This window comes from Echeneis naucrates, chromosome 20, assembly GCF_900963305.1.
Source record: "Echeneis naucrates chromosome 20, fEcheNa1.1, whole genome shotgun sequence".
Lineage (NCBI taxonomy): Eukaryota > Metazoa > Chordata > Actinopteri > Carangiformes > Echeneidae > Echeneis > Echeneis naucrates.
Window position 1 is genome coordinate 9,446,349 of NC_042530.1, and position 72,089 is coordinate 9,518,437.

The following is a 72,089-nucleotide window of genomic DNA, read 5'->3' on the forward strand; positions in this document are numbered from 1 at the left end:
AGATATATTTGATGACTTGTCATGTCACCAAGTTAATATGTTTACATTAGCCCCACATCAGCCACACTGCGCCCAAAAAGTAGACATTAATAATAGTGAAGGAGTTATTTCATACTCCATATGCCTCTTATTCAATCAAGACTTTCAAGTTTGAAGTCGATTTTAAAAGCATTTTACTGAGTTAACTGTATGAAATCGCCATCCGCAGTCTTCCTCAGCCGTCCTCGCTATGTGAAGTGACATTCATCAGCAGCTTGCTTTCAACTGCTGCCTCCGTATATGGGGATGATGCTGTATGAAAAAACACTGAACACAATCTGACCTGAAATCAGTACACACACAGTGAATGCTTGAATATAACAGAACTGTTTGGCACACATCCAATCAGAGTTTTTATTATTTGTTTATATTTTTTGTCTCAAAGAGAAACATCAGTCAGACTAACTCACTGGTTGTCAGCATTTCTACAAGCATAAACTAACAAAAACAAACATACCTGGAGTTCCTTATATCGACTTGTTTTCCTGTTGGAAGATGTGAAGAAGTGAAACATGACTGATGGAAAATATTTAGTAAACCAGACACAGAAATGCTGACTTTTTCCAAAACATGGCAGTTATACAAATATTTGGATGCTAGCTGCTGGTAAAGATTATTGGCAAAGAAGTTGCGCAGGTGTTTGCAATGAATTTCACATACTAAAGTTGGAATTATTTTCTGAAAATCACTGGTGCAGTCTTGCAGAGGAAAGGAATATAAATCACTGAGCAGATAATTGACCTAAAATATGCTTCAAAGATAGAAAGTCAGTACTATTGAGCTACTTTGCAGGTTTATCATGCCATCAAGCCAAATCCTTGATACTTTTTTAGTGAGGGTAAAATGAAACAAATGGTACAATTGCAGGAAATGTTAACAGAGTATAGCCAATCTGTATTTTGGTGGTTGCTGGTTACCAGTGACCAGGTTGATTCCAGAGGCTTTGCCTCCTGCTGTGTTTTTCTAAGCTTCCTCTGTTTAAGCTCCATGTAGAAAAATAGCAAAAACAACACAATTATTGGCCAAGTTACACTGGCCGTGAGTCAGGACCACAATGAGAAACTCATTCTCTGTTTGTGTCTTTGACTATGACATGTCAGTGAGACTGAGGCAGAATAGGAGAATTTCTTAGAAGACGGTTATTTGCCCTCCTCTAAGGATCCAACCTGGCATTTATCTCTGATAAATACCAGGTTAAAGAATTTGAATTCATTCTTTAATATATGAGACAAAGTGTGTCTCAGTTTAATGCAGAACACAGTATTTAGTTTCTAATTATGGGATTATTTTGCAGGGCAGTCGGCAACCCTGCCAATTATATCAGCTGCCTCCACCATATTTTATTACAGCAGCCTTCACTGTCACAGTACTATGGACAAAATGAAATCCTGAATGTTTCCCTCTCGCCTTTCATTGATACAATTTGTGAGTTATTTTGGTTCATATAATGGAACCATCCACTCCCCTTCTGAAGAGTTCTCTCATTTTCTCACAGAACTTCATCTATTATTTCATAGTGATACCACTAAGCGTCTGACAGAGAAAACAGGGAGGCAGATAGGCAGTAACTACTTTATGGAATCTACGAAATGGGAAAAGTTTTTTTGGGCCGCTAAACTTTCAGGGAAAGTTTAGAGGAAATCGATTTATTCAGCAGCCTGGAGACACTGTAGATGAGCATAAAGCTTGGGAGCTGGAGGAAACAGCCGCATAAAATGTAAATGCCAGTTAACTTTAGCCTAAAGTACAGCAAAGGTTTTTTTTCCTTTTCATCGTTTGCATGAATAAACCCCAAACAACCCATGTACTAACTTTATTAATCCTAGCAAACAAGGACACATCAATGTCCTGCTGTGTTGACCGGAATGACTCCGGTCATTCCTGCTATTTCCCTGCAGTCTGTCTTCCTTTTCTCTTGTCTCTGTATGTTTATATAGCAGACTCATAAATCTCCAGGAAACCTTTTTGCCCATTGCAACATCTCCAAATCATTTCCTGCCTTCTTACTTAAGCATGTCTTTCTAAGCAGCAGTGTGTTCTGTAAAATTTATTTTGTAGTCTTCCAGTGAACACAGTGAAATCATTGGAGAAGCGGACATAACCTTCATTGTAGATACTGGAAGAAGTCATATGGTCTTCTCGGTGCAGACGGCGCTTCATAAGGCTCAGTGCTTTATAAATGAAAAAAAATCTGTGGATTATACATTTGACTGTGAACACTAGAACAATAACAGCCAGTCTGAGTAGATTTACTTAAACCCTTGCAGTGCATAGGGGACATTTCCAAATGAGCAAAACAATAATACAGCAGTCAGTTATCCTTGGTGTGCATAAAAATGAAGCCTTCATTTGGCATGTTATGTGTGTATGATGCCTGAGAAATCTGACACTAGCACACACGTACCTTCTTCCGTTGTGTCTGTACAAGCGGACAGGCCTAAAGGTCAGATTCCAAATAAATACTCCTCTAAAGCACAATCTCCTCCTGCAGGAGCTTTGTTAAAGTTGTGAAGGAGAAAAAAAGCAACTAAGCTTTCAATCCTCTCATTTGGAAACAATGGCAGAAGCCATGGATGAGGATTGAGGAAAAACAGGACCACCCTGCTGCAATTTGTGTATTTGTCATTGAATAAACAGGGATTATTGTCTGGCTCCTTAAATTTCCCTTTCTATTTACAGAATGTCCTTGGCTAGGAGTCCATGCAGAGGAGTGCTCATTTGACTCAAAGGGAATCTTAAATATATCATCAGTTACCAAGGTAATTTGTCCCCCCCATCACAATATTTCACTGAGTAAAAAGGCACTTAGCAATCACAGCCCTCATTTTCCCACACTAGAGCGATGAAACACTGCTTTACTCCCACAGCAGTTTTTGACCCATCTACAAATTACCATAGCTTATCAATTTGGCATCAAAGCTCCCAGGAAGATAAAACATTCTGTAGATAACCAATTAAACCAAAAGGTAGTGTATCTGGGGGCTCTGTGACATCTCAAATGGATAAACACAGTGTTGAAATAGTAGGAATCTCTAATATAATAAAGAGTCAATGATTATTCTATTTCAAGAAACTAGCACACTGCTGAAATAACGTTCCTCTGCTGCTCTTGTTTATATCATGATTTATTGGATTGAACCGTTTTATTACTTTGAAATGGATTTGATATCTTGGAAATCCTAAATATGGATGCCATAATTCATTTTGAGGTTGGAAACATTGGGTTTCCACTCATCATGCGTTGACAGACAGTGTAGACTGAAAGAGAGATACACCTTATAACATGTCACCTCTGTAAATAGAAAGCTTTCCAAAGCACTCTCTGTTTCTTGGGGTAATTTTATTAAAGATTTTTTTTTTTTTTTTTACAGTTGTTTTAATTGTTTAATTGTTTTTATTGTATCAAATATTTTTCTGAACTGTATTTAAAAAAGGTGACATGCTATAACATGCCAAATTTTCAACTAAAAACTACACAAATGTATTTGTAATTTAGATGATTTATAACAAACAAATGACACTGATGGAACATCAATATTGGGTAAAATATATGTCTATTCTCAATACTGAAAATAAGTCATCTGCTTTTGCTGATATATAAAAACTGCCAATCCCTAAATGCAATTGGTTTACTGTAATCTTCTTGATGGCGTCTCTGCCTTCAAAATGAATCTTGTGGTTTAAGAGGTCTTTCAGGCTTACTTGGCTCCTTTGCATTGCATTTGATAGCCTTAATTTGCAGGTGAAGTCACATAAACTGAATAAATTTCACTTAGTTTGATTGGTCAGCTCAGATTTGGTTCCTGAGATGGCTTTTCTTTGAGCTTACGTGGCGTCAAACCTTCCAACGGCTTATTCTGCCAAGCAGTTCTCCATTTTATTTTATGTACTCTTTGAAGAATAACTTCCAAACTGTGTGAAGATGTAAAGATATTCATATCATATATGTGTTGTATCTTTGTGGAATCATTTATATTTATACTTCAATTCATATCAATTAAATACGACTTATTCTGTCATTATCACAACACAACGGTCATTGTTCTTTCAGACATAATACACCAAGCATGACATCATGGAAGAGTGTCACGTAGTGCGGGTCGTGCCCTCTCACTATCTCTCATTTATATCCCATCCTCTCTCTGCTTCGGTTACCATGGCAGCAATGACTTGGATTCAAACAATGCCAAATAGGGTTGAAGCCTTTGACGAGAGGAAAGAGCCAGCCATACGTGTATCTGGGTGAGACAAGGGCTGGTCAGGTTTAGTCTCACGGGAACGATGTGGTACATCTTCCTCCAGATACAGCCTCATAGGCATAGTCCCATTCATGAATTCAGGATGAATTGAAGTCTAAATCATTTTACTTGACCACATCAGGCCGATTTCAAAACTGGTATTAGATGGCATTTTATCTCTGCCAGCTCCTATAATAGATCGCCGCGATGGTAGTGTCTAAATGCCCCACTGCTCTTTGGTGCTGAGCGGGTAACATAGTGGGTTTATCAGAGGTTTTCAACTTTAACCAGCTGCTGTTAGAAATTATACAGGTGAGTGGTGACTGAACCAAAACAGTCATGTTGTGGGTTGTAAGAAGAAAACAGTTGAAAGATGCTAAAATGATTCATAGAATTGAGGAAGTCAAATGATAATTCTCTGTGGATTTATCATTTATAATGATCCCTGTTACATAACACATAGTCCACTGTGAATCTACGACCTCAGCATCATTAGAATGACAACAGTATGCTTTGGGGTTGAAAGATTTGTGGGGAATAATGTAATGTATCTTTTGACTCAGTAATAGAAAATATGATGAGTGCGAGCCCTTTCATTTAGTCATATTTCTCAGTGTGTTCATTGGCTGCTTAAATCATACACTTGGCTGAAGTGCTGATTCGCCTGTCGTATGAGTAAACATGAAATGTTGCTGAATCTCAGACCTGTCATAGAAATGTTCTACAGACCTGAGTGGCTTTAAAGAAAAACACCTCCTGTGTAAACAGGTGAAAATGAGTCGGGGGCGGCGGGGCCGAGGGCAGGCTTCTGTTCTGTGTGACTAATATAGTCTGGAAGGGGACTGACCAGACTGTCAATATGTTGTGGTTTCCAAACACTGGAAGAGGAAAGAATTAGTTTGGGGCAACTGGAAGCTCAAAGGAACATCTTTAGGAGTGGGTGCTAATCTAAAAAGCTTTGCAAAGAATGAGAAAACCAACATCAAATGGGAATTTGCCACATAAAGAACAACATTCAGACACTGAGAAACTTTAAAGCTTTGGCCCCGTGTTCCCTGCAGCTTCGTGTCCAGACAGTTATACTTTATTTTCCGCATACTGCCATACTAATGTGTTGCATTTTGTTTCGTGTTCAAATGCAAATCAGTCTTAATGAACATCTGCTCTGCGGGTATTTTTCAGCGCCAGAGCAAACTGGTTCCATCTTTCTTTGGCTGTTTGCATCCTTGTACTGTTCTGATGGTCATAGCTGTAGCTTTGCCCAGCGTATCCAGGAGATAAAGCAGTTGTTTTCCATCATGGATGCGATTTTCCTCAGTTCCTACTTTAACTCATTACTCAACCCTGAGGACAATTAGTGCTTGTTTATTAGCTGAAAGAGGGGAAATGACTTCATGACTCCACTCCATCATCAAAGCCCCACGGAGCCTGGAGATTTCTAAAAAGCATTTATCAAATATACATATAAAAAAATGCCACATCCAGTTACGTCTAACAGGCATGTGCTTTTTTCCCTATCCTTACACCTTGTATTCTTCTTACCACTTGCTATGAATAACAGTACAATGCATGGAATGACTCACTATGTTTGTTTGGTATTTGTGATGCTTTGTTTCCAATGCTGCAATAGCCACTTATGGGCAATTAGTCATGCTGAGTAGGCAGAGGCTTCACCTCTACCTCGTCACTGACAGATACTAGACAATGTATGTTTAAACGGCATAAGCTGAAGACTAAGCAAGCTTACACTAGTGCAGGGAGAGAAATACGGTGTTTGTCTTAGTGTTAGTAGACGGAAAGTAGGCTTATCAGACACATTATGGTGGCATTAAATTCAGGCACTTTAATCCAAAATCAATAATCTGACCCCAAGGTCTGTGGTATTTTAGGCCATTAATACTTTATAGCTGAATAAATTACAGAAATGTGTACATTTTACTGTTTAACAATGACTGTACAATAATAACATTTGTTGGATTTGTTTAACATGTATAACCATTTGTGTTTTATAGAGTTGATTGTACATGAGAGATCAGTCTTTTCAGTAAAATGCCGGACTGGTTCCTAAACATAAGATCATGATATATGTTCAGGAATTTGTAGAATGAGCACAATTTGGATTTTTGCTCATTCTACAAATTTCTTTGACACAACCCACAAGCATTTCAGTATCACCCTAAAAGTAGGTTTTTTTTTTTATGTCTGTTTGTCTTTTCTGCTTTTTTGGTGTTAATGTGTCTATCTGGCACTATTCACCAAATTTAGTGTATAACAACTGTGGGACAAAACAAGTGAATGGCAGTTCACATTTTGGAGGCCCCCTGGTGGCTGTTTTTTTCCTCTATCTTGTCTGTCCAGTGGGCAAATACTTGACTGGTGGGTGGTGCTGTTTAGAAAAAGTTATACTAATAATACAAATTGTCACCCTTCCAAAAGAATCATTGTTACAAATTTCACTTACAAAACATCCATGAATCAGCTTGCATTGGCTGCTATCATACATTTATGATTCATGGACCATTTGCGTAGCTTTGAAGGCTGACATTTGCTTGAAGGACGAGATCATATATTGTGCAGTGAAGCCCACAGAGAAAATAACCTCAAAGCCAACATTTAGGCTGGGGAGCTATAATCTCTCTCCAAAACACAAGACTACCGAGTCAGACGGGACCTACAGACATTATGCACATGTGCCGCACTGGATCACTGCACCTCCAGTCTGTAATACAGTCAGAAAGTCCACAATATTTTGCTCTCCTTGGCACACATAATCTTACAATCTAGCAATCAGCTTTCTGACAGAAGTTGCAGCGTCCCACACTAAGAAAATCTTTGCTGATACGTATCAAGGCATGCCATGCTGACCTGCTGAGTGCATTTTTACACGGCTCTTACTGAATACATGAATATTCCCTCTGTTCCCATGTGTGAGCTTCATGGGATTACTAAAGAGGACAAATGCACATGCTCCCTTGTAACAAGCTAAAAGAAAAACCCATGGCACAAATGTAATCAAAACCTACTGCATGTTGTCTTTTGGGAAATAGGAAAAGGCCAACAAATAAGCCACAGGTTGAGTAGATCATAAATTTATTCACCTCAGAGCTGCAGATGTAAATGCAGGGTCATATTGCCAGTGACTCAGCAGCAGAGCATGAAGCATGAACACCAGAATTACTGGCGCATGAAGCTTTTAATAAGCTTTACTCACTGCATATATATGACCAGCAGTTGCCTTAAAGTTATAAAAATACGCTTGTGACCGGAGGATTGCTGACGTGGAACCCTAGAATGACCCTAGATTTCACACTGCAGCTATGTACTGACCTACAATGCAAAACTGCCTTAAAGGAGCTGTATAATGTTCTTTTCTTCATATCATCTGATAGCAAACACTGCTCCATTTTTCTTTCATCCTTCTCTTGCTTGCAGGTCGTTCTCATTAAAGTCTGTGGAAAAAAAAGTCAGCCTCAAGTTCCCTCCACCTTGCCTTTGTTGTTGTTATAGTCTACTGGCAGCCCAAGTGATGCAGCTATATTTAATACAAAAAAAGTTAATTTCCTCAAGGGAAACTTGTGGACAAACCAAGTAAAACAGAGGTTTACCAGGCCAGACATGTGTTATTTAAACCTCCCAAGCAATGAGCACTCAACCATAATTAGCATACTCATTTTAAGTTGCATCACTGAACATCCGCTATGCAGTCAAATTTGCTTAGTTGCTTGCCAAGTTGCTTTAACTTGCTAAGTTAAAGATTTTAATAATCCTGGGCTGAGACCTTCCAGCAATTACTGCCACAACCACATTTTTCTACACTGGGCTTCAGAATACTGAATATCATAAAAAAATAAACAAACAAACAAACACCCAATTAGATTAGAATCTGAAATATTCTCACTTATTCTAAAAGATGCCATTTATCTTTTAGCAGTAAATGTTCGCGGCCCAGTGTGCCTAAACCTGTTTTAAGTTTCTTCTTCTGTGCAGGCTTGGGATGATAGCAAAGAGGAAAAAACCTGGATGACCTGGCACAGGAAGGTAAATATTAGAATGAAAAGTGTTGCAATTGATCTATACGTCAACTTTGTGATCACGTTTTTTTTTTTTACGTTGCATGTAGATGCACTTACTTAGTGACTGTGTGCTCCCTGGATTTAAATATTTGCAGCTCATTTGTTTTATCTGTGTTTGAAAGGAGGACTTGCTGCTGCAGCAGCATGGCAAAGACTCTGTAAATATAATATGTAGTTTAAGGGTGTGACTTGAGCAGGGCACTTAGGATCACAGTGACTCATGGAGGCATTTTGTAAGCGAAAGCAGAATCTAATATACAGAATATACGACTTAAAACTGTTTTCCTGGCAGTACAGTAAAATACAACATTAAGTAGACCTGGGATGAAGAAAACATCAGCTCATCTTGATTTATCCTCTCTACAAAGCAGCCTATAATTGCAGCGTTAGGAGAGCTCTTTATCTTGCCAAAATTTGCCTTGCTGAGCAAGTACAACAGCTCAGAAAGTGCCGCGCTGTCAGCATTTTCCCCTGAAGGCTGAGCACTAATAAAGAGAACAAACAGCCAAGTTTACTTTCTCCGCTCAGCTCTCTGATCTGCATCATCTTTGATGCTCTGCCAGACCACAACTCAGGAAGACAGTTGCTATTCAGAAGAATTTAAGTTCAGATGTTTTGAATGTGTTTGACTTGCTCAGCCAAACAGATGAATTAAGAAAAAATTATTAAAATGTGTCAGAGATGGACTTTATGGTATTTTTATGTGTGTAAACGTCAGAGTTTTTATTATCTTTCATATAATATGAAGAAAAAATGTTAAAACTATTGAATGAATTAGATAATCATCATCATCATTATTATTATTATTATTATTTCAGGTGAATTTGTGAGGTTGCTGCTGGATCAACCTGCATGTTTTCATCTTTCTGGTGTTCATTACGCTGCGTCTGGCTTTATGAATGGAGAAGCCAACCGACACAGAGCCGCCTCCTCCTCCTCCTCCTCATCATCATCATCATCATCATCATCATCTTACTCTTCCAATTTTAGAGTTCAGGTACCATCAGAAAAGGAAAAAAATGGATTTAAACTGAAACAGACTCGACCACCTCCTATTTCCTACCCGCAGATTTGCCCCCACAGATCTGTGAAGAAAGCGCTCTGTCACCATGAAACCAGGAAGAACCGGGGGTAAGTGCCAATCCCACCCTCCCCCTCCCTCCCCTCCCTCCTCCCTCCCCTCCCCTCCCTCCTCCCTCCCCTCCGTGTAATACATACCTCGTGATCACCCATTCAGCGGTTCCGGCGTCTGCTGCTTTGGGGGAAAAAAATAATAGACCGGCTTGCGGAGGGGCAGGCAAACCAAAAGTGTCCGGGGGACAGGCAGGTGTAGCGGGAGGCGCACCCCTCCTCGTCTTCTTGTTTGTTTTTTTTTTTTATTTTCTATTTCTATTTATTTATCATTATCTGGGATAACGTGAAAGAGATTGTAACTGGCGGTCATCCTGCACCCACTGATCCCGTGTAAGTGATTCTCCACGTCAGCTCACCTGGTGAATGTTAGTGTGTGACAAGGAGCAGGAATTCATGGAGGCTCGGCTATGTTGAGCCTCGGTGTCAGGTGTCTGCTCTGGATGTGAGATTTAAAGGCTCGGTGCGTGTTCGCACACCTTTATGCCACGACAAAAAAAAAAAAAAAACAACAACAACAACAACCAGAAAACACGCGTTTGTCTGAAAATCTCCCCAGATCAGCCGCCGTTTGCTGCCAGAGCTCACCGGAGTCACAGTCCAAGCAAGTGCTAAAGCTGACATTTGTCACCACGGATTTATTTTTTAAATTACTATTAGTATTTATTTTGCACGAATGTTATCGGTGCAGTCCCCGCAAGCGTGGCAGTCTGACTGAGATGAGTGGGTGCTGCTTTCCAATGAGGAAAAATGCGGCATGTCAGCGGGATGTGAGGTGGATGTGATCAGGTGAATGTGTCTCACAGCTCGACACAGTCCAGGCTGCAGCAAAGGGTTCAGAAAGCACAGAAGTGTCCTTGAATAGAGACACAAGCACCTTTTTTTTTTTTTTGGCTGCTTTGTCTCAGAGCCATGGCTGCAGGAAACCTTTACCCCAAAGGAATGCAAGCTGCAAATCCGTATTTGGCAGCCTCTCTGAGCTGCTGTGCAGGCAGGTGAACTGGGCTCAGTGCAGTTTATATCAGCTGTTTTGTTCTGTGGGGATGACTGTCACCTGTTGACAGCACAATACCAGGTGGACTAATCTTGCGAGGCTTTATAGGGCGACACAGTGAATACACTCACCCACATACTGGATGAATCAGTTTGCTTTTCTGAGTAGTTAATTGAGGAAAAATAGAGCTCATTCCTCCAGAATTACAACCTATTCTTAGTATTTGTGTAAGAAAAGTTCTCAGCATTTGGTCACATGCACGCTGACTCAGAAGCAGATTCAATCAGCATCTGTTTTCATTTTAACACTTAAGATTAAAATGTGTTTGCATTTACAATATGCAGCATATGTGTTTCTTCGCACATCAGCCAGCCCCCATTCTTGGTCTGCATACAGCTGTAATTGGGCAGGTAGTGGTAGATGTCAAACTGTGACAAATGATGAAGGGCTCTTATTTATACTGAGTCTCCAGAGACACTTTGAATAATCCCATTGTCTAATATTTGTGTACAGCTGCAAAAGTGAGTCTTGATTTGGTGTGGATTCACCAAATATGATGTCAGTCACATGGAGCAAGTTTAAAAGGCCGCTGATGATGATGTCTGAAACCCAAGCTTGTTTGTATGAATCATTTATATCCATAATTTTGTAGCCCACATTGACAGAGGATTACAGGAATCCATTTATTTTGGTAAAGCTTTGGATATAAAATGGGCACTCCATTGTCGTAAGGATGTTTAAATAACAGGCCTGTTTGACAGGCAACACTTTCACTTGTCATAACAGGAGGAGCACAGGTGGAGCTAATAGCATCAATGGTGGGTCTGCTCTGCTCCAAAAACCTAGAAGGCAATAACAGACTGACAGTCGCCTATTGTCCAAATATTAGCATCAGAAATTAGATTAAGGGTTCCTCTCCATTTGTGGCAATTGTCACACACTCAAGGTACATCATCTTAGAACAGCTGGTACTAATTGGAATTTTGATACATACATAACATTTTTCAGAAAAAAAAACAAAACAAAAACATGACGACATCATGTTGTCCTTATCCCGGTTTGACATGGTTTGGTGTACTTCACGTGTTAAAATAATATACAGGCCACAGGAACACTGACTGTCTGACTTAAAAGGTGCCATTTTAAGTTTTGATCTTGCTACACAATCAACATTACCACTAAAAGCCATTTACACACCAGTCAAAACACCTTTTTTGCTCTGTTTCTATTTCTATCATTTCTTTTCTCCTTACTGATGTTCACATGCCAACCACTTACCCCAGCCTGGTTTATCAGTCTTGTCAGGTTTGGATACTGAATTCCTGCAGCCTTCTGTCTGCCCTGGGTTAGGGTAAGCTAGGCATTACTGACGACACCAAAATGTGTTGATGCCAACGTTGGTCATATGGCAATAGAAAAGCTCATTTAACTTTTATTGGGACATTACTTTGTTTTTTATTTTGTAGCTATCCCTATCCATCATAGCCATGGCAGGTTTGTGTGAGTGGTGATGAAAAAGGTTTTACCGCTTAAAATTGCATACCGAGACATGCAAGCTATTAGATGGGTACCAATATTATTTTATAAGTGATATCTGCTGTCATTCTGCTAACTGCCCTCAATGATGTGAAGTGTGAGTAAGGTTCCTTGCCTGTTTGATATTCTTATAAATTCATTGCTAATCGCAGGCCTGTTCACACGATGTGCTGTGCCTCTTACTTAACAGTCATTCAGATGGTGGAGCAGTTGGTGGAATTGAAATCCTGACTGCAGTATATGTGCCCTTAACTGAGAGCTGCGCTACATCTAAATTCCACATCCTTGTGGTTTCTCTTCTCTCTCAACAAATCTCCCTGATGTCATCCTGACAGATAGTGATCACATCGCAGGTTGTAAAAGCACCATGAGCACCTATGTTTCAGCTGTCATGTGGTCGTCAGAAGAGGAAATGGCCCGAAGAGTCAAAGAAAGGCTGTCAGAGTGTGTGACCTACTTTGTACATATTATAAACTGCATTAAAAGGACGACCTCAGTAGAATTTGCATTGCAGACCCCCACAAATAGTTAGAAATGCAGTTATGCAAAGTCGTTTCACCACCGTCACCTTTAGTCCAAACAGTCATTTCAGTAAAGCCATTCTCAATCTCCTTCCCTCTGGCTGCAGCAAAACGCCGATCCGATGGAGTGTCTAAAACAAGCAGTTCATTTAGCGCTTGGCTGCACCTGCCCTTTTAGTGCTCCAACAGGGCCTTGTCGTCAGCTAGCACATCCTCTGCTACCTTTCTGAGGTGATAGACAAAGGCAGAGCCGACTGCTCTGCAGCATGATGTGGGATGTTGTGTGTTTCTGTGTGTACTTGGGATGATTTGGTGTCGGTGTATACATACTTGGAAAGTGGTTGATTGATGCACATGCTATGCCTTTTGTGAAAAATACAGGTTTCCTTTTGATTCTCTGGAGAAATCCATCAGTGTGACCCATTTTCCCTCTGAAGCCATTCTCTCTTTCTCAGCACTTAAAGTCACAGTCCTAACATGTTGCTCCTGTAGTCTGATGGCTTCTTAGTTAAATATATGTTTTAAAAACTAATTCTTGTAAACGTGGCTGAATGGTACATGTAGTCAATTGTAAATTTATAAAGCAAATGGAAATCACAATAATTCCCTGCCCATAGCTGTACAGAGATTAATCACTACTATGATAGTTTCAGAGCAAAATATGTAAGAATCAAACTGTTTTATTGGTTATACCATCTTGGTGAACTTGTTGTTAAAAACATGGCTTCAGGTTTATCTTATTTCAGAACAAATACGGCACCTGAACATGACATGCTTGTATCCAAAATGCATATGTTGTCTTTTTTATTGCGTAATTATGTCTGTATTGGACAATTCACACACAGCTGCTAAGTCTATCTTATACTCAGGGAGGAAAATGAAGGTGTGGAGACTTCCCTGTGAAACTCTGGTGCCTATACTACTTTACTGACAATCCTATAGCCACAGTCTCTCACTAAACCTCATTCTACTTTACTGTAGCTGCTGTGTGCAGATAGAAATTGAGAGATTTTTATGATAGTTAAATGTATTGACATATGCTCACATGTAAATTAAGATTGTGTGAACAGTAGAAACTTAAGAGTCAGGTTCACTTTTATAAAAGGAAACTTGTCTAGATAAAAGTATGGCTCTTTGGCAATCGCACGCCACATTGGGGTTGTTGGTTGAAAGAAAGACAGATTTAATCTGTTAAATGTGTAGCTACAGCATTTTTTTTTTTTTTTAACTCATTCCACCATGACAGTCTTCTGTTAACATTACAACTCATCTCCAGCGTGAGGGGTGAGCAAACTGGAGAAGCACTGAAGCGCTGTGGGAGTTTTAAATCAGTGTCACATAAAGTGGATTGTTCTGTTGGAAACAGGCCACACTCTGCTGTCATAGACTCAAAGCTCATTCATGCCATAGTTGAAGGAGGATGAAGGATGCATAGATGTGTGCGCCTTCATTTCTTCACGTTTGTGTACATCTCTTTGCAAACTGTCACAAGTAAGAAGTGGATCTGCTGTTTGTACAGTGTCTTTTCTGACCCCCCTCCCCCAGGACTGTTTGTCACTAAACCTTCAGACACTCACAGATACAGTAGTCAGATACCTTGACACCAATCACCATGAAAAGAAGGCCTGAATAATTTCTTTCCCTTACGGCTACACAATAATGGCCATACAGTAAAGGTGCATTACAGGGACCGAAGTCAACTACTGTGTTGGTTGGTGTTGTAGCATCCATAGAGAATATAGTACTCTTAAAGTTTAAAGATAATACTTAATCGTACTTTTGACAGTGTCAGCCCTTGTACAGGCCCCTATCCGACATGACAGTGAGTGATAAGTGAGTGAAAGTACTCTGTCAATGAAGCCATTGGCCCAATTATAGAACCAACATAATTGTCTGGCCTTCTGAGTCATCAGTGCTCACTCCACTGCCAGTGCTCTCCCATCATGGTTAGACTCAACAGATAACAAATATATATGCTCCAGCCTCTGTTAGGTGTATGTTTGAATTGAGCTTCACTGATTCCTTTAAATACTATTTCCATTTTCCCAGATAAAGATACCTCTCTAAATCAGTTCCAACAGTAGATGCCAATTGTAACCTTCATTAAAATGGCATGGAAATCGCCATAAGGCACTATAAAAAATATCAGAGCACTTCAAAAGTACTTACTTACTAATAGGACAGCAAATTAACATTCATCTTCTACTGCTTATCCGTTTCTGGGTCGCGGGGGGTGCTGGAGCAAATCCAGCAGGGTGAGGGCAGGGTCACTCTGGACAGGTCACCAGTCCATCACAGGGCCAACACACAGAGACAGACAGACAACCGCTCACACTCACACTCAGACCTGCGGAAAATTTAGAGTCCATTAACCCAAACATGTGTCTTTGGACAGTGGGTCCAAACATACAAACTCCACACAGAAAGGCCCCACCAACCCTTGACCCTCTTATCGTGCAGCAACAGTGCTAACCACTATGCCACCGTGCTGAAGCAAAGTAACATTATTTGGAAATGTTCTTTTATTTTCTTCCTTCCGGGCCTTGTTCGAATATCAAATTAGCAATGACCTTAAACAGTTAAAAGAAAAATCTTCCCAGCCACTACACTTTTGGTTTGGAAATATGCCCTCATTCAGTTTTCAGAAGCTCAGATAGAGATTCATGCTGCAGGCAGGAAACTGCATGGCGCCACAATATATTTTGTTCACAAATTATGCAAGCAAACATTTCAGCATTATTTGCATGGTGAAATAATGTCTCTTCGGTGTACCTCTTATGATGGATCTCTGTTCGAAACAGCTTGCTTCTATATTAGCAGCTGCGCCACAGGCCTATTGATGTTGTTGTGTCTTGGCTTATAGAGGGTGATTAAAGCCATAAATAAATGTGACTATCCGGTGTATGAGAATCCTTTCAGCCATACTGATAGTCTGAATGCTGGGGCTAATGTGAGGCTTAAAAACAGTGGCTTGATTCCACAAATTCATATATTGTAAATTTTCCCATCTGTGTCTCTTTTCCCAGGGTTGTTCCAGCCTCGGCCTCCAGAGCAGCAGTTCCTGTGTCTGTCCTCTTCCTGCCTTCAACCAGCAGCAACAGCAGCTCAGCGTGGTGAATCCGGGAACGATGGGCCGGAAACTGGACCTGTCGGGCCTGACGGATGACGAGGCGGAGCACGTCTTGAAAGTAGTCCAGCGGGACATGAAGCTGCGAAAGAAGGAGGAGGAGAGGCTGAGGTGAGATGGAATTACCCTGCCAGCATTTTCTCATGTGTTTTCACACATTTGACACACATGGTGATTCGAGATGAGATGATGACATTTGCCTTGAGCAGAAACGATCAGATATTCTGGTGTACTGCTGGCTATGGTGTGAGATTTTATTATGAAAACGCCTCATAAAGAGGAAGAATCTTTGTAAAAGATGCTGTATCTTATGCGGTTTGGGCTTTTAGTTGACAGTTCAGACTCAGACATTGGTCATTAGTAGGAAGTGTAAATAGGTACGACAGATATGTCAAGCTATCAATTTCCTTACCTGTCAAAACATTATGGCTGAAAAACACATTTTCCTAGGAAACAGTAGCATTTGACCTTTAACAACAAAACACTAGTCCATTAAATCTTGAGTCCAAGTGACTGTCCATGCCAAATGAAGTGAAGTTAATCTGTCAAGATATAATGAGAGCAGAACAGACAACCAGGACAAGCGGAAAAGACAATGCCTACAGCCCTGACTGTTACTGAGGCATAACAACATCAGCATCAGCTGGCGTTAAAGATTTCAACCGACTCAGTGAATTTTAGTCATTCCAACAAAAAGTCCAGCAGTGATTATTATGACATCGTCTGGGATTTGCAATCAAGATTTCTGTAAGCTGAGACACTGCTGTCTGTACAGTGTTTATTCATGCTGAAGGCTTTGGATGCCATTCATAATTCACAATGTTCTGTTTATTTGTCAGAGCTTGTACATGAAATTTGTTGTTGTGACATCTGATTGAAAGAGGGTTAGGGTTAAACTCATCTACTCTGGAGATTTGCGCTGGATTCTTTCTACGTGGTCTCGCGCTGTAACCAAGAAGATGCTTGCCTGGTGTTTTAAGCTTGTGGGCTGTCAGGTCTGTGGGGTTCAGTCGGGCCAGGCCTCAGGGCTCTGCTCCGGTGTCACAGCTTCTCACTTAGCATGCGACAAGTGCTGGCCTGTTACTTCTCCTCGCCTCCTGTCCTTTGCTCCCTGCATCCCACCCACCGCACCCTGTGACAGCCTGTGGTCAGAGGGGATTCAGGTTGGTGGTGACAGACCTCAAAAGGAGGGTCTGGCCGTTAAATTTGTGGTTACATAAGCAGGACGGCAGTGAATTTTTAGTTTTAAACCTCCGGTGTATCTAATGTCACAAAATAAAACCCCAAAATATGTTGCTGTTGTACTTCATTTTAAGTGTGGTTGTACCCTATAATTAAGGAAACTAAAGTATTCTCTTTTGCCTGCTCAACAGGCCCCAGCATCAGTTATTTTGTTGTGGAGCTTGATGTCTTTCTTCAGACTTGAACTGTGATCCTTGGTGGTTTTGTGCTCTTGACTGAATGCCATGAGCGATTAGGCTGCTTTACTTCAAGCCCAAAACATCGTAGATGTGCTCTGAGGAGCTAACGAAGTTTCTTCACAAACAGGAAAGGAGCCGTTGGTCTGTGATGCTAAAAACTGGAGTATTTTTTTTTTTTTCCCAGAATCAGTTCTGAGAAAGAAAAAAATTAATGGGCTGTAAAATGTTCTCCCACCAAGCTGTCATGAACTATCAAACATAGATTTATGCCTCTCAGGACATTATTGCTGCAGTTTACGGTGGAAAAAGGAGCCAATTAATGTTGATGTAATTACAACAGTTCTTCATGAAACCATTCATGCTCTTTATTTGCAAACTTGTTACATTTTTCTGTTTTTGCCTTTATACCCCTGTCTTGCCTCATTAAGTATTGCTTCCTGAAAATCTATTTGATTTTTCAGCTCCCGCAGCATCAATATTTGCACTTTTATATTCTCTTTTTGTAGTTGATTCAGTGAGGGGAAAAAATAAATTGAGTCCTATAATTAAGCTTAAGGCTGTAAATACATTCAAGTACAACTTCCTTTTAAGTACTTATAATTTACTGAAGTGAAAATTAAAACCCCAGTTTAAACATTTGCCATTAGTTTATACAATCAGCAATGTATACAGGAAATAGTGATATATTTCTTAAAAATTGCCCTTTTTCATATATTTTTGAATATATGTAAATCTAATTGATTGACCCCAAAAAATTATTTTGCAACACTTTTGTTGTTTCAATAATTGCAATTTTTTTCCTAATGTTAGTATTTACTGGATGTATTAGTTGTGTCAGAGTGAACTACATACTGGTATCCACTTTAAAGCTCTACTTTCCACTTTCCATCCCTGTGTTTTCAGTATATTTCTAGTATTTCCACTCTGCAACCAAAATCAATAGACTGTGGTTATATGAATGAACATTGCCTTGTTGAAAAACAGTGTACATCTGCTCCATTTCTAATGTTATAACATTAGAAATTGAGCATATAACTCATAACTAATTTCATTTCACTGCATTCCAATGGCTCACTGGACTAATAAAATAAGTGCATTCAGTCAGATTCAAAGCAGTAAAACACTTGGTAGTACTTAATATTCTTACTCTATTTCATCGTAAGAAAGCAGACATGTCCTTTGTCAGTTTTAGGCCCCCATTGCTTAGTGTGATTCTTTTCTTCCCCCATCAATCACAACCTGCTACTGTTGCTAAATAAAGGAAGATTGTTTGTGTGACATTTTGCAGCTAGTCAAGAGTTCAAAATTAGGACATTTTCTTACCACTCAGTGTCCACTGTTCAGTCCCAATCGGTCACTCATTTGCCTTTTAAATGTAAGGTGCTTGACGGTTTACAGTATATGAATAGGAATATGAAAGCCTGTTTACAGCAGATGGTAGCTGAGTGTTTCCACAGGAAGCACTCTTCCTATGAGGTTTTCTGCTCTATGCATGGCTGACATTTGTTTTTCTTTCCTGAATGAAGTCAGCCCTGCAGAGTTGTAAATTACCCTGTTGAAGGATTCATGGGATAATTTAGAAGTCTCAGTCGGTGCTTTAAGTGTTTCATTTTAATTTTCCCCCATGCTGAATAATAATAAATATTGAAATGCCTAACTAATATTACCTTCTGTCTCATAAATAATTAAAAGAATATTTAAAAAAAAAGATGCATATCTATAAAGCTTGCTAAAGAGAATCGGTTTGTTTTTTGTTTTAAGGTCACCTTAAGTTTTATTGAGGGCAACTGCAGTCTGTTTATCACCTATTAGCACTTTTATGACAATACTCTATATTACATTCCAACATTTCAACATTTACAACAAACAAAATGAAACTTGTTGGCTGAAATTGTCCAGAAGATCAAGACTACATTAACAGCAGGATTAACAGTGTTTTTACTGGACTTGACCACAGACATTTGGATTTTACATGATAAAGATTGCCAAAGCTAACTTTGCAGGACATTTGTATGGCTCTTTATCTATTCACCCTGTACAGGAAGAGATGTACGAAGATGGTCTTCATTGGCCACTACTGAGCTGTGTAATGCTGATCCCCTGAAATATGTATTCCATCTCCAGGTTTCCACTGAGTTTAATTTGGCACTTAATAAAAGTTTTCACTTTTATGCTGATGACACACATCCATATTCTTGCGTCTCCCAAACTGTAAATTATTAAATGACTTATCAGACCTGACCTAGTGGTTCAAGTCTGGTAAGCATGAATATTTACTAGATGCCCCACAAGTATCAGCTAAGATTAATTTCTTCCCCCAAACTGGGATTAGTTGCAGTTCTGCAGTTTTTTCTTTTTGCATTTTGTAATAAGTGTGTAATAGTGCCCATCACACTTATTAGTAATCTTTTTATAGTTTAACTGCCCTTATTCATATGTTTCATCTCTGCATGTTTGGTAAATTAGTAGTAATTCTAGCCACCACCATTTGCATTTTCTCTGTCATTATTTGTGTACCTTTTTTTTTTTTGGTACCATTTTGGATTTTGGCAAATTATATTTTGCAGAGAAAATTGTTTTTTATAGTATAATTTTCTCCCCAATTTACGAAGTAAAGCCTGCTGGGAGATCTTAATTTGATCAATGAGCACGTTCCTTCTAAATAAGTAGCTTGCATTATTGGCTGTGAATTTATTCTCGCAGTTTCACTGATTGTTCTTCAAGTAATGTAGATGAGGTTTGTGGTAGATTGTTCAGTTATTTGAAAGTGGCACCTGTGAGAAGACAACAGGGTGCTTTTACTACTGAACTGATATCATTCGATAAGTTATTTACTCACTGTGCTTCAAGTGCAGCCAGAGACTGAAGTTAGCTGGATTAGAGTCCAGCAGATCCAGGGATCTGGACTTGAGCAATGTTATTAATGACTGATTGGTGATTATGGGTTTCGGTTTTTTTTATGTATTTAAATAAGTTTTTCGATGGGTGTATGTTCTGTACTCCTCCCCGTGCCTGCGTGGGTTTCCTCCTACCGTCCAAAGACATCATGTGGTAGAAGATGGATGGATGGATTGTGTGTGCACTGAACTATTGTCTTCATTTGTAGTGTGTGTGTCCACGTGTGTGCACATACAAGCATACCCATATATTTTTGTCTGCAATGCATTTGTTTATTTATTATTCCCTACATATAGATTTGGTTTGTTTACACTGGCAGCCATTATGTTACACCACAGTTTTTCTCTTGATCAGCTGTCCTTTGTCGTCCCTGTTAATATCACACGTTGGACGTCTTCTCTTCCCTTAACTCAAGTGCTGTGTAACATTTTCGGAACATGAAGATAAATCTTCAACACCTCCTTGTTGCTCCAGTACTGAAGGGTGGAAGTACGATTCAACCAATTAGAGAAGGAAAGCTGCTCAACCCCTGGCCTCCTCTGTCTCAGTGGCCATCCAGCTGGAGAGGCTCATTATGAAGCAGCAGGAAGCTCAGGGGAGCACCGCCACAGCTCTACTTAACAAACAGCACAAGCACTCCCAAGGGAAACAGACTGGGAAATGCTCGTAGACAGAAATAGCTATCCACCAGTGTCTCTTTGTGAGAACTGACAAGATGAAGCTTCTAGTAATGGTGACTCTTATGGGTAATTTGTTAACAGAGTTTAAAAAAAAAAATAAAAAAACCCTTTTAAACATGTCTGGCACATCCTCCAATGGATAAGCTAGCGACTATACCTGTAAGGCTTACTTTAAAACTCTGTGACAGGTATATCCTTCGTATGAAAGGCTCAGCCTGAGTGTTGAATAAGGTAAAAGGTCTCGGTAATTTGTCTCAGTGATTTGTGGTGCTGTGGGCTGTCATTCTTTCTCTATTGTAATAGTTCTCCTTTTCTTTGTGTTCCTGGTCAAGAATGCAGCCTTCCCTCCTTACTGTGCTTCAATCTGTGCCTTTTTTATGTCATCAGGTTTCTACAGTGAGTCATATACGTAGCATCCATTTAAAGGTTTTAGGTTTTCTTTTTTATGTCACTTCATGCTGGTGAATGTGACATGAAGGTACGTAAAGAGTGCAGGAGTCACACAGGGAGATCAGAGAACAGCGCTGACCTTTATTTCTTCCTGTATTTATCCCTCTGCCACTCTGTCTGGAGTCATACACACATAGCCAGGACGAGGGCAACCCTGAAAATCCAAAATATTATTTTTGAACCAAGATAGAAGTCAACCAGTTTCTGCTCGGCCCCAAATGACTCTTTATTCAAAGCAATTGATAAATTGGTGTAATTGGATTTCAAGGCAGAAGCAGCCAGAGGATTTTGCCCTTTGTTACAGGACAGTCCCTTGGGGCTGCACTTCCATTTTCTCTATTCAAGCAGTGCTACATGGGGAACAGATCAACCTCCACTTTCAGAGCGCTAAGTTATGTCAGGCCTAAGGTGGTATGTTTTCATCGCCTCACATCAGATTTTAGTTTTGATCTTCATTCATTCATCATCTACTGCTTATCTGTTTCCAGGTCGCAGGCGATGCTGGAGCCAGTCCCAGGTCACACTGGGCGAAGGCAGGGTACACTCTGGGTCAACACACAGAGACAAACAACCACTCACACTCAGACCTATGGACAATTTAGAGTCACCAATTAACCCAAACATGATTGATGACACTTCTCCTCCAAATCCAGTCAGAAGACAACTGGAGAAAATTGAATAATCTCTTGTGGAGTGGTTTGATGACGTGCCCTCTTATTGAGGCCGGTTTCCCAGACCAATGAACTAATGACCCAAAAATCCAAAAATCATGTAGCTAGTGGAGTGCAGCTTTATGGTTGTTGAATAGCCCCATTGTGTAAAACAGACATGTATTATTCCTTTCTTCTCTGTCTAAGGTGTTTATTCTGTGCCATAATCCAGTGTTGGGTCCTATGTTAACATGTGATGTTCTTTCACATGAAACAGCCCGCTTCACATTCGCAGAAAACTCTTAACAATAAAACAGCTTTATGGGGCTAATCACCTCACCGCCATCTATCTTTAGCATGATTGTGTTTTTGCGTTGCAGCCAGGAAAGCTGGTCTGGATGAACTTAATTTCAGTCTTGCCTGCCTGTTTTTGTGGCAGTTGTGCGCTCTTGGCTGTGGTTCCGTTTTGTTGGGGATTAGCTCTGTTGTGTTATTGTTGTGGGATATTTGTCTGAGTCATGTTGATGTGGATTGTTTTTTTTTTTTGTTTTTTTTTTGCTGTGGAAGTGCTGTGAATGTACACACTGATCTCATCAGCGCTCAGTGTGTATGTGTGTTTGTGCACAGTGAGCAGGAAGGACGCATCTCTGTAGCCACATTGGCAGGTGTAGTACCAGCACCAGTGAGTCATCACATTTCATGGCCTACTTTATAACAATGGGTACAGTACCAGCAGAACATAATTGTATAAGTGCATCACACCTGCTGGTCTGATTAGGTTTAATTTTCAAATCTTTTTGTTTTGATGATTAGAGTTGCTTCAAAAAACAAGGAATTATTCAATGTTAACTGTGGCCTATTTTTGTGCTAACACAACACTGGCTGGCAGGAAAGTTAACAGATTTATGCAATGTAGACAACCCGCATGAATACATTTTGTTTCAAATAGTTTGCCTGTTTGTAATAAAGGAGATTCCAAATTACAAAGTGCTGTTGAGCACTGAGGATTTTGAAGCATATGGAAACAGTGTGAGTTTCCGTGCTGACTTCTGATCAGCGTGGTTATCCTGTAATTTGCTTTCATGTGCTTGGGGCTGTTGAGGTGATTCTTACAGCTGCCACAGACTTTGTGATTTCTAATTAGTTTTTAATATGGCCCTTAGTAGATGATATTTAATATAATTAAACTTTGATTAGCAGACAGAAATATAGCCCCTCTGACCATGTTAATTATACATGGGCATGCTTGCGCATGCTGTGCTCAGTATTTCAGTCTCACTCTCACACTTACTCGCACACACACAAACACACATTTTTTACAGGAAGCAAACATGCAAAGCAAAACTCTTGATGTCAGACTTTTTTTTTTTTCCCCATACGTGTTTCATAAAACTAGTAGAAGGTAAAACTAAAATAATATATTATTAAATATGTGTTTACTAACAGTTATCAGTGTTTATGGATGCTGTCATAAATTGACTTTCCACTTTCCTGATGACAAAATCAAATTTAAGATACATTTTAAAATCAGTTAGGCTGTATAATATATTGAAATATTTCATATGAAATCCCAGTCATGAACATAGAAATTTGGTTTGATGGAGTATGTATAACTGTATCAGTCATATGGATAATTTTTCACATGGCAAAATTTTACTTGCACGTAAAAGTTTGCTGCTTTCTAAAACCAAATCCAGATTGTTTTAAGACATCAGTTGTACGTGCCTTTGACTCCCCTGAGTCCCAAACACACGGTGCTTTACGGCGTCTGATAGAGGAAGATTCTGATTTCCCCTGAGTGTGACAGATCAGCAGCTGCACAGCGCCACCGTCCTTGGGAACTGCTGAGCCCACTGGATCAGCTGATGAGATAGGGAAAAATAATCCACCCCAGCTACTTGTGGCACACTCTCTTTCGCAGCTCATACACCGCTTTAGTGTTTCCAGCAGATTGAATCAATAGGTCTTCCCTCGATAACCTTGCCTGCATGAATGTGCAAGTGGCGTTTTAGTCTCTACTCACTGAGGGTCATACGAGGTTAACAGATCACTGCTCAGCTTCATATTCTTCTAAATTTACCTGTAGCCTATAATAATATAATAATAATAATATATATCCACCAGAGTCATTGGGGGGAGGAATAATACTGTACAGACCCTTTAACTAATATATTTGTCCAGGAAATCAGTTGTTTCTATTGCTGCCAACCAAAAGTCAAGTGCCACTTTGAGTTAGAGAAAAATAGTTGGTTGAAACAGGAACATGTTATCTCACCCATGCTCCCCTGAATCTATCCTTTGTATCACATTCCCATCTTTAAATTAGCAACTGATGTTTCCTCTCCATTTTCCATTCAGCCATCATGTCCTAGCACTCCAGCATTATAAATCCTCATTAGCAGTTGCGAGGTTGTGTTGAGATAGAGGTCAATATTGGACAAGCTGCTTACCATCCAGGGGGACTGACTGATGGTTGGCAAGACAGCAGGAAGACTTTCCTTTGTCTGAATAATTGCCACTCTTTTCTCGCCCAGTCTGGCTCGTCATTATGGCCAAGCCAAGAAACACAAGGCTCATTCATCCCGTTGGCCTTATCTCATGTGCGATACCGAAGTGAATGAACTTCGCCAGCCGTGGTAATTTGAAGGGTTTGTGCTGTTTGCAGGGGTTTGGCATCAAGGCATGGTTCAAGTGCTCAGACACAGTCGGTTACCCACAGTCTCAGATGGGGACTGCCTTTATGAGATTTCTGAATAAGAGAAACTAAAGGATCCTCTGTGGGATTACAGATTCAGGATACCGACAGAAAGTACTCTGTACAAGGTGCAGTGGAGCTCATTACAGAAATTGAATCCCACTCTTCCTTTGTCTCATCTGTGTACTGTTTAATTCACTGAACTTTCTGTATTCAGGTGTTATTCTTCCTCTGTTCCAGTTGTCTTCTTCTTTTGTTAAAGTGTGTTTTCTTCTGTCACCCACACACAACATTTCAGTATGGTAATGCTGAAGACATAAACTTAATGTATATCTATAGTTTTAAAATAGCCTGGGGGGGGTGTATGTTACTCTCTTTTTTTTCCCCCATTTCTTCTAGATTATTTGCCAGTTTACTCACTGGCAAAAAATTTTGAATTCATTTGCACTAAACTTGGTGGAGGGATTGGAGATGAGGCTCTTTTAAAATGGGTATTTGTGTCTATTTAACCATCTAATCTGTTTTGTAATCCAAATATAAAGAAATCATCAGACATTCTCATTCAGATCTGTTTAAAATATATGTGGTATATAAGTGTGCTGCAGATTTTGAAAGATTAAGAGGCATTGTCCTTACTAACGGGGCTTAACAGCATGCCTCAGTCTGTGGACCAATTAGCAAGAAAATTCTTAATTCCCTCTGAAAGCTCTTGATCTATGCAATGCATCAGCCAAGGCCTGCTGCCAGCAGAGGTGAGTTAGTTCATGTCTCGTCACACCATCAGTGTTGGAGCAGTAGAGAGACTCAGCAAAATGCTGGTGTTAGTAATCTGTCCTGTCTCAGTGAGCTTTGCACTCCATCCACTTAATTGTTGCGGCGTCTTTAAACCCAAAGTTCAACAGCTTTAATTGATGAGATGGTCCTGTATCCTGGAGGCGAGACCGAGAGGCTCATTTGTAGTCGTGGTCATTAGTCATGAGGGGCCAACAGATAAATGCAGAGGGTGGGGCAGTGGGATGTTTTGCCTCATGTTAAAGCCTTATCTGATTTATTTTGGACACCCATCAATCCTCATTTTCTCTTTCACTGGCTCTAGTGTGTGCGTGTGTGTGTGTGTGTGTGTAATGGGCAGGGTCGATATCTTCTCCAGGACTGTTCCCATAGACCATCAATCAACACAACATAATGCCGCCGTTTGTCATAAAGTAGGGAAGTGTGTCTGTGTGTTACAGTCAATATTGTCATGACAGCACTGTGTGTTTTTGCAGTATTTGTTCTATCCACCCTCTCAGCACTTACAGGTCAGCTGATAGCTCCAAATGTCATATTACAAATATGTGCTTATAGAAAGAAAGTCAGAAAACTTATTCAATTAAAATGAAGGCCCATTTTTCTCACCCTCATAGGAATCATGGACTATACTCCAATCACCTCTTAAAATGCTTTTATTTAGTTTTATGGGCTTTGATTCAGCCCACTTTAATCTTGCTTTTATATTTTCTGTAGTTTAGTTAATTTTATGCATCTTGTTATTCCTGCTTTATTATGACACTTTTTTTGGTTGTGCTTATTTTGAACTCCTTGTGTGTTTTTATAGTTCTAGGATAATAAGCCATCCTGTAAAGCACTTTATAAAAATTGCCTTCAGCAATGCTGTGTTTAAATGAGGTCTTTTGATGACGCAGTGTGCGTTAGTGATAATGGGAATGATTTGTTTCTGTTGTTTTCCTATTGAAGCCTTTTTATATACATTGACAACAAAATAGTGGTCTCATTTTAGTTGCATCACCAACTGAAGAGCTGGTTCTCTCTCTTCTGTTTTTACCCATAATTTCTTTTGAAATAACTCAAAAAAAAAACAAAAACCTAATGAGTCTCAAGGTATTTGTAACTCCAATTTTCTTGGAGCCCGACTGAAACAGTCTCTGTGAAAACTAAACATCTCTCCCTACACTTCTCATGACCTTTCAACCACAATCAGAATAAATACAGAGAAGGACATACCAGTCATTGCTAACTCCAGCTTATCCAAATTAAAGATGTCTAACGTAAAGTATTATTGTTAGAAACTTCACTAACCACTGTCTTTGCCCTCTAATCAAAGCAGAAATCATATGAACTTCAAGAAAATTATACGAAATATACATAAATCTGCATTTAAATGTATTTGTTATATGAAAATTCATATCTGAGGCAGTGAATGGTGTTTGGTAAAGCAGAAATCTCTTACCATATTCTAAACAACATACCGTTGGACCTCAGTTGGCCAGACGTGCATGAAGCCTCCATCCATGACTTGTAATCAAAACAAGCCAATAATGACAGTATAAAGACGTCCAAAAGATCTGCATCACCACATTAAGTATTACTGCGGTCTGAGGTGAGAGGAGGAGGCGCCAACCTTTTAAGTCAGTCAATATTGTCTTTTTAATGAAGATGTGTTCAAAGCATGTTAGATAGATTTTCATGACTTTGTATTCCAAGTGGGAACATTGGATTTTCTGCTTCATGTAGAGTTGCAATAAAGTTTCTTTTCTTAATTCACTCTGATTAAAGGTGGTGAGTTAAACCTTCATTGAGATTCCCTCATGTTTGCTTGAATACCTATAATTTTTCTGATATGCTCCATCATTTAAATAAAAAAAAAAAAACAAAAAAAGCTCACTCACTCTCTATTGTTTCATCGTTTTGGGGGGTGCCACAAGTGGTCATTTTTTTCAAGTAGTGTGCTTCCCAGGGGAACCGTGGCTGCTTGAATCACTGGTTTCTGGAAATTATGAGTCACAGCCGAGGCTGTGGTTGGCTTGCCCTCCTCTGTTTAATGACTGCAGGAGTCATGTCTTCTGATAAAACTGTTGGTTTGGCAACTAACCCGGCAGGCTACATGTGGATCCTCCTTTCTCAAGTGCTGTGCTGGATCGCTGGTATCAGTTCATTGCAGATTGTAGAAACCTTTTAATCTGTACCCTGGATTAGCTGCTGGGTAGCAGCCAAGTAAATGAGTCACCATATTTAACCATTTTACCTATTGCATCTGGAAAATAATAGAGGGGAAAAAAATCAACAATGGTTTAAATGGAAAGAAAGGCTGGCTTGAATTGCAGACTGTTGTAGACTGCTGTAAATTTGGAAATATAGAGACTGTGTATTGTCTGACTGTCGGGATGGGCATGAATGGAGACTGAAACAACAATGTTCTTTATCAACCTTGACCTGTGGTGAAAGCAACATTGATCATGAAATCCAATCTTTATTGACCTTGCTGTCTTTGCTAGCAGCTGTTGTGTTAATTTCTGATTGTAATTCTACAACTGCTTTTGCTGCTCCTCTTTCATGGTATTTTGTGCAACTCATGATCAGCATAGTAGTTCTCACAGTAGTTAGGGGTGCATACATTTGCACTTCATGCTTAATCATAACAATGATTAAAACTAATAGTTCTTTGCTTACTCAAATATATGGATGTGTCAAAAAGTCAGATGCTACTAAGTTACTTTATGGGGCTGTGCGATCCGTCAGTGAGCTAAAATGAGCAATGTGTCATCAGATTTGAGGATTGTTCTGTAACCAAATAGTGTAACCAACTTCTGTGGAAGTAAAGCAGCATTGCCTCATAGAGGGGGGGTGGTTAATGTTCTCCATATACTCTAACCTCCTCCCACAGTCCCAAGACATGCACCTACCTGTGATATACTAACTAACATTCCCCTAAGCTCCAAATCCAGTTTTCAGTGTTTGGGCTTATTCTCTGGTTTACCAACAGATGTAATGTATATACTCGTAGCAGTTGGCCCGCAAAATATATACTTTGAGCTTTTCACTGTCTGAACCTGTCAGGAGGACAGGTCCATCTGTGATGTGCAGTTTATTAAGGACAATAGTGGTGACTGCAAGGACAGGCAGGAGGAGGGATAGAGGTTAAGAGAGAGAATACAGACAGGAGGGAGGAGGAGAGGCAAACCGTTGGGGGATGTTTTTCGTACGCCCTTGATGAGACATAGGAGATGCAGATGCTTTGAGATTTGCCCATTAACTGAGGCTGCTGCTGTTTGTTAGAGCAGCTGTGTAGATGGTTGCTGATTATGTGTGTGTGTGTGTGTGTGTGTTCATATGTGTGTGTGATACTAAAATGAAGACATACAGCAGGCTTTATCTCTAACTATGATTAAGTGCACAGACGGAGGGCCTTTTCTGGGAGCATATTGAATTAGATACAGCTTCTACTCTTTTATCATATGTCATGACATACTTGTGGTGATTGATTACGAAGGACTGATTAGGAGTGACCTCTTGCTTTATAATTTATTGAATTTGTGTTTTGGGAATGCAGCTCTGATGGCCTGGACAGCAGAAACCCAGCTGAAAGACAAAGTGTCTGCTGTCCTTCCTCTGGTGTCATAATCTACCCATCCACTCACATTATCATCTGTGAAATACAACAAAATTTCTGGGCGCACAAAGATGTAGCTATGTGGCCAAACACCACAGTGGGAAGGTCAAACTGGAGCCGGACCACTCATTGGACGAAAAGCACACCGCTGTCACCTGGTCACTGATTTTCTCTCTTCCCTCCTCCCCTGTTAGACTGTTTTCAGTTTTCCCTTTTTGCTTGTGGATGATGGTGGATTTGGCAGCACTGGTAGTCCATTTTTACAGACTGAGTACGCTGTATTAAAGCCAGTCCAATACATCTAGCTCTCTTGCTTGTAGTCCATCACTCTGCCTGTAGTATTCAGCCATTGTAAACATCGGGGTTGTGCAGTATATCAGTGTATGTGGATTGAGCCTGGGCTGCTGCTGGTACATATTACTTCAGTGCTGGATCCATGCAAGCACTACATCTGCAATTAGAGTTGTGGCCAGGTGAAGGAGAGCAGTGGTGGAGATCTGGAGACATGTGGACTGGCTGTACCAACTTCTCTTTCTCATTTAGGGAAACCCAATGTCTGTAATTGCAATGAATATATGAGCCTGATTTTACTATCATGCCTGTGAGACTGTGGAGGGTGAGCAGAAGTCAACTCTGTCGATTCCCTCTGTTTTATTAGAGGCTGATTGTGTTTTATGGCTGTGTCGTCTGCATTAAGGGTCGCACAGCTGCTCTGCTCGGTTGCCAGGTTGTGAGAAGCTCACCCAGATATGTTGATGGGGCCCTGCGACTGCTCACCGAGGGGTTGCCAGGCAGGACCGTGAGCTGGATAGAGAAGATAAAATGGTAAAGAATACATTCTGTAAGTGGGTTTACTATGTGTAGAAAACATAATAAAAGCATAATGTAGAGTGAGTGTTTAAGTATTCCAGATGAATTTGTCACTGACTCAAGCAGAGTTTAGAGGCGAGAATGAAAATTGTAAAGTGCTGACTTTCAGCTTTATTTTGAGGCTGTTTCCATCCACATCCTTTGAAGGGCAACAAAACAGTAGGCCTTTTTATGTACACCTCCTAAGGGTATAAGTACTGCTCCTACTGTTCACCCAATATAGACGTGAACAGCCCAAACACCCTTAGAGCTGAAAGTCAGCACTCTAAAGCCATTGTTTCTTTTAGAAATCCACAGTGCTGGAGTCGAGCCAGAACAGTAAAAAAACATATTGCTCTCCTAATACTGCCAGACTGTGCTGGTGGCAGTTTGGTTCTCAATGAAAAGTGGCCTATTCATCTCACGCTATCCATTTTCCCTCATTGTAAAGAGGTTCCTTAATTAAGAAACAGTGAGTAAGAAAATAAAATACGAAACTATTTTAAATTCTTCCTTTAGGCCCTCTCATCTGTGAGCAGACTTGGAAAATAACTTTCTTTCTTGTGCCCATAGGGAGCACTGTTGTCCATGTTGTCAGTGTTAGGCAGGACTGTCTACACAAGGCTACACTTGGTTGGTCCCACTGGCTGACCACAGGCCTCAGTCTAAACTGAGTGATACCACATTTCTGCCAGTCTCTTTTTGAATCACACTCTCGAATCAGATTTTTTTTTTTTTACTATATTCAAGCCTAATGCAATCTTAGTCTGCTCTAAAAAGTACATTGCTGGCAAGATTTGCTTTCAAAACAATCCAATGTTTAATTATATGAGACAAGCCTCCGTTTAAATGCACTATGAAATTCAAGTTCGGATTTTGTTGATTGAAATCGTAATTTTAAATTTTTTTTTCCCCTTTTGGATTTTCTGTGCCTTATATTGCCTTTTTTGTATCTCTTTGAATGCACAGTGTATAGCAACAATAGAATTTTAAGTGTAAGTAATAACCAAGTAATTACAGGTCTGATTAGTTCTTTTCAGCTGCTACTGCACATTTTAGTGTCCTCTGGTGCCCTGTTTTTTCCTACTTGGCCTAATTAGCTTGTGGTTTATTCTTGTTAGTGATTATGCTAATATAATCGTGGTTATTAGGCATTACGATCACTGTATGAAAAACAAATCTGTGTATTGTTGTTAGGTTCAGCTGCATAGTTTTGGGTTAGATGAGATGTCACCTTGCAAAATTTTATAACTTTACAGTCATTGTAATGCTTTACAGAGTTGTGCAAGTATGCTTGTGTGTTTGTGTGTTCAGGGAGAGAATCTTCTGGAGGATATCAGAAAGCTAATAATGTCTCACTACTTTCATTTCCTAGCTCCTCTGTGTGCAGACAGATACAGGCACACGCACAAAGACACAAACTTCATTTCAAGGAACCATTTCTTAAATCAACTCAGGGTTTCTTCTGGTTGTGCGCAGTTTTTGTTTGTGTGTGTGTGTGTGTTCATCTTGCTGAAAGCAGATAAGACAGATTTGTAAATTTGTTAGGATTCTCAGTTTTGTGCTGGAATGATTGAATTCGAAGAGCTCTTAAATGGCAAACACCAACACATTCAAGCATTTTGATGCCATTTGTATGTAAAGAAAAACTACAGCAGACATCCAGTGAAACTTCACCATGTTTTCATATGAAGTCAACTATTACAGCAGAGCCAGGACATTCCGTTCATTTAAATCCAAAGAGGCAGTGAATGGTATCTTTGAGCTGTACAGGGTAATTGCAAAAATTAGCTGGCCAAAAGACAACATTCATTTAACATAGCTCCAGACGACAGCGTAGCTTGAAATAGGCATTCATCGCCTGAGTACTTGAGCAGGCAGCACACCGCAGAAAGGGTTGACAGAGGACGAGAGCAAAGAGGATGTGGATGAGGAGGAGTGGTGGAGGAGCAAGACAGCAATAATTAGCTGAGCTTGTCATTCTACTGATTAAACACTGATTTAGCAGCGTGCTCACTGGGTGCGTGGAGTTAAATTGGCTGTGCCGCTGTAAGCAGCGGTGTGACATGGGAGGCCTGGGTCACTGCTCTGCAGTGCAGCAGGACTGCCACCATGTAGATTTTACTCCTGTTTATTTATGCGTCAGACATAATGTGAACATATAGGACCAGTCTGCTCCATAGCACCGATCCCTTCGGCACTGCTACTTTTTCCTTTGTTTTCAATGAGGAGCAGTGCTGCACTCTTTTTTTTTTTTTTCTCCATGATGAACAAGTTTCATTAATGCAGCTGACGGAATGTGTTTTTTCTATGTAAAATCAAAGATACATATTTTGCTCTAGTCGTGTACTGAATGTATTTATCCCTGTAGGCTGAACACCTCAATAAGACATGTATTTGAATCTTTATCTGTAATATTATCCTTCATGGCAGTTACCCAGCTTTGCCTAATGTTGAAGAACCAGAATCCTCCTCTCCCATTGTTCACATTAATAACTACTGACATTTAATCCTGCATCATTGAATCCTTAAATAAATGCATATTTTTAAAAGACAAACCTTTTCCTACTAAGCACAGCTACAATCAGTCTTTCCACTCTGTATTTCTCTAACAGGCATATTAAATTTCATCCTAATTGTCATGATGTTCTCGGCTTGTACTTTCTGTGTGTGCGTTTGCCAGACAAATTACAGAGTTCATTTTAAGTTAAGATGAAGCAATTATTGTTCTGTCATCCTGGTGCATTTAGGATCTGTGAATAATTTCCCCAATGGTCAGATGCATCTTCTGTTTGTCTGTTTTCAGCCCATGTCGTTATCGGGTGGCCCCGAAAATAACACTGAATACTAATATTCTGTCTCTCATAGATATGGAGAAAATAGAAAATGTTCCCTAAAACAACTTCTGAATGTGATAGTATGCCAATTGTAGTTTTATAGCCAATTAGTCAGGAAATAAATGAAGAACTGAACTTTCATCTATGACAGGCAGCCTGATTTATATATTTAAATCCTCTTTAATGTGTCTTCTTTTAGAGTTAAAATTTAAAATTCAATAAGGTTTTAGTTTGGTGTCACAACAGCTGGTTCTAGACATTGATTGTACATGCTGTACAACCAATTCTTAAAAGCCAAGATAAATCATACATATGAATCATTAACTAACAATATAACTCAGAAAAAATGATCAAATCTGTAATAAGGAAATTAGGCAAACTCTGGAAAAACTTTCATGTTTCTTTTTTGCATGATTTACCCCGGCAGAGCCTAGGGGTCTGTTCAACAGAGGCCTAGATATTATGTTACTAAATTATGAATCATGTTCTTGTTTCCTGTTGGGTTCTACATGACTTCAGCACTGAAGTTGCAATTTTTTATTTTTCGTGCCAGTTCCCAAGGTAACACTGAAAAAGTTATATTTACCACCTGATGGAAATCTTGCTGTAGAGGCTCAGATAGTTGGGCTGCATTGTAATTTATGGCCCCACTTTGTATTAGCAACTCAAACTGATGTTTCAGTAGCAATAATTATCCCACCCCCCAGTTTATGGTGGCAGTGTTTATGAAGCCATTTGAATAAGAGATGTGGTTTACAGAACATACAAGTGATTTACTGAGCAGATAAGGGCATAACATTCAAAAATTAGAGAACAAGCCTTGTTCAGTTGTTGACAGGATGCTGTGGCATTGACTTTGAAACGCATGAATGAAGGGATTAGCCTTGTTTGTACCCGATATCACAGGACATAATGCGATAATGAATGGATAAATGCACAATAAAGCTGTCCATCCACTCTTAATAGGCTCATGACACTCCAACATTTGTCCACTCTTTCTCTCTCTCTCTGCCCTTCATTTTCACCTGTCTCCTTCCTTATCTCTCTTTGCACCTTTTGGAGTCCGAGTTGTCCCCTGAAATTATTTCCCTAAATTACAATCACATTTTACGACATCGCTTTGGGATAACCGCAGATACTTTATTGTTCTGTACTTGCTGCTAGCTGCAGTGACACAAATTGTATTTACCACAAGATCCTCTGGGCCTCACATATCCTGCCATACACTCATCGTGACTTAAATTATGACAGCTACGTTCTAACAGTTATTGCAGCCTGGGGATATCGTAAGCTGCAGTACAATTTAATGTTATAGCTTTATTGACACTTTGTCACAATGTCAAAGAGGTGTGACATGTTCCAAGCAAACTTCGGTTCTATAATTTCTTTTTTTTTTTTTTGAATGCGAATTGAGTGGTTAGTATAAAACGATGCTATGCTGGCTATTCTATCTTCAAAGAAACATAGTGGGATTACATAAATGTGACAGGTAATGGGAATGCACTTGCCTTGCTTGGTCCCATTGCAACAAAATCTGTTTACCACTGCATATAAAGTTGGATCTTGTTTGTGTAAAGAGCCTCTGCAGTAATTTTGCATGTTAGAATCATGGGGACTACTACACTAGTCTAATTGACTGAATTGCCTCTTCTGTTCAAAGCAGTGTTGTAAAAACTTTTATAACTCTTAAGAAGCTTTGTTCGCTCTGAGAAAAGTTTCTCAATAAAAGTTTGAAAATTACACAAAGGTCGGTTGAAATGAGCATTTGGCAGCAATGAGAGTCTAATGAAAAACATGATTGGACTGAATTTTGGCTCTTTTAGGACTCAGTGTTTTTGGCGCTTTAACCATGTTATAGTCAAAGTCGAGATGTCTCAGACTTTGCTCCTTTAACACCATGCCTTTATATTTAGCTAAGCCGATTGGTTGCTATGGTTAGCCCCATATTTAGTATGAACACATCAGTATGAGCACTAAGTATGAAAGTGAATTAGTGATGTCATAAAATCATCAATCATCACTTCAATGAAGACGATTTTCCTTTCTTCCTTCCTTTCTTTCCTGTTGCCTTCATTGGTTTGGGAAGAGGACAGTGTAAAATGGACCTCATAGTTTGGTGCAGAGGTGTGAAGTGTGTGAGAGCTCAGAGGGGGCAGTAGAGAGGGTTACAGGGGCTATTAGCGCCTTGTGAATCAAACTATGTGGGACACAAGTGTAGCCCCAGCAGCAGAATGTAGCAGTGATTCACAGAGTAACAGCCCACCACTACAGAGCGTGCGTGCGTGTGTGTATGTAGAGTAAAATCCTAAATAGATCAATGGAACACTAAAGCAGGGGGAAAATATGTGTGTGTGAATCTGAAAAACATAATCCTTAATTATCCTCACTTCATCTCCAACTCTTACCTATGCCACCTTGTCAGTCACATCATGTTGCCATAACAACAGTGGCACCTGCTAATTGGCTTTGTTTCCAAGTGTCAGGAGATGTAGGATTAAGATTCATCAGCATGTCCGACACGTATGAACACTTAACATTCATATGTGTCGCAACATTCCTTTATTGCATATTTCAGAGGAAATGAAGACTCCTTCCTCTGTGTCACATCCAGCACGTTTATAACCTCCTCAGACCACGGAATTATGCAGAGGTCTCATCTAGTAATTACCTGTTGATTTTTCTGTTTTATGCCAGCCTGAAATTATATTTGACATGCTCGTACCCAGTAAGGTATCATTACACAGCAGCTAAGCCTGAGTTAATGTAGGGATTAATGTCTAGATAAGGATTTCTTCAGCTTTAAGCTGCAGTGCATAGATGCTCATCTGCATGTTATCCCAACAACAGGCACAGTTGTCTACTGATACACAAACAGAGGAAGGCCATGTTTTGGGAGGAAGGTCGATGTTAGAGCATTAATACGTTATTCCTTTGCAGTTTTGAATCAAAATTGTTGGACTGTTTTTCACCACTGACTGTTACAGAGCAGCATGCATCCAGCTATGACTCATCCATGTGTGTTGTGCACACACAAACACGGCCAAACACACTCTTCCCAAATGATAATCCTTTTTCTTCTCGGCTCTCTGACCACTTTCATCTGGAAATCCCTGTATATTTGCTCCAACCCCGCCCCCCCACCAAGTCCTGCTGTGTCTCACTGTCTCCTGGTGACTGTCCCCTGTCATCTGTGTCTGTCATCCTCTGTCTGTGGCCCGAGGCAGCAGTGCTGTCCTCTCAACACCTGTCATCACAGTTACTCCCAGGACAATGGAAACCCCTCTCCACCACACTCAGTATGCTGCTGTAACAATGTAGGTGAGGTTACATACACATTTCTTTTTAATACGAGCTACTAGGCTATTACTCCTACAGACTTGAAGCAGGGGAAACTACTATGATCAGTGTTACTCCATTAAAATAAGTGTTTATTTTTCCACGCTAGCTGTCTCTTTTTACTTGCTGTAATACGCAAGAGAGGCATCGATCTTTCCAGCAAATCGTCCTCATATTCCCGAAAATGTGAAGCTTGTCCATAACCATGCATTGCTTAGAAAGATCATACTTTGGCTGCTGGATATGAAACCAAGAATTATTAGTTGGTCTTGGCAATGCAGAAAGCAGGAAACAGTTGAGTTTAAAGAAAACGCTCCCATGAACAAGTTCTCATTTCTCTTTCCCAACATCTATTCCCTGAACCTTGACTTGTTAGAAGGATATAACATTTCTTCCGTATAGCTTGGCATTTTAAATAAAGCCAGAGCGTGATGAGTTTATCTCAGCACTAGAAGCAAAGAAAAACAACTCTTACAGAACACACCAATTTCACTCATTTGAACTTTTGTTCCCTCCTTCCTCTCGTGTTTCTCACATTAGACAGAACCAAGCTGGGTTGATTCATAACCAACAAACACACTGGTATAAACATTATTAATGTTAAAAATCACAAGCAAATAAGCTAACATGATAGTGGAATAGAGTATTTTAATTTGACAAAAAGAATAAACCTGTTTAAGAGGATTTTAAAGACAGGTACCATCTAGAAAAGAAAAAGCATTGATTTTCCTTGCAAAGTGGTTGGCAACATTTGAAATGGCTGATAAGAGCTTGATTTATCTGCAGTCATGCTTCAATAGACGTGTCCATTTTGAGCCCGTTCCTGGTTAGATAACTCAGAAACTGATCTATACACCGTGTCTGAAACCATTTTGAGCTTTCCCTTGGTGGAAGCCCATATTTCTCTTGGTCTGTCTATGCCAGGCAGCTTGATCCTCATTAGCATCTGCGAAGCACTCGAGGGAACAATTTGTCATGTACATGTGGGGTGAGTTTTAGAGACACACTTACACACACAAACTTGCAATCCACTGTAGGGTCTTGCAATTTTTAAAGAATATATATATATATACACTGATCATGTATCAGATCCATTCAATTAATGTTATAAACCAGCAGCTGTAACTCTAATGTGGAAAGAAACTGATGAAGAGGCAGCAGGACTGGTTTGCCGGCTTTTAAAAAATTTGTTAATTTCAAATTTCCAATCAGCTCTGAGTGTTTTTATTTGTAAAATTGCAGTATTTGCTGAAATTACAGTTTTAATTACGTTAGACTCTTTGTATGCATTCAGAGGACAGTCTGTTTACAAGCTGTGTTGTTTTCTACAGCTTCTCTCCAAAGCTGGAACATAAGAAATGGAAAGAAGGCTCCTGTCACTGTCATTCTCAGACTCCACTGAATTATAAAAAGCTTGGATCAATACGCACACTCTGAAATTGCTAACTGCTTTTTATAAGTGTGATATTATTTTGATTTATTTTTTTTTCCTTTCATTGCCTGTTTTTACCTACTGTGACAGTCCAAGGCCGCTGTTATTTTCATCCTTGTAAGTGTGTGTGTGTGTGTGTGTGTGTGTGTGTGTGTGTGGCCAGGAGACACTCGCAGTAGCAGGAATGACCATAGAGACAGTTTTGAGGCTACTTTGAAAACTGCATGCATTCTAAGTTCTCTAGTTTATTTTGTTTCTAGGAAGTCTTCTGTGAATAACTATATTCTTTTGTACAAAATCCTTCACCAGTTTTGATACTTAACTGCTCAATAGTGACTGTTGAACACTCAAGTGCTTTTCTTTTCTTAATCCCTTTCCTTTCTTGCTGTGTCTGGTTGTTTCCTTCTTCTCTGGACTGACATTGAGGAGGTGGATGAGAGGAGTATGTTGGCCAAACTGAGCCCTCATAGCACATTTATTTTGCTAGTTGTACCAAGACGTTATTTATAATGTAAAAGTATGAGAGACGACCTGGCAATTGCTTCACTTTGTGTCACTTTTTGTTGTTGGCATTTCGAGCAAAGCTCTATTCCTTGGCAGTGGAAGAAAGCTAACAGCAATCAGATGCGGAGATAAATGGCTGCCATCAAGCCTGTCTGTTCATTTGAGAGTTGGGGTTGTGAAGGTTGTCACCTGCTGATGGTGAAGTAAACACGCAGCATGCCCTTGCATACAAACTAGAGTAAACTAGAGTAGACTGCTTGCCAAGTCTCCGATCTGCCAGCCCTGGATCTCAACTGCGTGTTCAAGTGATGTGCCATGGCAGTGTGCATAGAGTGTGTGCATGAGGCAGAGAGTACGTCGTTATCCTTCATCCGGTAGATTGAGGCTGAGATTACTTCTGTTGGTTACTGTAATAAATGTTTCATTAAAAATGGTTATAAAAATAGCTTGATAAGGAAATAACATCCCATTACTACATTAGCCAAGCATTATTCCTGCATCTACTTCAAGTTTTAATGTCGTTCTATTTACATTATAATCCTAAAGTAAACAACCTATTATTGTGAGTAATTTATTACTGTTATTCCGTATATTACATTCTCAACTGAACTGTGACATTTTGATTTCTTGCTGGATATTATTTAACTAGCTAAGTCCTGCTATGGCACGAGCCGCTACTACCTGTTTGGTTATTGAAGTATGTAGAGAATGTATGTGTCACTTTGTAATTTCAGTCGCAACTGCTGACATTGTCTACTGCTCTGAAAAAAACACACAGAGGCTCCCGTATGCAAGCTGGTGTCTGTCTGTCAGCTCCTAAAAGCCATAAGCTCCAGTGTGACCTATGAGTCAATGTCACGTTGCCAATGAGGGGGAATGGATGGATTGTCAGGGCTCTGTCATTTCTGTCACTGGGGTTTGTTACTTCATTAAATTGAGTTATTGAATGGATGACAGGCCAGGGTAACCCCTCGCTCTGCAGCTTCAGTCAAGATCATGAGTCAAGTCAAAGGAAAACCCAGAGTCAAGGCTGCCTCAAAATAGAGTTGAGATCCAAATGGCCAAAAAATCTTTCGTATAGTTACATGTATATTTTATTGGATCTAAACTGCACTGCAACTTCCAGCACTCCTATTCTGACAATGTTGTCAGATACAGAGGGGAAAGAACAGATTTCTGATCTTCTGAAAAAAAGAGGATGCAGGCAAAGTTTTAGCATGACAGGGTGAAAAAAAATACATGAAATAAATGGAATCGAAATATATTGAATAGATAGTAACATACAGTACAACACATTTCTTTACCGCTTAATTACAAGTGCTACCTTCTCTGCCAATCCTCACAATCACTGATGACTCTTGCCTTAAGCTGACAGGCGTTTGTGCTTTTATGCAACTGGGCAGTTTCCCTCTGTAGCTGAATGCCTGAGAAATAGATGCCTGGCTGCCTTCCCCATCCTGTAATGGATGGGCGTACTTTGCCTCCAGCAGAATGCAATATCATTGTTATTCTATGTGGCTTGTAGCTGCAGAGTATGTGGAAAGGGTGTAAGCTATGTGACATGCATGCTATGATGCGTAAGTGTGCGAGTGTGTGTGTGTGTGTGTGTCCGTGTCCGCGTCCCCGTCCGTCCATCCATATCATAGGATCAGTGTGCATGTCTTTGCTGAAAGTCCACTCTGATGGGAATGCAGTAACCGCTGGAGCAAAGCACTTCTGGTTCAGCACCTTTCATTTAGCAATAATATCCCAGGTAGTACCAGTCATTCAACACCAGCCTCAGCTACGCCTGTCCAGCTAAATCTCTTTCCTGCTCTTTGCCACCCAACTCAATGGCTACGACAATCCCAAGGTCATCAAAGCAAGGACATAGTGTGCGATTTATTTATTTATTTTTTTCTTTTCCACTTCACTCACTGCTTGTCTTGCTCTTTCTGGGACTCCCTGGGGCCTGACTCATGTGATTGTTGATTGCAGTGTTTTGCATGCACGTAAGCATGTGTTTTGAGCTGGTTGAACACTGTGTCTACGTGTAAATTGTTGTGTAAGTGCGAGATTACACGGAGACTTCTGTCTGCGCACTTCCATCTAAAATGAAAAAAACCTTTTTATTGGTGAGAGTGCCTCAGGAAATAATAACTGTTCTGGAAATGAATGTCCATGACTTGAAAGGACAAGACCACAGTGTGGTCTGGACTCCCTGTAAGCTGTCCAGATATCGTAAATAGAGTATTTTTTGTGTGTGTGTGTGTGTGTGTGTGTGTGTGCATCTCTGTAAATGTGTTTGGGTGTGGTGAAACTGAGGTCACTGTATTTCTGAGTTGTTCTTTTGGGTTATCTAAGGACACATGAACATGAGAGAGCTCATTGCAGCTCACAGCAGGACTTTTAAGAACACTTAGTTACAAGGTTAAAGTCATTTACTAAGATTCAAAATGTGAGAGGAGAAAAAAATGTTTGAGGGAAAACTGCATCAAAAACTGCTTTTTCATCAGTTCAGACTCTCATAAAACTGAGTGTTACAATCTGATTTATTTGTATTCCAACTTCGGCGTGTCACCATAACAAAGATCCTAAACTCCTGTCAGCCTGTGTATGTGAGCTACACATTATTGCTTGTTCATATTGTTAGATCTATTCCGTAGATGACCTTTCTTATTAGTGTGTATATGTATGTATAATAGTTTTGACTGAGCCACTGAAATAGACACAAGTACTTTTGTGTTGGGGTTTTGTATGTGAATAGATATCTTTCCGTAATGCTTTTCACTTCCTTGTATAATGCAGATGTGAATAGTCTTGTTCAAGTTCATAAAGCCTGACATGCACAGGATGAGTCAGTCTGTTGTGTTGACACTATTGATTTGCCACCTGCACTGTATTATCATAAACCAATGCATGTCTGCCAGCTGTGGGAAGTGCATTAGGTTTGTTTTTGCTTTGTTTTCTATAGTATGCTGTGGACAGTCATTCCAGCAGTTTGTTTGCTCTTTTTTACCTTTTATTTATTATGTTCTCCTTTTTTCTATCACTTAAATCTTTTCTGCAGCATTTCTTTCATCATGACTTCCTCATAAAGCGCTCATTTGCGAGTAGAGCTTCACTGGATTTATAATTGTATCGAAGCACTCATGCAAAGTACACTTGGTAGTGATAAACCGTGCTGCCTCCCTGCTCTGTATTGCCAATTCTGGGGCTCCCTGTGGACTTGAAAATGAACCACAAGGCTGTGTGTCACACGACCATCAGTCACCCCCAAGCTATGTGTGTTTGATCCAGTCCCTGTAGCTGTGTATGTGGAGTCGACGTGCCGCCCTGCTGCTTTTGCCAGAGTGCGAGGCCATGTGTAACGATGAGCCGATGTGTGTGAGAGAGAGTGAGATTGTGTGATGTGGGGAATTTTAAAATTGACAAATGTCACGTCTGTCACTGATATAGCACATGCAAGCGATGCTTTGGCTTGTACACACACAGAAACACACACACAAATACACTCACAGACATGGTTGCTACCTGCAGTAAGATCAGGAGCCATGGTCAGTATGAGAGAGCAGGGTTCCCATTATGTCAGCCCCAACCAAACCCCCTTTCCCCTGTAATTGAATTGGCATCTCCCTAAAAATAACTCCCTGCCTTCCTCTGTTTAATTCAGCCCTAATTATTCCTCTTTGTCCGTCTTTTCCTCGCACATTCCTCTTTATTTCCCCAGCATGCAGCTCTCCTCATCGCAGGGGAATTCACTGAACATCGCTCTTCTGTAGCTCTGTGTCTTTGTTACCACAGAAATAGCCACTTGTTCCCTGGCGGCTGTCCCAGGCCTCCTCTTATTATACAGCAGGACATCCTCTAACACCCAGCATTCAGAGACTACAGTGAAAACAGCACCATGGAAAACATTGTGTCGCACAGTTGCAGATAATATTATGGTTAGACGAAAAATAAGACGCTTGCAGATGTGGGTAAGATTTCAGCAGGAATTTTACAAACATATGGATGCAAATATGAAAATAAAGCTGTCATCCGAGTTATATAGCACTAGAGTCTTAGGAAATGCAGAGAGAGCAAAGGAAAAAAATGCATGATAGCATTTGCTGAGTCACAGGTTCTTCCCTAACTTCTGTCTCACTGCTTAAGAAACACAGTTTCAAATATGTAGATTATTGGAGGCTGACATGATTCGCTTCTGGCAACAAAAAACAGTTAATTCCCACCTGGTAGGGGTGGTGGTGTTGGATGTGTGCTCAGTAGTTGATGCCATCCCCCCACTCCCTTTTTCCCTCCTCAGTTGGGGCATCTCTTGGTGTGGCTGACAGTTAAGCTGCAATCTTGGCACATTTGGTTCAATAGTCCTGTGTGAATAAAGATTATTCGGCTGATGAAAGAGCAGTCTGCTCCTGTTACTGTGGCATGTACACGCTGCAGCTGCTAAGCTGAGATGCAGTTTAAGACATTGGATGACGGGATGAATGAAGAGGGAAGTGGCAATGGCTTGTTTGATGATATAAGAAGATTTGATACTAAAATAATGCACCCACACAGCTTAGTTTGTTTATCAAATTTGTGTTTTTGCAAATGGCTTCTTTTCAACTCCCTTACATATATTCAGTCATTTAATCGTTTCCTGTTTAATCTGTCTTTTTCACCCAGATGAAATCTTGTGCATTGCTGCAGTTAATTTTTTCTGGGAAATAAATGTTGCAGACAAAGAATGGTCTAATTAAATATGGCTTTCTTTCACTTTAATTCATCAATAAGTCATTAAAGGGTCAAAGCGATAATATCAAAATGCAACATGAATTGCTTAACTACTAAATTATCTCAACACCTTGCTGAGTTTGCAAACTGTCTATGCACATTATTTTCTCTCTGTCTTTATCTCTCCCTCGTTCACTCTCTTAGTTGCAATGCAGGCTATTCTGATTTGAAACGTTATCAGTGAAACACACATTTCACTTGGATTTTTTCCCAAAGTGAGGGCTCATTACTGGCCTGTTGGATAATTGCCTCCAACTAAAGTTGGTTCAGAGAGAAGTCTTCCCATCGGAGCTAAGCCTCATATGAGCTTGAGGAAATGTGGAAGAGGGAGGGTAAAGAAGCTCAACACTCTCCATGCACCCACAGAGCAGAGAGGGGCAGTACGCCATAGCTGAATTGTATGAACCACAAACTTATACTTGCGTGCTTGGACTGATGGTATCACAGCTCTGAAAGTAGTGAAGGGGATATAACTGAGGAAAGAAATTAAAAATGAGTGAGCGTGACATTATCTTAAATCGCTGATAGCCGGATAATCTCCCTGGAAGCTCTGTCTAATTGATTCTTTTCATGCATTTATCTCTTAATAATTGACCTGACGTTACTGTAAAGCTGTGGGTAAACTCTGCATTAAAAATACATTTGGCTATGTCAATATTAACACTCCCAGCATATGCATATGCTTTTGTAACATCACCCGTTTATATATGTACCAAATGTAAGTTGGAAAAAGCGACATGGTTTTCAAATGATGATCAGATTACACTAATACTGACAATTCTATCTCTCTGAGCTGAGAAAATCTTTGGCTACATCACCTGTGTGAGGAGATGGCCAGAAATGCTCCCCGTAAGATTTAATCAGTTAAATAGAACGTTAAATAACGTGGATCACTGCAGTTATTCTATACCATTTAAATTAAGTGAACCAAATTGATTGGGAAACCGTAATATCAACCTTACATGCAGCCTTATCTGTCTGTTGTCCTTTTCTGTGATCATCGGAGCTGGACTGTCCATGAGTGTCCCCACAGCACACGTGTCAAAAACGTGTGCATGTCTGCATTCATCCGTTCATCCTTACATGCTTGAATCATAAATCTCTCTCTCTCTCTTTTTTATGATACATTGTTTACTAATATGCCTCTTAGCTCAGCGGCCTGGAAAGCCTGCAGGGCTGATGTGATGTATGTGAAGAGACGGAGCAGGTCTTTTTGTCTGTTTGGTGATGCTGACAGAATGTGTCCCTGTGGAGCAACTTGCAGAGGGGTGCCGTTAGAGAGGTGGGTGCTTCCATTCAGAGGCACTCCCACCCCAGGCATCACTTGTATGGCACAGATCTTCTTCTACACATTTAGTATACAGTAAGTCTGTGCTTGGTGTGCTCAAGTAGGAGGGAACACAAATAATTGCTTTGGATTCCAGACGGAGAGTGCAGAAAGACAGCGAATATATTGCATATAGTGCAATATATTGCATTATATACCCACATACACGAGGACTAGCATCAGCAGTAAGCTGTCACACTCAGGGAGCGGTTGGGTCAGACATATAGAATAATAGCATACCTCTGGGATTTTTATCCCTGCTGCCACAGTATTTGAGATGCGAGTGTGTGTGTGGGTGTGGGTGGGTGTGTACATTTAGGAGCTATCTTAGTCCTTTTTAAATGAGCAGGAAAGCAGGAGGAAGAGAGAGCAACAGCAGCAGCAGCATCACGTCACCCTCTGCTGTGGTCACCTTGAGCTTCATGTGCTGTCCCTGCAGAATGATAGGCAGCTGGTCTTCAAGAATGTGAGGACATATTGTGTATCAAAAGCAACCACTGTGTCATTCATCACTGTGTTATTAAGAATATGTCACAGATGAGACAGGGAGACGCAGTAGAACAGAGAAAAAAGAGCTAGACTTTATTCATGCAGTAGATGAAGGCCACCACTGAAAAATGAACATGATTAATAATGTATGCTGTATAAATTAGCCAAATTCTTCTGCAAAATACAAAGAACTTTGAGCTCTATGTTTAAAACAAGTTTTTTTTTCCTCTTTTTTTTAAATCCCTCAGAATTATATGAATAAAAATGCCTTGTGGCCCAAAAGTAGATTCAAAAGACAGGGTCAGGGTTGAGAAACCAAAACCTGGTTACAGTCACTTTCTAGCCAGCAGCAGTTTAGTGCCAGTGATGGCAGTACGGGGCTGTCTGGATGTCCACACAGCTGCCAAACTAATGGCATTTCCAGCAGCCTCAGTTAAATTTTAATTTGTACTAATTTGTAAATGTTAATGTGCTATTACACTATAGTCAATAAAATAATATGAAGACCACAATAAATTAACATATTAATTGCTGAAGGGACTTTCTGGCTCCTTGGGGTTTGATGAAGTAAATTGTCTTTGCAGACATAATTCTGTGTTTTGTTGTTCATGAATATATTTGTGGACATTCTCCATGTATGTGATGTATGATCATTCTGTCTCGCTCCATCATTTCAAATCGCTTTTCAGATGGCACTCATCAAAGGAAATTACTCTATTCCCTGAAGCAATTATCAGATCCACTTGTTTGAGTTGGCCACAACTGCTGTTGGTCAAATCTCTCATGGCACGCTCAACGTTGTATTGAAATACTGTTATATATTCCAAAAAGTTGCATTGTCAAGTCTAAAATGATTTATTTATTAATTCTGCTAGATAAGTGAAGGTGCTTGATGATTAATTCTACTAATCTGCGCATCTGCACCTCTATCAACAGCTTGCCGATAAGTCCAGGAGCATCTGAAACTCTCCACCTAGAAAGTTAGGACCCACGTGTCGTTCTGCCACTGCATTGCAGAGGAGACATAGAGTTGAGATTGTCTACAGGGTTTCTCTCTGCTCTCTCGGATCTGCTATCAGGACAGATGAACTGTGCAACTCGCCTTCACCCAGTCAGGGTCCAAATGCATATTTATTGCTTCAACTGAGACAAAATGTGCTCCAGTCTGTCTTTCAATATTCCTCCAGCTGTAATGCACACAGTGTGTTTAAGGACGGGAAATCGTGCATGCACATGTAACACACACTTACTGAAACACATACACCAACAGGGTGTTTTTAATGAGTCACTTGAGGTCAAAGACCGCAGAAAACGATCTATCACAATGATCTTAGTGAAGTACACACTCCCTGACAGAAAGAGCAAATTCACATTTTAACACTTGAAACTGCACTTTCAATTTAAAGCACCTCATGAGCTGAAAAAGCCTCCAAACAGTTCTCAATAAACAAGTGCATTTAGCTCCTGTACACTTGAATACACACATCGAGCCAGATAAATAAATACACACACACACACACACACACACTTAGACTCACTGCACAATCGCACTCCTGAGCCAGGTGTGCTCTCACATCCCTCTGTCCTGGGGGTGTGTGATTCACTGGTGCACTGGGGAACAGTAGATGCTGGTATTGTGGGTTTCCACTGCAGCAGGCAGATCAAAGGGGGTGTTCAAAGACTCTTGGGTGTGTTGTATGCTCATTCTCTCCAGTATCCTCCCCTCAGCTGGCATGAGACTGGGTTAACATCACTACAACATGGCCATCTCTGCCTTAACTATTGTATGCTATGCTCTCTCTATCTTTTATTCATTTTAATTGTCGGTCTTGGACGTCTAGGAGCTAAGTCATACCATTTACAACAAAAGCCCTGCCCTGCATGCCATACTGGGTGTTCTATAGTATATTCCGTGTGTGTATGTGTGTGAAGTTAAGTACATAAATGTATATCTCCACTGTGCTGAAAAATCCATGTGCAGTGCAAATCAATGCTAATAACAGCAAGTTTGATATGCAAATGAGGTTTGATTTATCCCATTTCAGATTATAATTGCCGCTCCGTATTTGCTCAGCAACTAATTCCCATCCCTCATGCATGAGGATAAAAAGCACTGCTCTCTGTGTGTCACAAAACCTAAACGTATGCAGTAACTTTTACTCAGGGGTGAAGTTTTCATTTAAATGTGCTGCTTAGGAATTCAGTTATCTGTATCGCCAGAATAATCACAAGACTACTGACTTCTGTTGTGCCTTGTAAAGACAATGATGGAGTGATACTTCCAGTACCTTCAGTACAATACTCGACCTGCTCTGTAGGAATATGCTCTGACTTCTGTTAAGATTTGACACTCTTAACTTGAAGAAGGGAGATATTTCAAGATATAATATATCATTCAACCACAGATATGTCGGCAGTATTGTAGAATTCTCTCCAGTCTCTATAGTTTGACAGTGATGCATTAACCCAGTTTTGGGGTTACTGGTTACACCACGACCATAAAGTTTTACCCAAACACTTCCACCCAAAGACAAATTCTATTGACTACAGTCATGTCCTGACAGCTTTTTCTTGCAGCACTATTAGGTTGATGTGTTTGAACGAGAGGGAAGTGTCTATAACTATGACTAGTTATAAAGATGAAAAACAATAATCTCTATCCTCTATGATAAATTTTCCACTATTGTCCGATACAATTTTGACTGAATACTACACTTGGAACCATAAATAAACCTGTGTGTGTGTGTGTGTGTGTGTGTTGTTTCTTTGTGTGCAAACATTACTTACATTGTGCAATGGAAATATAGAATGATGATGGACCCTCCTCCACCACAGCATAAAATGCAAATGTATATATTCATCACAAGAATAAACTGGTTACTAGTAACAACTTATTAGGTCCATTAAGTTTGTTATAAAAACAGTTTTATGTGTTGGTTAGAATTCAATCAGTTTTAAAAGCCATAATTCTTAAGCACTGCACTGAAAAGGCAACAGCTATTGGAAGTGCGATGCATCATTTTTAAAAAAACTGCCATTGTTTTTGTTTTGTAGCCAAGCAGCAGCTGTACCTCAAAATACCATTATCTTGATCACAAATCTGGCCATAACATATTTCAAGCTCACCCATAAACGCAAGCCTGCCTGTCAGATGAGACAGAGAGAAATGGACAGTATGTAGGAGGAGAAATGAGGGTATGCAGTAAAATGACTATGTTAATAGAAGGCCAGCAGACAGAGAGGGAGAGAAGGAGAAGCAGGGCAGAGTTGATGGGAAAATGAGAGATGAGAGAGAACTGAGTTAATAGATCTTCAGCACAAACAATATTTGCCAGGAGAGACAGGCTGTCAGAAATACACTGCATATCATTAAATTCAGATATCATGCTGCTGCCCTGATTTTAAATTACAAAATTAATTGATATTCAGCTGTGTGAGCCCTGCTCCCCTCTCAAACCCACTGTAACCACAGCTCATATGCTGCACTGACTTAGAACAAAATCAATCATTTTCAATTTAAGAGTTTGGGCTCTTGTAAACTTTCAGCATACACAAAACTCTTTGTGGTTTCTAATTTGTCCAAGGCTACCGCAATGAATCATGCTGACCTTCATGAGAAACTCAAGGGATCATTTGATAATTAACATGTTAAATCCCATGAGGTGGTATATTGGAGCCCTTTACCACATAAATGTGCTCTACCCAAGGATATGTTTGCCTTTGACTCAGGCTTTTCATATTTATGAAATTGTCTTTGCGTGGAGACAACTTTGCTCTGTGTTCTTGCATTCAGCCAATACACAGATGAACAAATTGGCTTTGATCTGAGGTTGAAAGAAAGTTTCATTCCAATTTTTAATCACTTGACTGGTCTTCTATCAATCCAAACTGCAGACATAAATGGAGTCTCATTTGTTCATTTTGAACAAGATGGAAATAAAAGTTCTGTTTTCCCTGAACTTGTACCTTTTACTCTCCCTGTGTGCTCAGTAATGTTTCATTAGGGCTGTGCTGCTCAAAGAAGCAAAGACATGATTTGGTTTTGAAATGTAGTTTCAGAGCTTCTGAAGAAACTATTTCATCATCAGTTAGTCAACAGACAGATTATGCAATTATTTTGACATTTCATTAACTGTTTGATATTGAAAAGAAAAAAAAGCTAAACCTTTTACATTTACATAAGAAAGTGGTTTTCAGTTTTATATCGTTGTAAACGATACTTTCACTTTCATTTGAGCTGTTGGTCGAAATAAAGAACCAGCTGAATCCATTACTCCACATTCTGGAAAATCCTTAGTCAGTTTTGTGACATTGTACTGATATTAACTGATTCATCCTTCATTTAGATAATGAGTTGCAGCTCTAAGGTTGACCATCACTAAACCATTGTTAGAGAAGTCAAATGACTGTGACTAACAGTTTTGGTTTTGCTTCGTATTTTTAATGTCTTTAACATAGTTATTAAATTATATATGAATTCTTTCACAACTGCTATGGCCATAAGCCAACATCCTGCTAAGCTGAAGTTTATCAATAACTGAGAGTCTGCTTCTCTTTGCCATGTAGAGTTAAACAGTGCGTTAGCAGGCGTAACCATCTGACTTAAACACAGCATAATGGCAGTGTTGATAACATCTGTGTACAGTAAACAAAAATATGTTAATGCTCTGAATTGTTCCCTGTCACACCTGGTACATCCAACGTGAAAATAGATGAAACGATTTACTTTGTAGAGTCTGTTTAATACCTGTCCATATCATATGGTCTTCATCAGCAGATGGAGCTCAAATTGCACAGCATGTTGGCATAAAAGCAGAGGTTCAATGTGAATTATGGACCTAGACTCATCAAAAAAAAAATACAAAATCAAACTCTCCCCATAAGGTTCTTTAATTGCTCACCTTATTGTACCATTTATTCTTAATTTGTAGATTTACTCTAATTCTTTATTAGTGTGCCATTTTAAAAACAAGTAGGTTAACTACATATATCTATGTCATGAAAAGCAATGACTTGTTACAAAGGTGAGCTAATTGTAGCTTTCCTGCACCTTGGCAATCCACGTGCATCTACTAACATCGCTTCAATGGTGTCTATGTCCCAATAAGAGATGTGAGCTAATTCAGAAGGACATCAGGCATGAAGGACCGCTGTTGTGCTTTCATATAACTGGAAGTTCACCCACTCATTTAATTAAATGGTCAGAGCTAAACGTCATCTAAGAGAGCTATTCATTAAACTACTATCTGAGACACAGAGTGAGAAAATGGATCCCGATTCTAATCAGCACTGAAGGAAATGATTTCCAGGCAATGGCCTCGTGGAGTTATTGACACAAATGTGAGCTGCACATACTGTACAGTCTTTCCTCCTCGGTGAGATATATGCTTTGGATGTTTTTGTGAACTGGGTGATGTAGCTCAGATAAGTGTCTTTCCTTTATGTAAATTGCTTCTTGGAGATCATTTTAATTTCTTTTAATTTCCCAGCAGTTTTGACCTTGCATGTCTATGAACAGTATGAAACTACTTTTACTGTTTCAGTATCTCTTCATATGCAAACAAATGCCCTTCAACCCTGTCTGCCTCCCACTCTCACATAATACTGTATATGAAATGGTTTGTTCATATGGGTAATATGCTGTGTCTAATGATGCAGATGAAAAGCAATCAGTGAGGCAGCAGAGGAGCTTGAGGAGCAGCGTTAATAATTTGAGGAAGTGGGAGATTGCAGTGCCCCCACTCGTTTCACACACACAGAAAATTCCCATTACGCTGCATTCAGTTCACTGTTTGGCTATACGTTTAATTTTCCTTGGGGGGAAGTGGGGACACATCTTTGGTATGTAAGGGGGCGTTTGTGTACATTTTGATAGTGTGTTGTGTGACTCATGTTTGGGTTGGCTTGTTTTTCCAGTTTAAAGGATCATTTTGGTGTCACGCACGTCTGTTAGCCTACACTACATATGGCGTCTGCAGGATGAGTGAGAGCACTGCAGGACGTAACCTGGGTGTGTGTAGTGTATAGAGGAGCAGCTTAAATAATTTACTCACCACGCAGTCGAGATGAACTCCCTTTCACACTTTGCCAGCAGCAACAGTTCGCCCTCTGCGCCTCAGCCTCCATTCACACCTAAAGACAACTGATGGATGACAGTGTAAACATGGATAAATGTGTTACTTTAGTGCTCCTCCTTAGTGTGGATTTTCTTTTAAAACACAATTGACACAAGTGTACGTAATATGCAATGATGGTGAAAGGTTTGTGATATGAATGCAAAACAGCACATCATTTATCATAGCTTGTGCTTGTAGTGCAATGCCCAGTCAGCACAATTTCTACAGGGAGGGGGGGATGATGAAGCTACATAAATTATGTGAACATTGATTACAAACATGCACAAACACACTCACGCAGTAGCAAACCTCAGATTGAAAAAATCATTTACTGGTCAAAATACTGATTTGCAGCCCATCTTAAGTTATACCTGTCTCTTTAATTTTCCATCAGACTTTTATTAACTAACTAAAAAGTTATAAACGACATATCGCTGAAGTAATTTATGAATATTATACTGTTATTTATACTGTTTGGTCAGGTTTTCCAGTTTATAATCCCAATAGTTCATTAGTCTGAGCAATTCTCTGAGGTATGAAGATTAGTGTGACTCTAACTGCAAAAGTGAAGGAGAACTAAAGAGCAGCAAACTGTAATATTCATAACGCCTTGATCAACCACACATGCAACATTTTCTCACAGGGGAATGTGGGAGACGTGTACGCTGTCCTCTCCTCAGCTGTGTTTTGACTCATGTGGGCAAACACGGAATGACAGGTCCTCCCAAATTGAAATGTCAGCCATCACGTTAATTCCACCAAATAAGTGAAAAAGAGGGAGAGCGAAAGAAATGGGGAGTGGGCAAATGTTTTCACCAAACCAGTGACCCCCTTCTCTTGTGTTATGACCAACACCACCCCTACCTCTCCTTTTAATTTTTCATTTGCCACAGCTTCTTCAATTATTCCACATCACCGTCCTCCGCTGTTTTTACGTTTCTACCTCTCCACCAGGCGCTCACCACCCTCTCGCTCTCTTCCCCCTCCCCCTGCCGTCATTTCTCTCTCTTTCTCTCTCCCTTTCTCTCTCGATTTCAGTGAGATGAAGCAGGAGCTGGCGGAGGAAGGCAGCAGATGCTCCATCCTCTCCAAGCAGCACCGTTTCAACGAGCACTGCTGCATCCGCTGCTGCGCGCCCTTCACCTTCCTGCTCAACCCCAAGCGCCAGTGCCTGGACTGTCAGTACAACGTCTGCAAGACCTGCTCCACCTACAGCAAGAGGGACAAAGCCTGGCTCTGCTCTGCATGCCAGAAGGGCAGGTTAGTGTGCTCCTACATGCACTGGCGGCAGAGAGATAAGAGTAATAGCAAAGGAATGAATGAAGATGAGGGACACAGGAGAGGGTGTGAATTGATTGATTGGAGGACACTAAAGTAAGACGAGAAGTGGTGGTGAAGAAAAACAAATGGGGCATTTAAGAGGGGAAAGAGGAGAACAAGAGCAGAGCAGGTTCAGAGTGTTTGGGATCCGGGAGAGATGGAGATGACGGGAAAAGTGAATGAATGAAGGGAAAGGCGGACTTTGATGGACTCAGTGCTGCAAGGATGAATTTTCATTTTACTACTGTTTTAAATTCAACTGTATCCCCATTTGTAATGAAATGAATAGTTTTCAGCCCAAGTTTCCTGCCTTTTCACCATCATTACTAGTTGTACAGCAAAGGAGGGAGGATATGTTGGCTCATTAAGGGAAAAATCAAAGGCAGGGGCAGAAAAGAGGCAGGCAAAGAGGTTGAATATGGAAGCATCTGCTAGGTTTCCTTCAAGCGTTCAGATTTTAGGCACATGACTCCTATTTCCTGTAGAAAATATCTGTATTGTTGATTGCTTTTATTTAATACTGCTTTCTTTGGGTTGCTCACATGGCTGCTTACAAAGTGAATATGACACTAACATAGGGAACTAACATTTATGATTTAGAGAACAAGAGAAAACAATTCAAGAGAGAGGAAGAGGCATGGTAATATACTACAGCTTGCCATGTTTACGAATGAACTCTGTGTGCGTGTGCATGTGCATATGTCTGTTAAGGCCATTTATGCATGCATGTCTCTCCAAAGCCTCGGGAGTTGTTGTAGTGCCCAGACTCACCATTGGATGAATATTAAGCTCTGTCTGTCTGGGCAGCAAAGGTGGGGTGTGTTCCATCAGTCTTCCATCAGTCTTTCATTGATTTTCGTTGCATGTTGTATTGAGTTAGACCCGCTGCCATGAGCCCTGGTAGATGAGACCAGAGGAAGGAGGGATGGGAGAGGCAGAAGGATGATGGCAGTCAAAAGAGGTGGCAAGAATTGCATCGATCATTTCTCCTCTCGCATTCCCATCTCCTCCTTTCTGTTACTGTGTGTGTGTGTGTGTACGCGTGCACTTTGGGCTCAGTAATTTTCTCATTAGGGGCTTAGACTGAGTCACAGATGGGCCTGATGTCACAACATTGCTGACTACCAGCTACACATAAATACCACACTTTTCATTAGCGCATTAAACAGGCTTAAACCTGGGTTTAGGATGAATTACTCTCTCTGCGGGTGGAGTCATGTCATTTGGAACGGTGATTTGCACAAGAGAAGCCCCAAATCATTATTTTGGAAATGGCTAATAGTCTCTTGTAGCAATGTGTGGATTGGATGGGAAAGGAAAGGGATTGATTTGATGCTAAATGGCTGTGTGATTGGCTGTTGAAAAATAACCACATCAAGGAGGGAAGCTCTCATTTTAGATGTGTTTAAAGGTTGTTCCTGCTTTGTGAAGTAAATACAATTGTAATGAATCTATCATTTATTATTATTTATGCTGTGTTTAGCAGAGAACACACAAAATTAAATGCAACCTCAGTCCACATCAATTAAAAAAAAAAAAAAAAAACCTTGTTGACAAAAATGCACAAAATTCATTCATATCAAATCAGTTTCTCTTTTTTTTTTTTTTTTTTCCTTCATGTAAGTCGGTTTTTTGAAGGAATTCTCCTGAATCTAAATGCTGTATCAATTCATGTGGGAACAGACTGCCAAATGATCTCACTCACACGGACCAGCTGTCCATCAACATTCACAGTGGCACGGCCACGCTGCTCACAAAGTGTGATCAGTCGAGGCAAAGCAGATTTGTAATCGTCACACGCACAGACACAAAACTCACCCGTTCTCAGATGATGGGCATGCATAAATATGTATAGATATGCGTGTGTGTGTCAAGGAGGACCTATACCTGAAAACAAACAGACATGTGAGAGCACATGCATTGATTATATGATGTTGTAATTACAGCTGCACTTGAGACGGATACGGCTGTTGGGCGGTTGCTTCGTTAATGAAGACACCCACTGTTTTGAGACGTGTTGATAACAGATGGTACGTGAAGAGAGACAAGTGATTCAGCAGCTTTGTCATATTCATTTCTAGTTCTTTAAAAGCACATACATGCACACCAAACAAAGCTCTGCCAACGGAGCAAGTGGGACAAGTATTACTCTTTGCAGTCTGGCATTATAACATCCTCAGCCCATGGTCTACAAACTGTGGGCCAACACTCCCCACCGAAGAACACACTTTGTAACACACACAGCCGTCACACACCAGTGGTTTGATCAGAGGAGTCTAAGCATTTAAGGTGGAAACTATAAACACATTTTTTTTTTGTCTTGTTTTGGCTTCACACCCAAAGCGGTCTGGGAAGCGTTCAGGGGAAAAGCAGAACATTCTAATTCTCCTTCTCTCTGTCATGCCCCTCGTCTACCTAATGAAATCTCCGTTTTTCCGCATTTACATTTGAGCTACTGCATTTCTCTGTGCTTAATCTGCAGAAACGAACTGCTGGGTGCCTCCCTACACAGTCCTCAGGCCACAGAATGTTTAAGCTATAGATACAGCGTATGTGTGTTTGAATTTGTGCACAGGAATAGCAATACACCAAAGTGACAGACTGTTCTTTACCACTTTATGGCTTCATAATCTCATCCTAAAGCATGACTGCGAGCAGATTATTGCATCTGCTGAAGACACAAACACACAAACGGGAGAGCCCCATGCAAAAGCAAGTGCACATTGAAATGCACACATGGATACACACTCATGTAGGGTTTTTATCTCATACAATGGCTTTTTTTTTTTTCCCCCTTAGATTAATTTTTAGGTATTTTAATCAGGGAAACTTAATTTTTCATGCACGGAAGCACATCGGCCTCTGAATACAAACCAAGAGCAACACACACTTCTTTATCCTCATAGATGCAGACATGCACACACACTACTGACATTAAATGTAGTATTTTAAATCTGAGCCTGTGCGATCTCTGGTGGTGACATGGTTTCCCAGAAACAGCCCAGATGTAATAATTCGGTTCTTTGCAATGACGCTGCCGTCCCCTAAGGGCCAAGCTTGGGGGCATTGGGGCACAAGCTAACAAGCATGTAAAAGCATTTGGAAATGTTGCGAAAAGAAGTGGTTTGTCTAACTGCAGCCTCATGCACACACACGCACACACACTCACAGATATGACATGGATGTCAGATTCGTTTATAGTTACAAGCAGCCAAAGCCCTTGTCACCTTCTCAGGAGCTGCTACCATAAGTATGCTGTTTGATTTCTTGATGTAAGCAGGAGAAATGAAGAGGATCAGATATTATCAGTGGACAGGTTGTTAGTCGCAAAGCAGAATCTTCAGTAAGAGATAATCCAGGTAGTGATCAACGGCATTAACGGCCCCAGAGGTACTGACTTTAGCCTAATAAATCCTGCCTTTTAACTGTCTGAAAATGGGTTTATTTGTTGTTGTTTTTTTCTATTAACAAATGTGCATACATATATATGCAATTTTGTAGTTTCCACATTAATTCAGTATGTTTGACGTCTTCAGGCTATTACTTCCAATTTAAAAAAAGGTAATTGACAGGGCCGTCCTCGTTGAAGGCGAAGATTTGGACTCATTTTGGTTTTTACCTAGACACCTATAAAATCCATTTTATTTTTTCACAAATTCTGTTTTAATTTTTCCCTTTTTTTTTTTCTTTAATTTTTGAGAATTAAATTTTTAACGTTTTAACCCCAAGACAGTGTTTCAGTTATGAAATAAAGACAATTTCTTCAGTTACAACTGAAAACTTTAATGCTTCCACACATTTAAGCAAAAACATAACGATGAAACAATGAAACATATGTTCCACTACTTTGGTGGAAATATCAAATCCACTGTAAACTTTTTCGTTTCTTCTATCCTCTTGCTCTTTGGTTTTCCACTAATTAGTGATTATCTCCATTGAAGCACATGATAGTCAACCTCTTTGTCTTGAGCTCAGTGAGTGACTCTCGTTTGACTTAGCACTTAGCACTCAGACGGTGGGGGGGTGCGTTATTAGTGACCCGGAACAGATATGTTCCTTTTTATTCCAAAAAAAAAAGGGGGGAGGGGGGGTCTCTAGAGGGGGGTCTGGTAGTCTGGTATCTCATCTCGGAATCGAATCGTGAGATAGTAAAAGATTCCCACCCCTACTTTCTGTCTAGCTTAACCCCTTTTTCATGACCCCATATTAAGACGTCCATGCAAAAGTCTGAATTCAGGCATGTTTTTCTTGTTCCCATTTGCATTTCGTATATTTTACAACCTAAAATTAATCTCGGACAACACCAGCAGTAAGTGCGTGTTCATGAAGACACCAGTGCTACACACAACATGAACTTACTTGCTGCTAACAGACAAGCGCCTGCAGCTAGGAGAAGCAGAGAATCACAGTGTTATCTTTTTCTGTCCTCCATGTAGGGGTATTTTTATCAGTGCAGCTGAGCAGGACTTGTCTAAGACAGGAAGGGTGTGCCCTATGGCACCAGGCTGCAGATGAAACGTGTGTACACACTGCCACCGACATTTCAGCTTTAATAAGGCATTTGCATGTCTGTGTCTTTTGCTGCCTGTTTGCTCTGTGTTTTAGTTGGCTTTTTAGAAGCTCCAGAGTCAATGGATTGCAGGCCTTTTCCTTGTTTTTCTTTTTTTTTTTTTTTTTTTTTTTTAATCCAGTAAAGAGCCAAAACCGCCAGCCGCAAGATTTAGTGGATGAGGAATGCAAGTCTCCCATCTCATACTTCATACTACAGTGCTATCAATTTGCAATGTGGATCTTTTAAATCACAAAGGAAAACATTACAAGGAAAGAAAATTGATATGTGTAACCATTATTTATTTCACAGTCACAGCTACCTACATGTAAATGTGCCCAGGATTCATAAAGAACTATTTAATGAGCCCATGAAATTGGCTACATCAGGTGTGTGAACACTTCAATACTTGCAGGAGGCTTTTTATAAATTGAAACAGCTTGAAGAGCGTGGAGTGCAGCTGAACTAAGCTGCAGGCGCAGGAAGGAGAGCCACTAATCACCCGCTCTCCTTCCATCTCTAGGCGGCCTTGTCTCGTGTCCAGCCCAGCTGACACTGGAGCCACCAGTCGATCATAACTCTGGACGGCATTTTGCACTTTATGCACAGTCAAGCACAACAGCAGACACACAAACGGAGCATCTTGTAAATGTAAACGGACCACAGTGGCTATGTGGGTTCAAACATCTCCTGGAGGTCCTGAGGTTGTCAATACTTGGCGCACATTAAGTGAAACCTTGAATTTTACTTGCTGTTTATTTGAACATGACCTACTGCTGATTTTTTTTTTTTTTTTTTTCCCCCCCCATCCTTCAAGCAATCCCCGTGTGGTTGCAGAACATATGTATGTGTGTCTATGTTGTGTGCGTGCGTGTGTGTGTGCCTGCATTGTGTGACCCTGGTGTCCCAAGAAGGCATGCTCCTCTGTGAAGGTTTTATAGCCGTTGATAAATCACTGCTGTCCAGGTAAACATGCGAGTGCACACGTATATAGATACACGAATACAAAAAACAAACCTTGAATGTTCCCTTTTGTCGGTGGGTTAATTCCTGTTGGGGGAATGTCATTGTGTGTTATTTTGCAGTTATTTCTTTTAGTCATTTATAGTTTTCTGATTCACTTATAGGCATCCAGCTGCCAGGCCTCCTCTGTAGGTGTGGGTGTGCGTCCCCTCCAGGTCAGCGGAGAACTTGGGATTACATTGAAGCAACACACGCAGTTTTGGTGATGCATAGCTGTGGGTAATTCCTGGCATTTTGTGATTGAAGAAACGGGCTGCTGTGGTGGAGCACTCCACGTGAGAGGGGTCATTTGTGGCTCAGTGCTCAGGCAGCAGGTCTGAGGTGATTGGAAATCTCATGATTCCTAAATCGGTTTATGCAGTAATTTGGCAAGTGGATCAGAACAGAAGCTAAATCGCTTGTTTTTATTATGGGTTAGAGAGAGCGGAGACATGAACTGTTCACCATAAAGTAAAGCAGTATGAAATTACACCCCAAAACACTTTCACTGTACGTCCTGTAGTGGCCCAACACCCGTTAATGTTTGTACATCCGATGTGTTTCACTCTGAGTTCAGTTTAGAGAGCCATAAAAACGTCAGGCACATATTTGGGACAGTCTGTCAGTAACTGATAACTCCTCATCATTTATTTGGATTTGGAAGTCATTATAATTTCATAGTTCATCATAATTATATGACTGAACTTTAATTAAGATTATGTTAAGAAATCAATTATTTTCATTAGTTTTTTAAATTCAAGTATTATATTTTTCAATAGTGATAGCAGCATGTATATTGGTGTTCTGGTCCAAGTGTTCCAACTGACTAACTCTGGTTGGTCAGTACCTGTGTGGGCAAGCACTAAAAATAGCTCCTAAGACTTTGCCAGCTTTAAAGGTGGAGTAAGCCATTTATGAAAAAGACTGAGATTTGAACTCAACTGTAAAACAAATACGTTTTCAAGCTTTGTCTGATCACAGGATCTGTTCTTTGGAGCCTCTTCTCTGTCGACCTTCCGCAGTAATCACATCTTCATAATCTGACTGTCCTCTGTAACATTCCGCACTACAGAAAGTTGTTATTCCACCTATGTGCAGTGTCTTGTCTGCACACTTAATCCCATTCAAAAAGTCCTCACAGCAGCTGAGGGGAAGACTGCTCTGTTAATGTTGTAAAGGGACAGATGTCCAAAAAAGTAATTACCATAGTTTTACTTTACATTTCCTTACACAGAAGTGAGAGGATTCAGATTTGGTTTCATTTAAATGCGTTATATAAATTAAGACAAATGGATTATCCAAATGGTCAAACAGGTCTTACAGACTTATTTGCCACTACGTGTCATCCAGATTCAGTTTATTATTGCTGCTAAAGAACACGAGCTCTGCATTGAGGTCACCACTTTGGATTCATCTCCAAACGTTACGAAGGAAAGGCCTGGGCACTCAGTAACCGCTGCATGCTGATTTACTCACATAGAATTTTAATGTCTATATTGACTCTCGATCACCCCCTGACTCTTCCTCTCACGGCGTTGTTGGCCGAGGGCTGTGGCAGCTGTTTCTGCAGATGTGATTTATCGTAAATGAATCCAGCATGGGAGACGCCCCACTTTGCAGTTAGGTCTCATATCCTGGTGAGCTGGCATGATTGGCACATCAATGAAGTGGATCTCTGCTCTCTGATGAAGAATTCAGTTCAGTGTCTTTCTCCAAACTTTTATGTCCCTAAATTATAATCATTTTCTTCTGAATAGAAACCTCTCTAAAGTGTTGCATTTATATGAATCTTTCTTCCATCGTGTAACTTCATCCCTCACTCATTGTCTCCATCTTTTGAACTCCATCTAGCATGAAAGAAGATAATGGCTCGACAGGATTTCATCCACATTGCACATTTCTCTGCCTTTCAACCCAAGAACCCCATTTAATGACTGAGAAATATGGTTTCTTTCCAATATCCCAGTTCATCTTTATATTCTGTGAACAGTGGATTGTTACTTCTCAAGTATTTATTTAAAGCATTGATGTGCTAAAATCAATACTTCAAACATAAAGAGGTGTGGTTTTAATTTACTGTTATAAATGGGGGCAGTATATGCTATGTATTTGCCAAATTCATCATGCTGTGCATCATTTCTTAAAGCACAGAACTACAAACACCACACGTTCATATCACACCTTGATAAATCAAGGAGCATATTTTACTTGCCCTAACTCACAAGCAGATGGAGATTCATAATGGCACCTGGGGCTACATGTCACAGTACCCAGTCAAATCATCCCATTTGGATTACTTAAAGTAATTGTTGTACTCCATGTGGTCTACAGGTTTCATTCATTCAGTAACCTCTAGAAGTCTTTCTAAAACCACAATCCAAACTTTTTTGTAGATAATCATAAAGACTGGTGGTGGATGTTGTTGGGTTTTGTTTTGTTTGTTTTTATAATTATTATTACTTAGATGAATATTTATATATATTCATATATATATATAATATCTATATATATATATATATATATATATATTTTTTTTTTTTTTTTTTTTTTTATTTGTATATGTTTTATTTATATGTAATTAATTTATACAATGATGATCTGTCTCTGTGTGTGTGTGTGTGTGTATATATGTATATTTATTTTATTTATTATTTTTTTTTTGCATACATTAAGAAAATTTGTTGTAGCGGGCTTGTGAATAATCACAAGTTGCCTTCGAAATGCATGCACATACTTGCTGAGAATATAACGCACACATCTCAGAGAAAGACCCCATGCTGTGGGAAATAGAGCCCGTGTAATGAATAAACAATTAGTAGAATATGCTAATGTCCGTATCCCACTTTCGTGTACTGCTGGAGTTTAGAGGGAGTTCAGATGGTGTGTATGTACATGCCCTCGTTGCTCGTCCTCCCTCCCTCACTCTGCTGCATATCAGCGGTTGTTCATTGCTCCAGGCCCCTGTCTCATGCACCTCCTCTCCCATTTTTCAGTGCTTTAAATGAGGCTTAGTCGGTGCTTCACTGCAGAGCTGACTGCACTCCTTTCACCTTGTTTAGTCATGATTTCCCACCTGAATGAGGAGTGCTGTTTGATCTCATTTGTTTAAAATAATCTGATGTTATTAAGTTTGTACCTCATGAGCTTCTGGGACTGGCAGACTGTTGCTGGCCAGCTCCCTTTATACTTGTATCTTTGCCCCCGTGGATCAAAGTTAGTGTGTAGGCTGCATATTTTTCCTGTCTTTCCTTCTATATTTCAAAATCGCCTTTTCAGCCATTAGCTTTGGCAATGCAGCTGAAAATGTTGTTTTTTGCTTTTTTTGGCTAATTAATATATTCATAAATTCTTCCTAAAACCATCTGTTTGAGGAAGAAGGGGAAACTTGGGAACATTCCATAATTAGTGTTGATAGGCTAGTTGTGACACACACAAGAAAAAGAGCAGGATTGGATGCATTTCACACTGTTGTCATTTCCTCAGTGCTGAAATTAGTTTTCCAATAAACAACAGACAGGAATTCCACGTCCCCCGCCACCATTTTTGCTGTAGACCCGTTTCTTTACTGGGGGATTTAACTAGCTTAACTAAAAACTGTGTATGCTCAAAAACACAATACATTCATTCTTACAAACATGGAAGGATCAGTATAAGGCTGTTCGCATGACATATTCCTGCACGAAGCTGCAATTCATCTGAAACACCCAGGGGCCCACGGCAACCAAAACAATAGAAAACCTGGATCCAGTCCTCTCTCTGTCTCTGTCTTTCAGGCTATTTGTTCACAGCAGCATCATGGGTGATGCTGTCTGATTCACACAGGATCAAAGCAGCCGTTCATATCAGGGCTGCCAATAGGAGGAAATCAAAGCAACCCATTCACACAAATGCATATGCACCAGTTAGTACACACATGCAAGCACAAAGTGATGCACTCTGTACATATCCGATTTGAGAGCCCACGTAAGAGCAAAATACAGAAACACGAGGAAAAATGTGCTACTATAAGTCTTGGTCTTGTGTTATTATTTGAAAGGGACATGTGGTTGGGATGAAAGGAGAGATTGTGCATGTACATGCGCAAAATTGTGTAGCAGATTCTCCAGTATTGTTTAATAGTGTGTCTGCTAACTGTTAGCAGACACACTAACAGTGATAGCATGAACCAACCAACCTGTTAATTTGTTAATGGTTGAAAGACAACTGATTTGAGTTTTTGAATGTGGTACCTTGTTAAGGTTTTTCAATAAAAACTTTGACATTTTATACATTTTGGACCAGTGGTGGACTGGTGATGGACTGGTGACTGGTCCAGTCCACTGAGCCTGACTTATGGATGCATGAATTTTGAATGAAGGTCCGTATTTTCTCTGGTCCCTTTCCCACTTGTCTTCAGTGGGGGTTTAATTTTTACATCAACAAACAGCTGCAGGATGCACATCCCCCCGCTCCGTTTCAGTTTACCCCAACACCTTCTGAACATCTTGAGTGAACTGGTTTCAGATAACATGATTCCCTTGAACCTCCCCACCTCATCCTTCTCAGTTTGAGATGATGTACTCAGGTAAATACCTGCAGTGGACATGCACCAACGTAAATGGCTTCCACCTGGTGTCAGGACCTGAGACAGATACAGATAAACACACAAATCTTTGCTACCTGCAGCCACAGAGACGCACCACAGCATGTCGGACAAAGTCACAGCTGAAAAGAGCATATTCACACACAAACGGACGCAGGAATCTGAGCACAAAGATTGAATCAAACAAACACAAAGACTGACAAAGACACAAGAGGACAAACAAGCTGAGAGGGAAGAAATTGAGGCAGAGTGTGGGCTAAACACATCTTTGGGTAAACTCATACTTGCTAATCCGTTTCCTCAATACTTCCACATGCTGCAACGCGCCAAACACTTCATAACACTTACTTACAGCACGTCTTTGCTGTACTTCTCCATGTGATCGCATAAAAGGCACCAATTTTGTACTCTGACCACACACATCTGTATCATATAGAAAATACCAGCTTCCTCTTTACAGATTTATTCAGTCTTTATAGTCCTCCCTCAGGGCGTTCACTTCAGTTAGTGGAACTTTACCGTCAGATTTCTAGCTTTTATATTACATTTTATACACTTACCTTTTATATCCAATAAGGATTGCAGAAGGCAAAACCACAAGACCCAGACCAGAATTCTGAGCTGCACTGCATAGATAAACTGAACCAAGCAATTTTCCATTGTGCGGTTGAATAATTGTTTTTTGCCGTATTTAACTCATTAACTCATACACAATAAAGTACTTACAAAAGATATGCTAAAATAGTTGTACACATCAGTACATGCAAACATACCGTATCCAGCTAAATATAATGTTTGCACACAGCTGGTGGCTCTTAAGGCCGCTGCAGATTTGTACTTCATTGAATTCACATCAATGCAACTTAACATGTCACTCTCATGTCTGAATAAACAGCTCAAAGTCATGATGGAAATCATATGAGGTCGGTCATTTCAGTAATTCACTCAGCAGGTCTGGAGTCTCAATCAATGCAAAGAGCTTAACATCATTCACACAGCTGAACTTGGTTAAATATGTATAGTGAGAGATTAAATGCATGTCATAGTAATAGCACAGTAATGCCTCGCTGCAGTATCATTTTAAATGCACAAAGAAAATTTAAACCATAAAGCAGAGTGAAAGAAAGAGCAAGAGAGAACCCAATTGAAGTTGTCGGGGAGATTTCTCCACAATAAGAAATTAGTTTATAATGACACCAAAATTAGAAACTTCCATCAGCTGTCCCTCTGATGGCTTTGTTAAGATATCAAAGGCAAAATAACATTCTTTCAGTGATGCAGGATATGATATGCAGTTTGTACAACATGGAGAGAAAAGGAGACTAAGTTAAATGGAAAATAAGAGGTAGCATATAACAAAGGTTCACCCAAGAGCTAAACCATCTATATTGCATATATATGATATGCATCCCAAACACAAATATTGTGCAAGAATTTTGTTTCTTGCTGGACTATGACTAAAATTTATGCAATAAATCCTACCATGTTCATTTCAGCATGTAGCTGGCAATGTTATATTTTCACTAACAAGCATCATCACTCATCAGCCCGCAGAGGAGCTACATGTCATGGGTCTCCCCAGTTTCTCAGTATTGGCTTTTCTTTAGATGGAGAGGATCACCTTGATGTCTGCACTGATCTCTCTCAGAGGTCACTGACAATGATCACAACAATTTCTACTGAGAGGCAGAGAGAGAGACAGTGCCTATGCACCCCTCCACCCCACAGCTTCGATTACTCAGTGTGATGGCATTGGTATGAATAATGCAGTGGTCCCCTGCCCCAGTCGGGAGGACCGTGTAGGCCTGTATATACACGCACTGGCTTGAAAAAGCAGGAGCGAAGTTTCTTATGAATGATCAAAGCTCAGTGAGAATAAGAACACCAGCAATGCAGAGGCTGAAACAGCATGTTGTACCCCGGTCATCCAAATGAGCTCGATGATTTCATACATTCCCCTCAATATGTCACACTGTGTGGTCCTTGTACTCAGCTATTATTGGAATTATTAGACTTTTATATTTAACAGTGTTTATAGCAGCGCTTCTTGGCCATGAGATGCTTTTGCTTCAGGCTCCTGTCGATGGATGTTTTATTTTAATTAGGTTTTCATTAAAAGGCCAAAATGTAATGCACGTAAGTTTATGGCAAACTTTTTTCCACTTGCATGGAGGTAGATTCCTGCAAGAGGGGCACTGGGATCTGAAAGCTATGCATGGTAGAGTTTTCTGTCAAATGGGGACATTAGTCGATGGATGGTGCTGTATTTTGCCTATATGGCCGTCTCACACCCTCCTTCAGTACAGTCTCATAATCTCTGGGCTGATCACAGTAAGACAGCTGTGTAGGCTCACACTGTCAGTTTAACGAGCATCATTTACATAAAAACACAATGTTTTTAAAACTGCCACAAGACAGATTCAGTATAGGCCTGTCACAGTTATTACTTGATCGCCTGATTGCGATCATTTCTGCTGCCTGTAATCACTTTGCATGCTCGTTAAAAATTTTTCCATTCATTTGGATAATAACAGCTGGAAGAAACTAACAGAAATGTCATATTTCCATCACTGCATCATATTCTATCATTTTCCGCCATTTGTGGTTTGACTGGTGCTGTTTTTAATGACGTCTTCTACAATGGTTTACATGACTGGAGAATTAGCGCCATAAACTCTATCTCAAAATGCTTGATTCACTTATTCTATAGGTTTCCATTTTCCGTTATTATTTATCTCCCCTGTGCAATTTTGTTTATAAGACTAAGGAAAGTGTATTTTTTTATACTTTCCATTGTTCAAAGCCAATTAATGGCTCTTCTTCATAAGGAGTATATGTATTATTAAACCATTTTCAGGCTTATAATAGAAGCATAAAATTATCAGAAAAAGACAATTCAATCATTAATTGGATTTATTTGTGTGGCAGTTAATTGATTGGGACAGCCCTAATCACAAATTGGTTTATTCTGTCACACTCTGCTGCATCATTCTGAAACTGAAAGCCTCTTTTAAACTTTTATAGGCTAATGAGAGGACATGGAGGTGACAAAAGTGCCTAGAAGGATGTTTACAAAAGGAAGAAAAGTCAAAGCCAGAAACAAAAAGGCCATCAGTAGCCATTACTGGTATTTCCACTCAAAGTGAAAAGGCAGTAGGAGATTACTCCTCATCTGTTGGTGAGCTGCTTCAATCCCCCCATCTGTCTCTGTCACTGCAAAATTAGTGATGGAGCAGAGAAAAACACAACACTTTAATGGGAAAGGAAGGAAGAGCAAGGCAGAAGATATAAATGTGTGTTTGTGTGCATGCATGTCTAGTGTGCCTGCGTGTGTGTCTGTGGGAGTGCATTTGTTGTCTTTGTGATCTGTGTACTGAGCATCAATGATTCATCATCATCCGTCTCCCATGCCCTGTCTGCCAGACTAAGCTGGGCAGAGTGATGTTTGCTTATGCCACTGTGTGTGTGTGTGTGTGTGTGTGTGTGTGATAGCTCAGGTACAGCCATGTGCTTTCAGTCCAATGACACTGCCCTTATATTGAGAAAATAGATGTGATGCCATGTGTCAGATGAAGGAAATGAAGAAATATTCAGAGGAATGATCATAAATTGTAAACATTGTATGAGAGCAGCATCGCAGTTTGTAGTCTAGCTGTGTAATTTAGAAAACACAGCCATGGCACACAACAGGAATAATTACTCTTCATATGAATCAATACAACCCAATTTCTTTTGGGCAGCAATGCAACGACAAATCTTGAAATTTTGAGTTTTGTTGAAAGAAAGATGTCCGTGTCTTTGCAAACCATCGGATATCGTTGTATTTACAGCTGCCTAACTCAAACTATCACCACTTTGTCATTGTGTGAGGCCAAGTTGCTGTGTCATCTCAGGCCAGAAAGTCTGCTGGGGTGTATTGGCATTGTTTTTCATGGAGACCATTTACGCAAACTTTAGTTCATTTATGTGTCGAGAACAGCTGAATAATACACGTACGTTTGGCCACATTTGGCAGAAGCTACAATTGGATCAATTTACATGATCTGAATTTGCAAACAGCACATCAGTATAACTATGGTGAAAACATCTGCCTTTCACTCAGCCACCAATCCTCTTTATCATTGCCATCTTCATTTGTGCTAAGGTCAGCTGGATCTTGTCTCCAAGTTTGCAGAGATCTCAAAGAGCTTCAGCCGTGTTTTGTCTTGGTTGCATGGGTCTGAAAAGGGAATCTGTCACAATGTTTTTAGGTTTTACCATTTTTGCCCGTGATGCATCCATCTATGACAGAGCATAGACTGGCTCATAAGTAGTATTCAATTTATATGCTGAATATGGTGACCACTCGCTGCCGTTATTCAGAAATATTTTAGTGGTTTTTGTCCAATTAGTATGTTATGCAAAAAGCTTTTGAGGGCTAGACACAATCTGCCTTTCTGTGCATGACCACTTTGCCAAAATTGTTGCACGTACTCCAGCACTGGAGCTTGGTCCGCTGCTGTGTAAGAGCGTAAGAGTGTAAGAGCAGCTTTTCAATCCAACTGCTCTATACTTCACTTACTTCCTGTCTGGTAAAAATAAACCTTAACCTAATGTAGGAATGACTGAGGGGAAATTGTGTTTATTTTGACACATCTTTCCTTTCCTGTTATTTAAATTCAGATATTAAAAGCTGTTTGTATATGTGTAAACATAATATTTTAGCATTATACACTACTTTGCTGGAGGCTGTTTGGAGAGAGAACAAGGTGGTAGAGATCCAGCCTAACAGCAGAGAGGCAGTGATACTGACATCATGTGGGAAAACAAAGAGAGGAGTTGTAGCAGTAACCTCCTGTTTCAGCTGTAATCTTTGTCTCCTGGTTGGTGTTGTGTGACTAACTTGATTGGAACTGCTCCCTGGACAAGGGCAGCCAGAGGCTTGTTTGGAAAACATGCCATTCGCTGGTTTCCCTAAATTAGATGGAATGCAATGAATTGGCTAACTTGATCGGTCTGTATTTTGGCTGCCTTTCCAATAAAGCACACTCCAGAGACTGGAGAATGTGGCTCTGCTTGCACAGTCACAGACAAAATACTCACGTAGGCGCTGCATTGTTTTCTGCCATCAAAATGTCTTAATTTTTATGAGAGGAAAACAGAGGTCTCTTGGGGCAGTGGCATTCATTTTGTTCATAAAAAGATCCAGACATGATGGTGAAGTAATGTTCTTCTCTGAGTCTTCACATAATTCTTTTTTCTTTCTTTGAATTCACATTTCAGAAACAACATGCAGTATCGCAATGTTTTCCTCTTCGACGACCAACACTGTTCTTAAAATGCTGCAAATATTCAGCGTTGGTGAAAGAAATTTATCATCCGCCGCACGTGGTCTCTCTGGTGTATACAGCACTAAAGCTCGGCTCATGTTATAAATGACACTGGGGCATTAATGAGAGATTTCTTTAAAGCATCATGAACTCTCTCTGCAGCACAAATGCACCCTTTTTAATCTGGAGTGTTTTTGCTCCTCCTCAGGCTGAAAGTGCTTTAGAGACAAATTCGCATCATGCAAAAAAAGTGATTCACTCTTATGTATCTATACTTAAACTTCCTGTGGTCACAGTATAGGTCAGAGATTTAGACAGATGTTTGCCACAAATGTGGCAACTTGAAATGTGGCAAATGTCCAAACTTGATGTCTCAAGCTGTAACCCTCCATCCACTTCCTGAGCACTGTGTTCTTCAGTGAAAAAAAAAAAACAAAAAACTGCTCTTTCACAGCTGGCTTATCAGGCATACACACACACACACACACACACTCACACACACACCCTCAAAGAGATCTTAAAAGAGCAACTGTGGCCAAAGATGGTCTCTCTGCTTCCCCACTTTTCCACTGAAGATAGATTCCCAAGGATTTATAGACTGGGGAAGGCTTTTGAAAACAAATGTCTATAAATAGATTCCAAGGAACAAATGCCCTTTCTCCCTGTTTGTCTGGATTTCCAATTCCCTGCCCCCCTCTGCTCCCCCTGCTTTTCTCCTGTCCTCCATCTCTAACAGGTGACTGATGTTGTTTGGCTGAGTCCCTCTGCTCCCTAACAGACTGACACATCAGTGCATTGTGCTCTGGGTGCCTCAGTTTCTTCGACCCCCTTGTCCCGTTTGTCCTCTTCTTAAAACGACTAGTGTTCAATGCCAAAGGTTTGAATCAGGTTAATGACCTTTTACCCACTGCCCCTTCCTATCATTGTCTACTAACTGTTTTCAAATTTTCTATAAAGAAAACATTCAGCTGAATTCATAATTACTTAGCATATAGTTTGCATAATATGGTTAGCTGGGTATATTGGTACTCACAGATCAGAGAGTGTGTGATCAAGTTTTTGTGCACCGGTGTAATCTGTAAAATCCTGTTATTTCAGTGGATTTCATTTTCATTATATGGTGTTTGATGACATAAAGGGGATAAAACCAAGGTCCCATCTCAACTGTGACCTTAAAACCTCCTGAAAGGCAGTGAGGCTGCTTTATCCAGGCTTAATTCCCATTACAAGCCTTCCTTCACAATATCCAACAAATTAGTCTGCCTCTTTGAGTTTCTCATCATGTTGGCTCTTTGATTGTTGCATATAATTGCTCAGATAAAGGCTGCAGGCAGCTGCAGTTCATATTATCCAAAATCCATGCAGCATATTCAGATGGAGAAAACTTTGCCGGGCTGCTGTAGAGTTCTCCCTCTCCTCACGCTCCCCTTAAATCCCATGTGGTGCCCTGGCTGTGCAGAAGGAGGAGGCTTAGAGAAGATTATCTCACTTTTCCATATGTTCCATAGATCCAAGCTGAACTTCTGTACAATATATACAATAGCCTTATATAAAGCTGACCTGTGAAGTTGCCATTTTTTTTAACACAATATTTGTTCTCACAGTGACCTCTATTTAATCATCATTTTAAACAGCCCTCCATCCTAAAATGACCTACATCTGCCATTGAACAACAACATAGTGTGGCATCTGGCCAGCTGTTTGGAGAGCTAACCTAATTATCTCAAATGCTGGATAACACTGCTGCATAAACACTCTAGAATAGTTTGAATTGAGTCATCTTTTGATGATGCAAATTTTACTACAATCATGCTAATTTCCAGACTGGGCAAGATGAGTCTAAAAATGTTTTTCCTCTGTAAAAAGAAAGTAGTCTAGAATGTGATCCATTTACATGAAACATGTAGAAGACCTTGATCTCCTCAATGGATTTTAGTTTCAGGCCCAGCTTGTAGATGTATCCAAAGAGAGCTCAAGCTTCTCAGTAGGCCTAGTTGGTGGATCATAGCCTTGGACATCTGCGTCTGGATTCTGGTACAGCTGATTTCATGACAGAGATGGTGCAGCCTGGGATGATTCCTTCCTCCATGTGCCACTCAGATATTAGACCCGCTGGCACCCTCAGGCTGAAATCATTGTAATAATCCAGGGTGAGGTCTCTCTCAGTGTGTCTCCAGGAACAGTTTTCTATATTTTGGAAATGTTGTTCTCTTTACACAGCTCCTTTTCAAACTCAGTGTCTATCTTTTCCATTTCATGGGCAGTTTTTATGTACTCGTGTTGGCAGAAAATACAAGACAGGCTTCAGTTCATCAAAGCTCCAAAATGAGCCATTGATGGGCATTTGACAGAGTAAGCTGGGAACAATGGTTTGGATTTATGAGCAAATATTTACCATGTACCTCTCATTCATATCAAATAAAGTCCAGGTATCCCAAAATGTCTGCGCATGTAATGCGGTTTATTATGCAGCATTGAAGAATAATTTCAAACCTGACAGTAAGATTTTTACAGCATCCTCTTTATAACGAATACCATCCTCAAATTTTTGTTTGGTCTCTTGAGGACTTAACTCTGTGCAGAGGATTAAAATGATTCATAAATTGAACTAAAGTGGCAATCCTCAAGAAGTGCTTCTGAAGTATGATGATAATGTTTGAGTACATGAGTACAAAAATGAGGGGAACTGTCTAATTCCCCTATTACATTTATCTGTTGCTGAGCTGTGATGCAATAGGTGCAAGATACTCAAGTCTAATAACCTCAGAAAGGATATTTTCACATTTCTGAAATCAAACCCACGTTCACTGAACTTTCTCCTTCATTCCACAAAAATAATTGTAGACATTTATAATAGGAAATGAGAAATCGATTGTATTTGTAAGGGTCAAACTCTAATCCCATTCTTTATTTATTAACTGACGCAGCATAAAATCAACATTGGCATTAGTGTCATACTGTAGGTTTGACAGCCTAACCCTTAAAAACTAGTTCTTTCGGAACCAGACACTGTGTGAGCAGTTTGTAATTCAGTTTGTTCCCTCCACCCCTGCTCTGTCTGAGAGCACTTTGTCCCAATATAACTCATTTCCAGTCATCCACACTTTGCTACAGGCTCTCCTGGCTGTCGACACATTTATCTGTAACACCCTGACAGAATAAATGCCTGGAGAGAAAGTAGGGTGATAAAGAGGACCAGAGAGACAGAGGTATAGACAGAGAGGGAGAGAGTAAAGATGACAGCTCTACATCTTGAAAGACAGTGTGAGGGAGAGATGGTACACTAAATTGCTTGACCGCTGCCCTGAGCTGTGCGTCTCCTAAATTTAGACTTTTTGGAGATGTAGGGTAAGGGAGTGCATGTCACACGATTGTAGCAGAAAACCTTCCGGTGAACACGAAGTAGCTCCCCAGGTTAATGTTGCACTTTACCAGAAACGATATCAAAATTGCCAAAAATTGAACCTGCAGTGGACCCATGCTGCATGCAAATGCGTGTCCAGTCACAGAGGCCTGGTCATTTCATTACCCCAAATGCTTTGCACTTCTGTAGTTGCTGGTCATACAGCAACTTTAAGGGCACACATTCTCTGTTGGCAGAAGAACAATCATTTGAAATTAATTGATCTTTTAAGTGAGCAGCATACAATGTCTCATTTGGGTCGCCGCCTTCATTTGAGCATAATGAGTTTCAGAATGTATGTTCAGCTGTGATCTGTGTTTTATGAGAAATTTTGTAGAAAAAAAAAATAGAAAACACAGCATTCAAGAAATAAATAATAGGAGTAACCGAGGGAGGCTGATGAATTTATCAATATTCCCATACTTCTGCCTATTTAATGGCCATAGAAGCAATGGTTAATGTGTTGTTTTCAACAGGCCTGTGCTCAGCTGAAATCATGTTTGTGTAAAAGATCGGGGATGGGCCAAGTATGATCTCACACCTTGCACCCAGTTTTTGTGTTGTTAAAGAAGACTGTAGGTGTTCTGCACTAACAACTTAAGACCGTTACTGTGCCTTGCATGCACAGTAAACATCATCTGCATAAAGATACATTTTGGTGTGTCTGCTGAATGATTTTCAAACCCCAGACTACTGATCCTGGGAGAAATGAGGGCAATGTTGACTTCATGTGTACAGTGTAACTTTGTCAACATTATCACCACATGTGGAAGGTGTGGAGGCCCTTTATCCAGTTTTTGAATGACATTTCTAGAGCTTCTTTACTTAAAATCTGCCTTCTTCTGAATAATAGTGTTTTTTGTTGACTGATTTTCTTCCTTGGGAGTACTCCCAAGGAGGAAAAACCTGACATAGTATGAACCTAAACCTGTTCGGTAGATATTCCTCAGTTTTCCTGTACTGTCTTCTTCCATGCATAAAATTAGATTTTTACTTGGATATGGAAAGTTTAATTCATGGTGCCAGAATATTAGAGTTAATTTGAAGGAAGCAAGCTGAGATGTACTCTCAGCTCTTCATTCATTAAGACTTTCCATTAGAAGGTTATAACACCCCAGACATTGAACACTTGATCTAATACTGAAGCTCAGAACAAGCTTATTAACAAGAACAGTGACTCTGCAAGTCTTCAGAAGAGAATAGAGTCTATTAGAAGTTCTGTTGAAGTCAGCAACCACCCTTCAATCCTCTCCTTTGCTCTTCAGTCATGTTTCTAGAGCAGCTTCAGCAGAGGCTTAACCAAGTCAGGGCTCAGAAAGTTAATTATAATTTGCTAAACTCAGCAAATTCGGATACTTTTTATTGCCCTCCTTCAAATATTATTCTATATATTTTATTTAGACATCATTTATATGTGCTAACTGGTTTTCTGTAGT

The 72,089-nt window shown here is 40.1% G+C and overlaps 1 long non-coding RNA gene across 1 annotated transcript; it reads left to right on the forward strand.

Annotated features, from left to right (window-relative positions):
* Positions 1 to 9,780: 9,780 nt before the first annotated feature.
* LOC115061320 (uncharacterized) lies at positions 9,781 to 51,596 on the forward strand. The gene is made up of 3 exons (XR_003842327.1): positions 9,781 to 9,814; positions 15,559 to 15,770; positions 51,527 to 51,596. It is a non-coding gene; the product is annotated as an uncharacterized LOC115061320 (long non-coding RNA).
* Positions 51,597 to 72,089: the final 20,493 nt, after the last annotated feature.